Below are 72,089 nucleotides of genomic sequence, written 5' to 3' on the forward strand. Positions count from 1 at the left end.
TAAGAAATTGATGGAATACTGTGAGATATTAAGAGTGGACAAAAATAGGCTGAAAGTTCCTCTGTCTGCATCTAGCAGAAAGTTCAGTAAGGATTTATTATAAATCGCCTTGCAATTCAGTATGCAATTCAGGAATTGGAACATGAATTCATATAGTTTAGGCTTGTCCTATTACAAATAGTCCTTGAGTTACAGCCTTAACTGAGCCTCACAATTAAGGCTGTAAACAGTGATGATCATAAAGCAGTCATTATGGGTGATGGTCATAAAGCAGGTCATTATGGGTGATGGTCATAAAGCAGGTCATTATGGGTAATGGTCATAAAGCAGGTCATTATGTGTCCGGATCTGATTTTATTGCCTTTTTCTACCATGGTCAGTAAGTAAATGTGAAGTTGTAAACTGTAAAACACTAATGCAGAGTGGTTAGGTAGCAAACCCATTATTTGCTGTAAGACAGTTTGTTGGAACTGGAAGTAAACATGCTTTCCAGCAAACCAGGGGTGAAATCCAGCAGGTTCTGACCAGTTCTGGAGAACCGGTAGCGGAAATTTTGAGCAGTTCAGAGAACCGGCAAATACCACCTCTGGCTGGCCCCAGAGTGGGGTGGGAATGGAGATTTTGCAATATCCTTTCCCCAGGAGTGGGGAGGGAATGGTGATTTTGGAGTATCCTTCCCCTGCCACACCCACCAAGCCACACCCACAGAACCGGTAGTAAAAAAGTTTGGATTTCACCACTGCAGCAAACCATTGTAAATATGTGGCTTTGAGCAGTGATGGGATTCAAATAATTTAACAACCGGTTCTCTGCCTTAATGATTTCTTCCAACAAGCAGTTCACCAAACTGCTCAGAAAGTTAACAACCGGTTCTCCCGAAGTGGTGCGAACTGGCTGAATCCCACCACTGGCTCTGAGGGACATTAAAAATGCTGGCTAGTTGCCAAGCACCCAAAAAGCGTTTGTATAACCACAGTGATTGGAGGGGGAGGTTGGCATGAGAACTTTAAAGCTGGGTCCTAAGTATATTTTTGGGGTGTCCATTGTAACTTTGAATAATTGCTAAGAGACTAGTTATAAGTCAAGAACTATCTGTATTGCTTTGGTTTAATATGTATAGTTTTGCTTTTATAGTTTTTCTTTGTTTTTATATACAATCAATAAAACCAATAAATTGAGAGGGGTTTTAAATTGATTTTAATATTTATATTTCTGTTTTTTAATAATTGGGCATTATAATAAGTTTTTTAATGATTATTTTAATTTGTATATTGATGTTTTTATATGCCTGTAAACCGCCCTGAGTCCTTTGGGAGATAGGGCGGTATATAAGTTTGAATAATAAAATAAATAAAATAAATAAATAAATAAATAAAAACTTGAAAAAAATATCATCAGTTACTGATGATCAGAGCTACAAACATTTAGATGACCACTAGATGGTAGCAAAATCTAAGCTATATATTCTGTCTTTTCTCCTTGCCACATCTGATGGTCACCTGTTTTGTACAGTTCTGTTAGTTAAAAGTTTAGTCTGCCATTTTGGCTATAGCCCCAATATCGGCAATTTGGCAATGCATCATATAAATGCATTGGAGAAGAGATGCTAAGAAAAGAATTAATAAAAGAACATTGGTAGAATATGTACACTTGGTTTGCAGCAATTAATAGCTGCAATTAATAGCTTACATGTTTGTCAACTTCTCAAAAGTGTTTTTTGACAGAGCAACTAAAATGTGCTGAAGTCTTTGATTCAAATTTCCACCTATTGTTGCTGTCGAAATTTAGTATCTTTATCAATATAATTAATTATAGATTGTAGACTTTATTATACATCTGTAGTTTATTATTTAGGGTTAATACTATTAATTATCATATTCATTTTATGATACTTTCTCCATTGTTACCCATATTTTATTAAAAAGAAGGAAGTTCATATTTTTAAGTAGCAAATGCTGCAGGGACATCTTCCATTTATTAGCTCTCTGTGGATGCTTCAAAATTTCTTTCAGAATGTTTTCTTTATACAAATATTATCTTTGTAGAATCTCAAGTCAGCCAAACATTCCAATACTGGTAGCATTCAGCTTACAGTATTTCATTTAATGACTATTTGAGCTACAATGGTAGTGAAAAAAAGTGATTACCATTTTTCATACTTGTAACCATTGTAGCATCTCCTTGGTCACGTGATAATTCAGACACTTGGCACCAGTCTCATACTTCTGGTAGTTGCAGTGTCCTGAGGTCATGTGACCTTCTTTTTGTGACCTTCTGACAAGCAGTTTCAATGGGGAAGCCAGACTCAATTAACAGTTGTTATTAAATTAACAATTGCAGTGATTCACTTAGCAACCGTGGCAAGAATGGTTGCAAAATGGGGCAAAATTCACTTAACAAATGTCTTGCTTAGTAACAGAAATTTTGGGCTCCACTCAAGGACTACCTGTACTGTACTACCTAGAACTGGCAATTTTGCAAATTTGGGGATTATTTGTATTTTGTGTATGTGTGTTATAGCCAGAATAATCCTCATCCATCTTATTTCAGGTCACATTTATATCTTCTTAATAGAAACCTTTGAACAGGGCATCTAAAACAATATTGGTGCCTGAAGTTAAATTGAAGTAGATCTCTTCAAACATTACTGAAATTTATCTGCAACCCAGCCACCCGCCTTGCCCAAAAAGTTTTATTAGGTCTTGGCAGTAATTTTCCAGGCCTGCTGGGTCTTTAAAGGGGCTCAGAACTTGCAAAACCTAATGATTTAAATAGAAGCTTCTAGCTTGATCATTCTTGACCAAGAAAATGTATGAATAGTTGCAGATTTCTCACTTCATATTCCTATCAAAGGCTTTTTTTCTGGATAGAATGTACTAAATGTATTTCTTGAATTATATGCATGTGCAAGTGTATAACCACATACCCTTGTCTGTATATCTTATGTGGATAAAAAGCTAAAGAGGCTGTCTCTGCATTCACACAAAACAGCTGTTTAAGTGTGTCAACAATACTCTTTAAGTTCACAACTACTGTTGTGAACAATTTCATGGAAAAAGCTTTTAACAAGGCTTCTGTTTGTCACTTTGCCTACTAAGACGACTAAGAGATGGCTGTTAACTCTTTCTAAAATGTACTTACTTTTTATAAGAAGCACTAAAATTCTATGTACTTCCGATATAAAGGAAATAGTATAATGTATCGTTTTCTAGGAAGTAGTCCTCCTAATGCTCATTTCTTGTTTCTTGGAGAACAGCAAGAGAATAATTTCAATTCCGGAAGAAGTCATATTGAGCAGGGTGTTTTTCCACCAGAACATGTTTAAACAGAGTAACCCAGTCTACAAGCTGAACTAGTTGAATACAATCATGTTTTGCTTTTGCAGTATTTGAAAGAATGCAAGTTGTTTGTGGCAAAAAAAAATGCAATTGGTGATCAACACCAAATATTTTTTTAGAACCAACTTTTACTAAGCAATTAAATCTATCAAAATTCTAATAAAACGAAGGCTGGATAGAAAAGGGCAGTGAATGAGACACCCTTCTAAATGGAACACCATGATGTAAAAATATTCACTTAAGCTCCATTATAGGACAGGCTATTTTATAAAGGACTGATCTGGCAAAATACAGCCTCAGCAGCTGCTCATTCACATAGGCTTGCAATTGTCAGAGCTCATTAAGATTCTTTGGGGCAGCTCCCTTTCCTTGCTAGGCTTTGCTATGCCTCATTAGACATTCAGGAACTGACCCCTTCCTCCATGCACTGGTCCTAGCCAACATTTATGGTGGGTAAATTAACAAGTCCAACAACTGCTGCTCTTTTCTGGCTGAGATGCAGCTATTCTTAGAGAAATTATTTACTGCTAATCATGTTTCACTTTGCCTATGACGACTAAAAGATGGCTGTGGGAAACTGAATCAAATCTGAATGAAGTGGTTCTGTTGCTCACCTGCTTCCATTCTTAAAAAATCAACAGGGACCCCACACACAGCTCCAATACCAGAAAGAGGAATTGAATAAAATTTTCCTGTGCTACAGGTGGTTGGAGAACAAACAAATGTCAAGAGCTGGTTATGTATTTCAAGTGACTGTTTTAGACAACGCAAACACAGACTGAGAGTTAAATGTTTATTTATGTCAAAAAGAGCATCAAACTCATTGCCAGTAATGAGTAAAACTCATTTCACAGTAATCCACAGTTTCTTAATTTAAAAAGTACAAGATAACTTGAATGCCACTAATTAAGTGTCTCCCTGCATCCCAGGGAAAACACAAACCATTTCCAACAAAGCAAATCCTGAATTAGCACAACTTATTTGTTCTGAAACACAGGCACACTTCTGGTAAATACATACTGATGTATTACAGCTAATGGCTTTGATATGTTAATTTTGCAGCATTATGTTGGCTCCAGATTCTTTAAAATGTTAATTTATGCCAAAATTTCATAAATTCAGTTTGGGACTTATATTTTTTCCATTTTCACTAATTATTAATTTTTATTTATGTAATTTTAAACAATCAAATAGAAATATTTAAATAACAGTTTATTTCTGGCACAAAACTTAAAGAATGTTTTATCCGCAGTAAGAGATTTAGGAAACAGTCATGGAAATAACACTATCATATATCAAAGCCAATTAATTCATTAGCCATCTACCAAGGCAAATATAGTCAACTGCAAAAGGCAGAATACTTTCTCATTACACATCATCATTTCGAAATGACAACAATAAATTGGTCTATCTTCTTTGTAACATAAATGTGATTTAACCAAACCTTCATAATCTTTGGAGATAGGCTGTTTTATATATATTATTGAAACAGAGTCAAAACTAGGAATATTTACTGCACCTGTTTTGAGACATATTCAAATTAATGCAGTTCAGAATATTTACAGGATGCTTGAGGAAGTTTAAGAAGGTGATCCTTGCTTATCTTGCAAACCAAAATGCACCTTTAAAAGTTGAGCTAATATCTATTATAGAGTGTTTCAACTACATGACTTAAGAAAATTTCTAGCTATTAATAACTTATTTGGAGAAGAATTATAAGAATATATGTTGAATGATTAGCTTCCAGAATTATATTTGCAAAAGCCATTTATCACAAAGTCTGCTTGAAAACTATGTTAAATGTTCTCAATATCTGTGTAAGAAGAAAGAAGCAAAGCTGTAGCATGTTCTAGCAATTTTGATATTTGATACAAAGAAATAGTCTTTAATTTATTCTAATAATAATTTTCTAAGCTAACTGGGATGGGAGCTAATCTTCCATCAGAGTTTTCTTCCCAGCAATACTTTTTTTTAGTTTTATTATCGGTTATATAAGATAAATCAGAATACAGAAAATAAAACAGTTTTATCCAATAAGCTACTATTTCTGGTCAGGAGAATGTTCTGAAAGACAGATACAGGAAGAAAATAAATTCTGTGATCATCTTTATGACTTAAACTAGTAAAGGAGCATATTATACAGTTTCATTCTCCGGAAATACACCCATTGTTTCCAAATGCCTTAATAGGCATGTGACCTGCATATTGTTTCTTCCACAAAAACCTCTATGATCAATAATAGAACTGGGCCTTTTCTACATTGAGGTCAATATTACAAAGTTTTTCTTCTCAAGAAAGCCTTTTAAATAATGCCTTAATGTTGTTAAATTGATCAAATAAAATGGTGAGGGCAACTGTCCCATGAATCCTGTAGAGGGAATTATTATTCAGTAAATCCCTTCCACTTCTTTTCTGGCCATCAGGACTGTTTGCCAACGATGAATTCACTGAGTCCTTGTAAGTCAAAGATCATTAATGCATTATAAAACCAGCAACCAAGAAATGATTGGTTGGTTTTTATTTATAGTTTCAATATGGCACAACTTGCATTTCAAATCTGAAGCACCACATTCCGAACAACTAACGGTTTTATTTCATTTCCACATAGCAAATGTCAGATATAGCAGTTAGTCTAGAAAAATACAATTTAAAAAATCTTCTGCAGACCATGTATCCTGTAACAAAATCTTCTGAAATTATTTTACAAATCAATCTACATCATTAAAATCAAAAGGAATCCTTAAGTTCAGCATTTTCATTACATCAAGACATCCATCTATTCAAATATAAGTTTCTGCAATATATAGATGTTAGAATTTGCAATATATTTATCTAATATAGCTCCTGTACATATTAAATAACATCAGAGGTTCTGCTTGTAGTGCATTAACCATGTAAAGCAAGCAGTATTTTTCCAGTACCATTTGCATTAGAATTATTGGCGTGCAGATGTTAGCATTTAAAAAGTGCACAGAGTTTTCCAAGTAACCCATTTTTCTGTAGGAACAGCATATCCATTGGAGGTACACCAAATACCAGTTATTAATATACACATTCAAAGTGTAGGAGTAGAAAGTATACAACAGTGTATACACATAATAATAAAAAAATAAAACACCCAGTTAGGACTTCAGTGTGTATTTACATCTGATTTTACTACCACAGATTCATGCAAGAATTCATTACAATATCAACTTCCAGTTAGATTTGCTAAATAGGATTTAATCTCAAACTATACACACACACACACACACACACACACACACACACACTCACTCACTCACTCACATACACATATCTTGGAAAAAATGCTGAACACTCCAGCTGGTCACAGATATATCCTCCACTGGTTATATGCACCAATTCAGTATCTGAAGCAATAATAGTATGTGGTTAAAAAATAAAGCCAGCTAAAATCTGAGTAAGTCCAGAAATATCAATGGCAAGTAAAATTGGTGTAGTGAAGGAATTTACACTGCCCACTGTTAGCACTTGTTTAATCTGTCAAATTAATACAGAAATCTGTAAATGAATAACGGGAATTCTCTTATACATTTTAATTTGTGAGCTTGCACTGCATTGATTCACTAAAAATAGCTCATAAAGTTCTTCAAAGTCAGTTGATAAAGAATTTATTTTCTCCAAAGCAAATATTAAGTCTAAGGTTACAGAATTTTTGATTTATGACCATCATTGGTACAGAACCTCTGTCAATAAGCAATATGTTTATGTGACCATGTCCAATTTTACAACTTTTTGCCATAGTTGTTAAATTTATCACACAGTTTTCAAGCAAATCCAGCTTCCCTCATTGGCTTTGCTTTCGGCGGGGTTGCAAATGGTGATCATGTGATCCTGGGACACTGCAACTGCTGGTTGCCAAGTATATAAACCATGATCATGTGATTGTGGGGACATTAAAACAGTCATAACTGCTAGAGATGATCATAAATCGCTTTTCCCAGCAGTTATAAATTTGAATAATCATTAAATAATGGTTATAAGTTGAGGACAATCTGTATTTAAAATAAAGATTAAAATGCCATTCTAGATAATCCTGACTGAAATTAGCTTCTTCCACCCAAAAAAATCCAGTGTGTACATCTATATAAAATCTCCAGTTTAAGTGTCCCTAGAATCATATAAACTTTGTAATATCCATAACATTTATTGTAAAAAAAAAATCAAAGTTAATAGCTTTCAAAACCCAGCAAAAATAAATCACACTCTTCTCCCTCCCCCCCAAAAAAAGTGCAATACCATCAAGTGGCTGCTTGGTCCACAAAGACATAATATATATTGAGATGCTGTTTCTGTCAGAGCCGAGTTTTTGTCCTTCAAAGGCCAGTGAGGCCTTTCAACGTCCAAAGACTGAGTTCAATTCCAATAGGATTAATTCTACAATCTGGTTCTGATACACTGTGTGAACTGCTATATTACCAGTCTCTTTCTCAGGTTTTAATAAAGTTGGGCCAAAGACTATGGCTATACTTTGATAGGTCATTCGATTCTTCTCTCCGTTTTCTATAATTCTGAGAAAGATAGAAAAATATTTATTCAAACTTGTTAACATCATGTTATTATCAAAACTATGTAGTATCGGTCATAAATGTTCTGACATGTGCATATATGTGGCTAGTACATATCTTCCTCAAGGCATAATCCTAGGTCTTAGTACTACTTGAAATAGGTCCGATGCTAACATTACCAGTCTGTAGAGTTTTGCGTAACACGACTTCTAGAGTCACAATTTCTCACTTTTGAGTAATGGTGTGACATTTATCAAGATACTCTACTGCGTTGATATTCTTTCCTTTCATAATGCTGATTCTTTGCCAAAATCACACCCTTATTTATACTCTACTGGGTCTTAAAAACTATACACTTATATACACTAAGTTACATTTCTTTTCTATGTATTTACTTACTTCTTGAGGTGTCTGAACAGCACCTGCATCGTATCGTGATTTGGCTTTGGCAACTGTTTAATCAGCTCTTTTACAGCTTGAACACGTTGCCGAGGCTCTTGTTCTAGAGACAGAAGAGACAAATTCTAGGCACAATGCAGCTTTTCATATATTGGGAGGACATTAGCTAATACCTAGCACCATCTAGTGGCTAACATGAACACTGCTTATACTGTTGATCTACTGCAAGTATAACTACAAAGGGTTCTACAGCATCCATAGGGCTGGTAAAATAAAACGAGGCATAATCCATTTTATTGGGTTAATATATACAATACAATAACATGGACATTAATCTCCTTTTTTCCATCTAGTAAGTATTTGGTTGTAATTCTATTTAATAGAATTTCATAATTTTATCTCACTATGAAATTACAGTTAATAATTGCCTTCCTACTTAAGGAAAACTAGTGACTATTAAAAACTTTATTTTTCATTTTGATAAGTCTTGCATGCAATGAGGACACTTGTGAATTACTGTGAAATTCTTTTAGGATGAGCAGATTTTCAAAGAAGTACTTACTAATGGCATTGACAAAATCATTGAAATGGCTGAAAGTGAATAATGGTTCTGGCAATTCTCTAAAAAACATTTTCAAAGCCCCTGTGATGACATGAATATCTTCCCATTTGCTGTCATTCAAGTCCAGTTTTTCATCTGAAAGAAACAAATACACAACCACTAGCTTATACCATAATAAACTTTTGCTGCTGTTGTTTATACACATACAAGAATATTCAGATAAAAAGGCAATTCTAACTATATCAATAAATAATTGCAAAAGATATAGATTTCTATGTCATATTAAACATATAATCCCTTCAAACCTGTTACGATAAGCACTTATAAAGGAGCTTAATTGCAAATAATTTTTATGTATAAGAACTTACCATGATTAACTGCGAATCTTAGCTTCTGTATTACTGCAAGATTACCACTAACTCTGTACAATCCATCAATGTCCAATCCTAGAAAAAATATTTTTTTTCAGCAAACATTCTTACAACTTACATTAAATCTTACGTTATATATACATGCATGCCATTTCCTAACAGCAAAAAGGGAAAGCAAACAATTTAAAGTGAAAATTACAGGTATAAGAAGCAATTTAAGAAGCAGATTATTTCATTACGTTCCATTACTCCGTTGTTTAGAGATTAACAGAAACATTTCATGAATTTAAGAACTATTCTTTTCAGGTCCATCTGGGAATGTGAATTTTGTGGAGAACACCTAGTAGAAAACTAGGTTTCTCGTTCCTTTCACTCCTGAGAACCTCTGCCATCTGGAGAAAATACTATTTCTACTTGGAATTTGTCTCTCTTAAACCACACTATGCTAAAACTGGGAGACTGGAACAGACATTCTCACATGTCTGCCACCTAACATGAGGACAGACTGTTAAATCAACATAATATTGTTTCTTCAAAGTGTCTTCTTCAATAGACTTATCTTCAGCAGCATTTATCTCCAGTCAGAACTGGCAATATAGAAAGTGAGAAAGCACAATGAACATCAATACTAGGAAAAAATTATTAAAACTAGCTATACTATATAATATAAAAAAAAACCTAAAATGAAGTCTTTCACACTCTTCTTGGGAGTCAGGAGAATTTACTTTGGACTACACTATCTAATATTAAAACAAAAGCAGTCTATTTCCCTCAGCACAGCAGCATTTTGTTCTTGGATCGATCATTATAGAGTGGAAACAGTTCTACACTGTTTTCAAACTTTTTCAAGCTTTTCTAGAAAAGTGTTTTTCTAACTTTTTTACATAAGAGGTTTTCAGCAATCAAAAGAAAACTTGGGGCTATATTTTCTTTTTTAAAAATGCAACCGTATCTGTATCTTGGGAGATATTTCATTGGTGAATACTAAGACTTTTGTTAACAAAAATAATTTTTAATCCTAAAAACCAGTAAGTAGTTTCTTCCTACCATGTTCTTCAACATGTTCAATGCACAGCTTCACAAATTTTGGCACAGTGTTATTTTCTCTTTGACACAAACTGCTTAGATTGCAGCCAAATACCTGATCTGAAGAACAGAAAAATAAAAATTTGTAGACGAATGAGATGAATTTCTTAGCATAGAATAAAAGTATAGAATAGAATAAAAACAAATATATGTATGTATGTATGTCTTTAGTTATTTGGGTTTTCTACCGCATAAAATTGGAAGAGTCTTGGCGACGTTTCGACAGTCTCATTCGTCATCTTCAAGCTGGTGTTTTCAGCTTCGTGCTTCTAGGAGCAATGTGTGATCACAGCTGTTTTTTTTTTCCTTTTAACTGCTAGTGGGGGTTTGAACTGATTGGTTGGGAGCTTGGCTGTGTTCTGATTGGGTGGAGGTGTGTTCTGATTGTGTGGGGGCTTGGCTGTGCTCTGATTGGATGGTGGGATGGCTGTGCTCTGATTGGATGGGGGTGTGTTCAGTTTGGGTGGGGGCTGGGTTGTGCTCAGATTAGTCTGAGTTGCAGGGGGATTTGAATTGGTGAGATGCATTGCTGTTATTTGGATTCTTGTTTGTGGTTGTGCTACATCTTCATGGTGGGTGTCAGTCTTTTTTTTTTTTTTTTTACATTTATACCCCGCCCTTCTCCGAAGACTCAGGGCGGCTTACAGTGTATAAGGCAATAGTCTCATTCTATTTGTATATTTTTACAAAGTCAACTTATTGCCCCCCCAACAATCTGGGTCCTCAATTTACCTACCTTATAAAGGATGGAAGGCTGAGTCAACCTTGGGCCGGGCTCGAACCTGCAGTAATTGCAGGCTACTGTGTTCTTAATAACAGGCTTTTACCAGCGTGAGCTAAACCGGCCCCGGTTTTGGGTAATAATCCAGGATTGTAATGTCTAAATGGGAGCAATGTGTGATCGCAGCTGTTTCTTCCTTTTAACTGCTAGTGGGGGTTTGAACTGATTGGGTGGGAGCTTGGCTGTGCTCTGATTGGATGGAGGTTTTTTTGTGCTCTGATTGGCTGGGGGTGTGTCCTGTTTGGGTGGGGGCTGGGTTGTGCTCAGATTAGTCTGAGTTGCAGGGGGATTTGAATTGGTGAGATGCATTGCTGTTATTTGGATTCTTGTTTGTGGTTGTGCTACATCTTCATGGTGGGTGTCAGTCTGCTGCATGTATGGATTGGAGGGGTTTGAAATGGCTAATGATGCAGCTGCGGTCTGGCTTCTGGTCCGTGGTCGTATTTCATCATCGGTGTGGGTTTGAGTCTGCTTTCTGCGTGGATGTGTGGTGGTGACATGCTGTGTGGCCCTCGTGGGTGTGGGTCTGGCATCATTCCTCATGTTAGTGACTTGTTTGTCTATAAGGGCAGGTTTCCAAATGGCTGGTAGGCGGGAAGTATCATCTCATTTATTCATGCAGTGTTGGCGTTGTTCTATCTCGATGGCTTCTCTGATTATTCTGTTGCTAAAGTGTTCAGTTTTGGCGATAGTTCTGGTCTTTTTAAAGTCAATTTTATGTCCTGTGGCTTTAAGGTGTTAGACCAAGGAAGAAGTTGGTTCCTCTTTTCTGACTGAGTTTTTATGTTCTTCAATGCGTGCACTTATTCTTCTGTTGGTTTGTCTGATATATGTGGTGGTGCAGGCGGTGCATGGGATTTCATATACTCCTTGATTTTCTAACTCAATTTTGTCTTTGGGGTTTCTTAGGATGGTGGATATTTTTCGGTTTGTGCAGAATGCTGTCTTGATGTTGTGTTTGTGGAGGATCTTGCTGATTCTGTCTGTGGTGCCTTTTATATGGTGGGAGGAGGAAAGCAGACTCAAACCCATACCGATGATGAAGCACGACTATGGACCAGAAGCCAGACCGCACCTGCATCATTAGCCATTTCAAACCCCTCCAATCCATACATGCAGCAGACTGACACCCACCATGAAGATGTAGCATGACCACAAACGAGTCTCACCAACTCAAATCCCCCTGCAACTCAGACTAACCTGAGCACAACCAAGCCCCCACCCAAACTGAACACACCCCATCCAGAGCACAGCCAACTCCACCATCCAATCAGAGCACAGCCAAGCCCCCAGCCAATCAGAACACACCTCCACCCAATCAGAACACAGCCAAGCTCCCAACCAATCAGTTCAAACCCCCACTAGCAGTTAAAAGGAAAAAAAAAACAGCTGCGATCACACATTGCTCCTAGAAGCACGAAGCTGAAAACACCAGCCTGAAGATGACGAATGAGACTTCGTCGAAACGTCGCCAAGACATTTCCAATTTTATGCGGGAGAAAACCCGAATAACCAAATACCTACATACAAATACCCGCAAAAACCTCTGAAAACAAATATATATTTATATATATATATGAATGATCATGAACCTGGACATATAACATTTACATCAGTCTTAGCATTGAACTATATTAGATCCAATAAACTCTTAGGAATTTTACAAGTTGATTTTTTAATCTCTAAGTCAGTACTGAAAAACCTTTGGAGGCTCAAGGCATGTATTAGGATCTGGGTTTTTTTTATCCCTCTCTCTCAGAGCAATGGCAGTGTTCTGGATTTGTGGGAGATTTTGCCTACTCTCCTGAGATGGACAGATCACTCACTGGTGAGACTCAATTTCTCAGTGCTAGCTTCCTCCGCAGAGAAACTGGGCCTATTGATCAGCCCACCCCCAGCCGACTAATGGACCCAATTGGGTTCCAGAGGAAACTTGAGTATTATTCCCAGAAATCCTACTAAGTGTCCAGATTGAAGCCTTGGTAACTGCATGGAATAACAAAGAAGCAATGGCTTTAGACTGGATTGTGGAGAGCACTGGAAACCTTTCCATACACAAGAGCTCCTGATGCTCTCCATGGTACAGGATGGAATTAAGGAACTTAAATAGGCCCAGAGAGTGTCACCTAGAGCAGGGGTCTCCAACCTTGGTCCCTCCAACCTGAAGTCCCTTTGTGGACTTCAACTCCCAGAGTCCCAGGAACTCTGGAAGTTGAAGTCCACAAGTCTTAAAGGGACCAAGGTTGGAGACCCCTGGCCTAGAGTGTTGCTAGTGAAAGACAAGGAATGAAGATGATCAGACATGAGCTAGAGCCGCTATGAAGGCCTACCTCATGACAATAAGGGTGATGAAACAACTATTTGTGCAGAGAAATAATTATTGCAACAAACTGTGACAAGTTCTTAAAGAGATGAGCATACCAGACCATCTTATTTGTCTCTTGAGAAACCTGTATGCGGGTCAAGAAGCAACAGTGAGAACTTGACACGGAACCACTGATTGGTTCAAAATTGGGAAAGGAGTCCGGCAAGGCTGTATACTATGCCTATTTAACTTATATGCAGAGCACATCATGAGAAAGGTGGGGCTGGATGAATCAAAAGTTGGAATTAAGATTGCTGGGAGAAATATCAACAACCTCAGATATGCAGATGATACCACTTTAATGACAAAAAGCGAAGAGGAACTACAGAGCCTCTTGATGCGGGTGAAGGAGGAAAGTGCAAAAGTTGGCTTGAAACTCAATATTAAGAAAACTAAGATCATGATATCCGGCCCTGTCAATTCCTGGCAAATAGATGGGAAAGAAATGGAGGTAGTGACAGATTTTATTTTCCTGGGCTCCAAGATCACCGCAGATGGGAACTGCCGCCAAGAAATTGAAAGATGCTTGCTCCTGGGGAAGAAAGCTATGGCAAATCTAGACAACATACTAAAAAGCAAAGTCATCACCCTGCCAACAAAAGTGCATATAGTCAAGGCTATGGTTTTCTCAGTTGCAATGTATGGCTGTGAAAGTTGGAGCATAAGAAAGACTGAGCGCCAAAGATTTGAGGCCTTTGAACTGTGGTGCTGGAGAAAACTCCTTGGAGTGCAAGGTGGTTATACCAGTCAGTCCTAGAGGAGATCAACCCTGACTGCTCTTTAAAAGGCCAGATCCTGAAGATGAAACTGAAATACTTTGGCCACCTAATGTCGTGTCCCACTCCTCCGCTGACGGCCGGGTCAGGGAAATCCGAATCAGGCTTGCTTCTGCAGCTCTGCCCAAAGTCCTAGCAAAGTCCTCAGAGCAGGCAGGAGACCAGTAAGTGACTTCAGCAAGATAAGTTCGACTTTGCCTGACTCAGAGACTGCCAGAAAGCAGATCCTTTATATAGGCCATGGGGTGTGGCTCCATGATTCAGCACTCATTAAGGCCTGCCCCTCCCTTCCTTCTGTTGCCTCCGCCTATCCAATCTTCTGATGCGAGGGTCACTCCAATCAGCTGTTGTTGGAAGTAAACTTTCCTCAGGCTCACATGCTGTGGAGGGGGAGGAGTCTAGCTGCTCCGTTTGCCTGGGCATGGAGCCAGGGCTGGGGCCGGGGGATGCTCCCTCCTCTGCAGCCTGCTTGGGCATGGAGCCAGGGCTGGGACCAGGAGGTGCCCCCTCCTCTGCAGCTTGTCTGGGCATGGAGCCAGAACTGGGGCCGGGAGGCATACATTCCTCCGTGTTCGGGAGCAGATAAGCAGACCCCGGCTGCGGTGAGAGCGGACAAGACACAACACCTAATGAGAAGGAAGGACTCACTGGAGAAGAGCCTAATGCTGGGAAAGATTGAGGGCAAAAGAAGAATGGGATGACAGAGAATGAGGTGGCTGGATGGAATCACTGAAGCAGTAGGCGTGAGCTTAAATGGACTCCAGAGGATGGAAGAGGATAGGAAGGCCTGGAGGAACATTGTCCATGGGGTCGCGATGGGTCGGACATGACATCGCAACTAACAACAACAACAAATAGACATTTAGAAAGTAGATGAAACTCCTGAATTTTGATCAAGTTTGATACCTGCAATGAAAACTTTCCAAAGTGGCAGTTAAGGAAATAAGTGACCAAACAAAATTAGTTTAATGTGTTATTTTACCCGCAAGTCTTAAAATTCAACATTCTTAACTTTCCCTATACCACAAAAATGTAAATGACTGAATTTTTTTACAAGAAACAAATTACCAATAGCAGATCTAGTTACTGTTGCATACTGATAGAAAACAACCATAATATTCTTGATAGTGAGATCTATTATTTTTTAAATTTCTCTCTAACAAATATAACACTTAGATGGGAAATATTATGTTCTTTAAATTTAATAAAGTCTCTTGTTTGTTCTTTTATGTAATATTATATATACAATCAGCTTCTAACAGATATACTCAAATTGTGACTGTTTCCTGTTACTTGCAGTAGCAGAAGCTTTCGATATGTGCAGCTTTGAAGTCACAATGTCTCCGCCATTTCCTAAGGAAATGGCTATTTCCTCATACTGAAGTAATCAGCATGAATCACTATTTTCTAATTTTCTTAATTGACAGATTAAAAGGCCTTACCCTTAATGTAGCCCTTTTCACGGACTGCTTGTAAAGTAGGTCTGCGGATTAAAAACTTCTTCAATTTCGTTTTAGTCTTCTTTTGTTCTGAAGAATCAATACTGCTAGATATTTTTAGTGCTGAAAGACAAGAACAACATTTCAAATAACGTTCGACAATCATTAAACTAAATATTTTCTAATTTATAAAACAAGTTAATAATGAATTTCACAGGGACAAAATAGTGTGATCATTTGCAAGACATTTATGGGAAAATATTGAAATGCAATATAATGATTAACAGAAGTACAATAACATGCTTGACTTTTATATAACCTTTTTAAAATTTCAATTTATATTAACAATTATTTTCTTCGGATAACAATTCAAACATTATGTGGCCCTCTTCCTAAAACGTTTACATAAACATAATAAAGATGTTTACATTCTGTCAGAAGGACTTATGATCAACACATATACCACCACTGGGAGAGACCTCCCATTGGATGTGGTGAAGATGGAAGAGGAATGAACCAGTTACGAACTGACATGTGGCCAATCAGGCGATGAAGAGAAAGTTCTATCCCGATACCCAGAGACTGTTAGGATCTAAGAAGAAACAGACTTAGGCTGAACCCTAGCAAGATCTTGGAGTCCTAGTGGACAACCATTTAAATATGAGCCAGCAGTGTGCAGTAGCTGCCAAAAAAGCCAACAGAGTTCTAGGCTACATAAAGATAGATAGAATCAAGATCAGGTGAAGTGTTAATAGCACTTTATAATGCCTTGGCAAGGCCACACTTGGAATACTGCATTTAGTTTTCGTCACCCCAATGTAAAAAAGATGTGGAGACTCTAGAAAAAGTGCAGAGAAGAGCAACAAAGATGATTGGAGGCTAAAACATACGAAGAACGGTTGCAGGAACTGGATATGTCTAGTTTAATGAAAAGAAGGATTGGGGAGACATGATAGCAGTGTTCCAAGATAAATATCTCAGAAGTGCCACAAAGTCAAACTATTCTCCAAAGCACCTGAATGCAGGACAAGAAGCAATGAGTAGAAACTAGTCAGAGAGAAGCAACCTAGAACTAAGGAGAAATTTCTTGACAGTTAAAACAATTAATCAGTGAAACATCTTGCCTCCAGAAGTTGTGAATGCTCCAACACTGGAAGTTTTTAAGAAGATGTTGGATAACCATTTGTCTGAAATGGTGTAGGGTTTCCTGCCTGGGTAGGGGGTTGGACTAGAAGGCCTCCAAGGTCCCTTCCAACTCTGTTGTTGTTATATTATGTTAACTATTTCTCTTTTTCAGATTAGAAAACACACAGTCCAAATTCCCAACTACTATACCATTTACTTGGCAAAATAAATATATATTTTATGTTTTACTATCAGTGCAAGTTTCCTGCCTAAGCAGGGGGTTGGACTAAAAGACATCCAAGGTCCCTTCCAACTCTGTTATTCTATTCTATTCTATTCTATTCTATTCTATTCTATTCTATTCTATTCTATTCTATTCTATTCTACTCTACTCTACTCTACTCTACTCTACTCTAAGATGGTGTGGCTAGCTTTTAAAAGCTGATTGATACTGAAGAAAGTCTGTCTCCTTCTCTGGATGAGCCACAGCTTCTTCAGCCAGAGCTAGTTCATGAAAGCCTCTGCACAATTACATATCCTGTGTCAATTTCACTGTTCCTTTATTGAGGAACACTTTGCTGGTTATCATTCATGCCCTTGATATGTGACTCAGTCTACATGAGGCTGTCTCAAAAGATCTGGAAGTGGTAGCTGATTCAAGTGCATTATGGAAAGGATTTGTGGCATGCCTATGTTTGTTTATGTGACATCGCTACACTGGGAGCTGCACTGATTGTTTGTTGTTAGCTTCCAGGTTCAACCGAAGATGTTATTTTTCAAGCCCTACATGGCTTAGGGTCTAGGTTGCTCCAAAATGATCTCATCCAGGTGGAATCCAGCTGTCCAGTATGACTGGAAAGAGAAACAAATGAGTATTTCCATTTTTGAAAGTGTATTGTCATCAGACTCCATGCATGAATCTTCTGAGTGATGGCCACTCCACTCTGAAAAATGTTTCTCCAAATATAAGATGAGTGCTTTCAGTAAGAGGACAGAAAAATTATTCTGTTTCCAAGGACGAAGGCACTATTAATAACTGATTTTATAATTTATTTTATTACTTTTAGTTTTTGAATTGTTTTAATCTTATTTCCCCAGATATAATTATTTTGGAAGAGCATATACAACAGTATCTCAGGTTCTTTGCCTTTAGAAATTGCATTGGAATCAATAAAAACTGACTTTATACCGTGTTGAAAAAGGCCTATTTCTAAATATAACAATGATTAATTCGTGTTACCCACTCTGGGTAAAAGAAAAGCATTGATATTTGGTCCCTACAGTTTTAGTTTTTGGAAGAAAATATTTATTAAGGGTAAAAAAATCTCATTACATTCATTTCAAACCTGTATGATGATGAATAATACAAACTTCTGAAACAAGCACTGGCTGATTAGACAAGCCGCAATACTACATCAAGTGTTAATGACTGAAATTTATCCTATAAAATCTGACCAAAAGCAGACTTGGATATTTCCTTTAAAACTGCTGCAATAATGAAAAAATTGTCTAAATTTTTTATGTGTTCAAGAGCTAAAATATTTTTTATGGTGATAATGAATCAGAAGCATGTCCACTTAACTATGTCCACTTACAACGAATCTTTTTAGAATCTTTATGGTCCTTTTCTTTGTCTTGTTTTTCCAATCCAGGCGAATCTGGCATTTCATCATCCAATGCTTCTTCAGACTCTACTGTCTAGTGTAATTCCATAACAAGAATTAATAAGTTGTCTTCCTACAGAATTATGTTACAAGATATGTTTTATAAAGTGTATTTCTTCAAACGTGACTTCAAAGTAGAACATCACTTTATGAAACTGATTATATTGATGTTAAAATTGATAACAGCAATTTATATAATGCAAGTCACCAATCTGAGAACAGAAATCTGAGAAAATCTATCAATATAGTTGCCAAGAGTTAACACTGAATTAATGACAATACAATTAATATTATCTATCCATATAATTTAAGATTTTTTTCAGATCTTTTTTAAGTTCAAATCTTTATTTTTCTTGATTACATAAGCAAAAATAAAATGAAATTTTAGAAGAATAAAAGGCTAATAATAAGCTACATAAAATAAATCTTCCAAATTTAACAAAGTCACTGTGGTCATGAATGACTTTGTTATTAAAGGAGCTTGCCCAATATCTTATATCTTACAATATCACATACCATATAATGAAAGCAAAATACAACTTTTCATGCCTTTCATAGTACAGTAGAGATATTCCACTACTTCTAGTGAACCCTTTATTACAATTATTTGCATATAATGAGTAATCTGGCCCTAATTCTCATCTATCAAAAAGTTCACACGTACACAGGTCTTCAATCCTTTTCGAAGAGCTAGCAATTCTCTGCTCCTAATTCTTCCTCCATCATTCAATTTATCTAGCAAAAAGCATTCCAAATATAGCCAATGCAATGCAGTTGCTTCGTAATATTCATTTGGATCTTAAATAGAGTTTTTTCTAAAGATATATTGCCCTTTGGTTTTAGCTAAATCACCATTGGACACCCATGTCCGATCCCTAATGTATGTATGTTTTCAAAATGTAGTGTAGTCTTCATTTACCATGCATAAAAGCATCTCAGCTTTTTCTTCTTTGAATGTTCAAGAGCAGAGGGTGATTCAGTTGTATTATTCTGGTTTAAAATAATGCTTTACATTGATTCAAATATTAGGCTATAATTCTGGATGAAAAAATGTTTACATTAAAATAATTTACCTGGTTACTGATAGCATATTCAAGAACTCTAAACCATTCCATAATAGATATGTCATTGTCTGATTGAATTAATAGTTCAGTTCCCTGGCGTGTTTTCATCTTTAAAATAAAAGAAATCATGATATTAAAATCAAGATTCATATTTTATGTGTTCCCAAAATATCTTGATAATCACAAAAACAACATATTTAATATATTCTGAAATGATCCCAACTTGCTTTTTTGCCTCTATATGTTCTTCTATAATTTACAGTAATAATGGCTGACTCAAGTTGTCTCTTTCCTATTACTTTGGATTTTCAGGGCTGCCACATTTAGTGCTGTGGGAAACTGGGAGTGGGGATTGGATGAAGTTGGAGAAATATTTAGCCATAATAATATTCTTTCTCTGAGAGTCAAGGACATCCTGCCCTGCACCTGGAGATGTCCTGGTCAAAGTTTACCTCGATCACATTTTTCTTGCTCGATTTTTCCTTTGAAGCCCAGTCAATAGATGCACCTTTGAGATCCACTGTGAACTCTGGTTTAGATTGATTGACCCCAAACTTCTGAAATATTAACAAAAATGCATTAAAGACATAGATATAAGTGATATTAGAAAAGACTCTTGCACAATATATTTAAAAGACATGAAATAAATAGGATATTGCTATTTCAGCTAGTATTTGACTTATAACTGTGATTAAGCCCAGAATTACAGCCACAAGTCATGCTGGTTATTAAGCAGATCACCATGTGACTGTGCCGGATTTTACCAGCTTTTTTACAGTGTTTGTTAAGTAAATATTGCCATTATTAAACCACAGTCATTTAAGTAAATGCAGTGAATGTTGAGCAAATCCATTGTACCTAAGTAGTTCTGAGTAGATCCTTTGCAACTTTGAAAAGTCATAAATCAAGGACTCCTGTACTTAAAATAACTTGTTTGCTAGGTTTCCAATTTTAATGTGAGTGCATTGTTCTCCTCTTCCTCTTCCCAATTCTTCCTTTTCTTTATCTTAAGACCTATAACATACTTGCATTGGCTAGAACAATAGGTTGTTGTTTTTTGAGAGTTTCACAAAAATGAGTAATCTTATTGCCACTGAAATATCTCTGGACCATCGGATATCAAAATGCAGGAATCAAGATTTCTGGAAAGGATCTCAGTAGTCGGATAGATTACTAGAGATACGATTACTGTTAAATCTAGGGGACAACGACTATTGCCTTAAAAGAAAACATTTTGAAATATACAAAATTGTACAATGATACATAGAAGGAAAATGAGTTTACCTATAATAATTCTTATTTAATATAGTGGAAGCATCAGTGACACTACAATCAATGACTGTACTAACGTTTTAAACGAAATTATATTTATATACTGTAGTGCTGTGATGGTGAACCTATGGCACGTGTGCCAGAGGTGGCATGCAGCACCCTCTCGGTGGGCACGTGAGCCGTTGCCCCAGTTTAGCTCTGCCGTACATGTGAGCACGCCTCCGTCAGCCAGCTGGTCTTCAGGTCTCTGCCGCTCATGCGCTGGGGACAGGATGCATGCGGGGACAGCTGCACACATGCAGGGGCGCGTGCTGGGGCACATGCACAGCGTGCATGCACGGGGACACGTGCAGGGGGCACGTATGCATGCGTGGAGGAGGGACACATGCAGGGAGCCACATGTGCATGCAGGGAGCCACATGCGCAGCATGCATGCATGGGGACCACATACACATTGCATTTGGAGAGTTTAGGCGCACACTTTGGGCACTCAGTCCAGAAAAGGTTAGCCATCACTGCCATAGTAATTTTGGATATATCAAAAGCAAGGAAGCTGGCTGAGAAACAGGTTAAGTGGAAAACTCCTTCACACATATTTTCAAAAGAAGCTTGCATGATGTTTTCAAAAGGAAATCTTTTACTACCAACATTAAGTCAGAGCAAGAAACATTATCAGCTTATGATATGATATTGATAAAATTCAGATATTCAGGTATTCAGATAGAAAAACTCTGCAAGGCTGCCAATTATTCAGTCCAAAATGTGAGACAAAATGCTAGACAAGGAATTTTTTTTATTTTGTCATAATCAAAATTGAAGTTGGGATACTTATCATGATTTAAGATAATCATTAAGTGACATTTGAGTTCCTTTGATTTAAAGTATGCCTTGGTAATTTGAACTGAAAAATGGCTTCTCCATTAATGAGATAATTTACATTCAATTAACTTCTTTCCTTGATAAAGGAACAGCCATTTCCATGAGTGCACATATTTTTAACCCATGAGAGTCACTTCTGCATTATTGCAGTTTATCCCAACTCTCGCGAGTCGTATAATGTAGCTACGTATAACTGTACTACCTACCGTGTTTCCCCGAAAATAAGACTGGGTCTTATATTAATTTTTGCCCCCAAAAATGCATTAGGGCTTATTTTCCAGGGTTAGATTTTATTTTCAGAAAATTACTAAAATGTGTCCGACTGGCTAACGGATCTTAACTGGGGCTTATTTTTGAGGTAGGGCTTATATTACAAGCATTCTGAAAAATCATGCTAGGGATTATTTTCTGATTGAATTTTATTTTCGGGAAAACATGGTAACAGCCCAAAGGAGGAAAAGTGATTTGCAAAATGCATTTTCAGAAAATCTGACAATCTTTTTAGTACTTACCCAACCAGTTCCACTTCCTTGAGTCTTGGTAAACAGTAATGAGGAACCTTGCAATACTGCCCAAGATGACATCCAATTCTTTCTATAAAGGAGGTAAATATTTGTACATAGTTAAGAATGCAGTGCCAAAATTACCCAATGGCAACTCAGCAAACAGTATTGTTGTGGTTGCAGGCATACCTCTTACTGACAAATAGACACTTGTACAAATCATAGACATATGAAGGTTACAGAAAAATATTTAAACATTTATTAGACAAACGCATCACACAAGCTCTTACCAAATATATTGGGCAAATTTATAGTACTACATTCACACATGTAACAGTCTATAGTCAAAAGAGATGTAAACAAAATGGTTCAGTATCTATGAATTTCACAATTAAAAAAATTGTGATAAGATAGTATGAAATGGAATTTAATGAAAATTAAGCTAGTATTACATTTAAGGCTTGAGACTGCTATTTAAACTTTTTAGCTCATCATGCTTCTTATACTTTAGATTGTAAATTTTAATCAACTTCTTAATTTCCACTGGAATCAATGGGATTTGCTTTGATAAAGGTGTGTTAATAATGCTATCACGCTGACTATTTCATACATTAGTGTGACATTTGAACAAACTATCGCTTCAAAGGCCTTGAATTCCTACAAAATATTTAATATGTAGCCTGAAGTAGATTAGTAAATTTATATTTATTTTTACTCAATAATTTTTGTTGCCAAAAAACTCCTAAGACTTCAAAAATTATAAACATTATGGTAGTACTTGCCGGACTTTTTTCCCATTTTCTGTGATTTTAGTTACATTTAATAATCCATACTTCTCTTGATCCTGGAGAAGAGAAGAAAAAGAAATTTAATAAAGATGTGCCTGATATATATTAAAAGATGCTATGGATTTACATGATCCCTAATTTGCTAACCCTTAGTTGTGCTCTCAAAGCAATGGCTAATCTGGGCTGACATATAATTGGCACAGATTATTTTCCAACTATTTACTTCGTACATAGCCACAGATCTGAATATCTCAAACTCTTAACCTGGATTAGGAGGCATATGCTGTTAAAATTCTGAGAAATTAATTTATAACATACATTAACAAATGTACCCCAATATGCAGACATATGTAAAATTATACATATACAGAGAGGTTAACAGTCTCAAATATTTGTATTTGTACTGACTGTGATTTGATGCCTTGGTGAGGAAGGAGAGGATCCATTCTCAGGAAATGCAATCTTTGCAGGAAAAGAAAAATCCTAGAAAAAAAAATGCATTTAATTATTTATATAATGGAAATAAAATAAAGTCAAAGCTTATAGACTTTTAAATGGATGGAATACTAAAACAGTGGAATACGAAGTTAAGATTTTTATTCTACTGATTAGCTTATTTTTATAATTTATTTTTGGAATATATCAGTTTTAGTTATCTACTAAAATAATCCACAAATAAATCATATTTCAAATACTAACTTGCTCCTAATGTTTTTGGAACAAGCAGGAGTTCAGAAGTATTAATTGAGAAATATAAAATTCAAGAACTAGTTTTAGAAGCTATTTTACTAGGAATGTTTATAATTTGTGTTTCAACCTAAATGACTTGCATCCTTTACAGAATAGAGTTGCATTTTTACAATTAAGTATGATTTACATGTTCTAGGGCTGTGCAATGCTTCAGATACAATCTCAAAGAGGGCCTTCAAAACACAAAAGAGCATTTGTATGCAACACCTTTAGTCAGCCATCCCCTTTCCTGGGATGGGGCTGTGGTCCTGGGAAAAGCACAACTGCTTGATGGGGTTGTAGGTAGGTCCTATGTCACACTTGCACTCCAAAGCACTTTTTAAAGATTGCAACTACTTTTACATATTGGAAATGAGGTGTTGCACAGCCCTAGCATTCCAATCGTCGTAAGTTATTAATAGTCAATAAAAAGCAGACCATAATTATTTACAAATAAATACCATTGCATATATACATTTGTAATTTGTTTTTCATCTAAGAAACTCAGAAAGAGGTACATAAAACTTCTCTTTAATTTTCATCTTTATAAATACTCTATGAAGTAGGTTGGGTTGGACAGGAAGTAATAAATCTGAAGTCACCCAGTGAATTTCATAATTCCTTAAGGGCCTAAACCTAGTCCACACTTAAAACTAGCAACAATCAATGTATGATGTCCTTGCTTCCACTGATACTGCTTACTATTGTTTAATTCTTGATATTCTTTAATTGCTTGGTATTGTGTATTCTTTATCTTGTCTATTGTACTCTGTTACCTTTTGCTGGTTAGGATGCATTTTAACATTTTAAACACGATTCCTCAAATACCTACTGACTTCAGAGAGATAAAGCAAAAAAGCAACCATTAGGGAACCATTTGAGATAACACCATATTTCTAAACTTGAAGACTAAGATCTTAATTCATATATATTCTCAACAACAACCTTTTAAATAATATTTGGAGAAAGTAAATACAGCTTTTCATATTTTTTTTAGTTAATACTAGGTTCTATATCTGAATGTAATGCATTTCCCAAAATTAGAAAAAATATTTGAAATAAAGAGATTATATTGCCTGCAAATATTAATATGGTATCAGTCTTTATGGAAATCAGTGTGATTATGTAGTAAGTAGAAGGCCAAACAGTTATTTAAAATATACCTACCTTGTCATTTGTATCCAACACAACACAGCTATGCCTCCATTTTGTTAAAACTACTGGTTCCTGAAGTCTCCTCTCCAAACTTCTGCTTTTAACTATTTCTTTTTGCAGTTGTAGTGAAGCATTATACTAATGAAAATAAAACCCAGATGTAAATGTAATTAAATCTGCACAGATAACAAATAATATATGTACAATCTACTAGGAAGAATTTTAAGTAATATTTTCACTAACTTCAAGCAGAATATGTCTGCTTCTGTCTTCTGAAGAATTGAAAAAATATCTATCTAGTATCTTAGACCTTTTGTTACATTCAATAGTATTTTAATCTTTAAGAAGCCCTATAAATTAACCCAACAGTCCTGCAGGATACCTAAAATTAATATTTTTGTCACTCATCATATACATCAGGCCTTTGGCATCTACACCTGATTATTCAAGAATGGCATTTACAATTGCATCTAGCCAGAAATAATCTAGATTAATTCAACCTATGTAACATTTTACTTATTTTGTTATTCATATCCCAAGAAACTGTTAATAGAGGGAAACAAGAAGCAAATTAAATAAAGACATCTATGCACACTGAATGGCTAGTCCCAAAACGCTACTTTCAATCAAAATGGAGAACAACAACTTATGTTGTTTTGTATCAGTTGTTTTATAATTGCATACTCTCCTTACATTCATAATAACAGGAAAACGTGGAACCAGCAGCAAAATAAATTACAAGTAGTTCTCCCAACTGCAATTGGGACTGGCAACTCTATCATTAAACAATGTAGTCACAAAGTAAAATTTCACATGATCGTACTAACTTACAATGTCAGTTCTGGCTGTGGTTAAACTAATTACTCATGGTAATTAAGCAAAACAATAACAACATGTGACTGCAACTTGTGACTTCTTGCCAACTTTCCCATTGACTTTGCTTATTGAAAGCCAGTTGTGAATGTAACAAATGGTGATCACATGACTGATGATCGTGTATGTATGCTAATTGCCGACTGTCAGAATCATGATCACATGCCTGCGGGGAGGCTGCAATGGCCATAACTTTGAGGACTGGTGTTATGGTCCGCCAGCAGCCTGCGGACTTGACAGCGGAGTTGGATAGTGAGGAGGTTGGGGAGGACAATGGCCCAGTCCTGGAGTCAGGGGAAGGCCCGGATGAGGGCTCTGTGTCGGAGGGAGAAATAGGGCCAGGGCCATCTGGGAGTGATGCACGGATTCTGGAGGTGGACAGCAGAGAGGCAGAGGAACAGGAGGAGCCTGTTCCTAGTGCACACATGAGAAGAGCTGCCAGAAGGCAAGAGCAGCTGAAGCAAAAAGGACAACTCAGGAGTAACGCCAGAAGATGATTAGCCACTCCCATAAGGCTTAAAACAGCTGTTGTGTCTGCGCCCCGAGCCGGGCCCCCTGCCAGAAAGTGACTTGGAAAGTGAGGGGGAAAGGCCATCAGGACTTACCTCGGGAGCAGCAGCTTCCCTGGCTCAGCTCCAGGAGCCAGAGGCAGGCCAGGAGGAGGAGATAACGAGGCCTCTGTCCCCTGACTCTTCCCCCTCCCCCACGGCCATGCCTCCAGACCCAGCTGATGGCAATCAGGCCTGGCTGGACCCTAGGTTTCGTAGGCAGAAGAGGCGGGAACAACAGAAGCAGGGGTGGGGCAGGCCTAGGAAGTGCTGAGTGTCATGGAGCCACACCCCACAGGATATAAAAGCAGTGAGGGCTGCTATGCCTCTTCGTAGCAGGCAAATCAACTGCTTAACCAAAGCTGAAGTACTGTTTGTTGACTCATCGGCATCAAGGGAGATAACAGAGACACTTGGCAGATGCTCGCTAGTTTGCTGCCAGAGCTGATAGTGCCGGCTAATTAAGCCATTGCTCGGACTGAGGCGAGGGGGACAGAAAACAGCAGCAATGAACTGTTGGGTTCTTTGTAGAAAAGCAATGTTGATTCCAGTGCTTCTTGAACTTTGTGTGGGGTTTGCCAAGAAAAGCCTTTGGCAGGTTGCCAAAAACAACAAAGGTTGGTGATAAGGTCAAAGGACTGTTTATGAAGAATTTGTTTTGGACTAAGAATTAATTCATTCTCAGCTGTTTTAATAAAATAAACAGTTCTAATTGTGTTTGGTAATCACTACTTGGGCCTCGGTCACAACAACTAGCCATAAATCTTTTTCAGTGTTGTAACTTCAAACAATCATTGAATGAGAGGTTGGTAAACTATTGATTATTTATTTAATCAATTAAATCAAAATAAGCTCCCCCAATTTTTTTTAAATTTAAAAATATTTTATCATGATACAGAACTAAAAATAGAGTTGTGGTTGTATTTGTTTACTTACATTTGGCAAAGTCCATTCTGAACGTGTTCCATCTGCATTGTAATAGTATGCCCGACCTTGTTCATCTACATGTTTTACCCACTTCAGAAAAAAAAGTTAATGAAATAGTGATTACTTTATCGTCTGTGTCAGGCATAAAGACGGTTTTCACTAACTTCAGACAAGGCTAGAAACGATTGGAAGGGAAAACTAGAGGAATTCTTAATTTAAGGAATATTCACTAAATATCTTACTTTCAACAGACAATGCCAACAAAAACCAAATTAAATATATAGTACATACAATTTTACAATGAATATACCATATTTTTTTGGATTATAAGACGCACCTTAATTTTTGGGGAGGAAAACAAGAAAAAAAGAATTCTGCCTCTGCCTACCAGCATCAGGATCACTGGTGTCCTCACGTCCACTCTGATTTTGATAACAAGTAGCACAGATCTTTTTATCCGTTTAAAACAAACCCTATCACTCTACGCGCATTTAACTGGAGTAATTTTCATGGGGGCAGAAGACGGACTTGGCACCAAAGGCTCCACTCTTGAAACGCCCCCAGCTTCCTACCTATAGTCGTAGGTGTTGAAAGCCTGGCTTTCTCACAGCAAGGCCCAATAGAGATGGAGCACATCAGTTCTCCTGGATGCTGCCATCTTGTAAACATGGTGCTGGGCTTCCCGGCAAGACCCCTGTGCCTTTGCTGCCTCGGTTGGAGCCTGATTCCGGAAGCGGCCCGGGGAAGCGCGGAGGTCGGGACTGGGATGTCGAAGCTGGCACTGTGTAGGGGGCGTATGGCAAGGCGCTGCCACCTAAAAACACTGTTGCCACGATGCCCGCTGTCTGGAACCTCCTGAAAACGCAATGCTCTTTTTTTGCCTCCACATGCCCCATTTTTTAAATCAGGGAGGAAAGTTTTTTCAGGCGGCAGTGCCTTGTCTTATGCCTCCTGCACTGCTGCCAGAAAACACTTTCCTCCCCAATTCCAAAAACAAGGTGTGCAGAGACAAAGAAAGAGCATTGTGTTTCAGGCAGTGGCCGGTTCCAGCTGGTGCTGCTGCCGAAACACAATTTCCTCCCCGGTTCCAAAAACAGGGCATGCGGAGACAAAAAAAAGAATATCAGGTTTTCAGGCAGTTCCAGGCAGCGGAGATCGACTGTTAACGCGATCCTTGCCTTCCCCCCCCCACGCAGCGCCCACTTTGCCAACCGAGTCCCAACCTCCATGCTTCCCTGGGCCACTTCCAGAATCAGGCTCCGACTGAAGCAGCAAAAATGCAGGGGCTTTCCAGGAAGCCCGGTACCATGTTAATGAGATGGCAGCATCCAGGAGGACTGAAGTGCTGTGTTTCTATTAGGCCTTCCTGTGAGAAAGCCAGGCTTTCAACGCCTACAACTATAGGTAGGAAGACAGGGATGTCTTGGTAGTGGAGCCTTCAGTGCCAAGTCCCTCTTCTGCCCCCATGAAAATCATCCCCCACCCACTCCAGTTAAATGCATGTAGGATGATAGGGTTTGTTTTAAATTGATAAAAAGATCTGTGCTGCTTGTTATCAAAATCTGAGTGGAAGTGAGGATCCCTGCCTTCTGGAACCGCCGGAAAATGTGACATGTGGAGGCCGACAATCTCCAATGGGTGGGGGCCAGCGGATGGGTGGGGCTACATTTGGTGTGTAAGACACATCCAGATTTTCACCCTCTTTTTTGGGGGGGAAGGTGTGTCTTATACTCTGAAAAATACGGTAGTTTGTAGCAACATGCAAAGTAGAACATATTACTCTTAACAAAATAGTAATATAGCTGTATATCAGTATTTTCTTTTCAAGGACTGCATTCACAAAGAAATACCAAAGAATTATAAGAAATATAAGAAATGTATTATAATATAGAGAGGGCTTTACCCTTTATTATCATGATGGAGAGCATTACAGTCCTTAAACACTCCCAATTCTATTGCTACATACAATTGTAGATGGCAATCTAATCTTGCTATAAAATGGGAGAAAACACAGATTCCCTTTTGGCTAAGCTGATAAACCTCCTTTATTTTTGTTCAAACAAATTGGAAACAACTACTAGATCAATTTTTTAAAGAAAAGTTGAAGGAGACAATAGAATTACTCTTATAAGCACCCTGATGGCATGTGGCTGCTTGGATGAATAGTGAAAAACTAAACATAGCACTGTTCATTCCCACTATATTTTCTGTTCTGTAATTTTACTGGAAGAAAAGAAAAAGAAGAAACACTATCTGCCTTGTTTGAGCAAGAGGGTTCATGCACAGTTTGTTTCTGTATTTGCTCCTATTTTCTGTACCCATGCTAGGGAGAAAAGAAGAGAAACAGGATTAAGTCAGGCCGGATAGATGGATTCAATGAAGAATCCTATTCTAAAGGGAGCACACAGGATCCCTATTCCTATGCCACATTCCCATCTTTTACAAAGATCCCACCTTATATGCAGACTTCTAAGTATCTTTGTTCTGAGCTGGGTTATACAATCATTCCTTTCACCATTTCACAGGACTTCATACAATACTGTTTCAAGGAAGACAGGGCATCTAAATATTCATATAGGTCAGTATTTTTCTCAACCTCGGTAACTTTAAAACACATGGACTTCAACTCCCAGAAATCCCCAGCCAGCATAGATGTCTGGGGAATTCTGGGAGTTGAAGTCCATGTGTCTTAAACTTGTCAAGGTTGAGAAATACTGAGATAGGTAATTTACTGTCCTTACTGCTTAATGACATCACCATGTATTGAGGGGCCAATTGGCAAAAGAAAGTTCAGGACCATATTGGTTGGAAACATGTGGAAGAGGCCTTCATCCTGCAGTGGACAGACAATGGCTAAAATGTTGTTGATGATGATGATGATGACTGCTTAAGGGTTTTGCACTGAGGCAATCAGGCAAATATCTATTTTCAAAACTGATCTCTTAATCCTAGAAAATGTTTAGAAACTGCTTTTTAAATTTAAATATAGTATTTTATACATGTAAATATACTGATACTCATCTGTTCAATCTCACAAAGTACCTATTTGAAACCCATTTTAGACTTCTCTTAAATAAAAATGTTCCTGTAATATAATAATTGAAATATAAATGTTCATAGTTCAGAGATGAAAATACCACTAGAGTTAATGGCAAATTTGCAAGAAACGCAAAGCTTAGAATATATCCTTAGGTCTTGTTTCCGACATTAGGAGGATATACAGATGGTCCTTAATCTACAAATGTTTGTTTAGTGACCACTCGGGAGTTACAACAGGACTGAAAAAAGTGACTTACAACTATCCCTCACAACACTTCCTGTCACATGATCAAAATTTGGTTGCTTGAAAATCAGCATGTATTTAGAAAAATTGTAGAATTCCGAGGGTCATATGATCACCATTTGCAAACTTCCCAGCTGGCTTCTGACAAGCAAAGTCAAAATCCGGATTCATTTAATGAATATGTGTTTCACTTAGCTACTGTGACAAAAAAGATTGTAAAACTAGGTGTAATTCACTTAACAACTACCTTACTTAACACAAAAATTCTGGTCCCAATTGTAAGTCAAGGACTATCTGTACAATCATCAATTATAAAACTTTTATTTTCAACAGAAGCAGAAGCTAAACATAGAATAGTCTTTAAAAGCAGTTAAACCTAGAAACAGACAAAAACTCGTAAGAAATAGGAGGACACTGGCACTAATCAAAACTTTATTGATAGTTATAAGAAGTCATACCTATTGGAAACAATATTGACTAAATTTCTATCACCTTGGCAGATATGTGATGAAGAACTGTATACCTTTTCATTGGTGAGATCACTGGTATATTGTGTTTGGCCATGTTCATCCATCTCCTCTGACCAGCCTTTGGGAGGAGAATCATATTGACTGTCTGGCTGGCTGTTACAAGGACTGTGAGAGTTTTCTTGTGTTGAAATTGTCTACAACAAATAGTCAAACATGGAAATATTGAGAACTGACATTAAACTCTATAAAAGACTGAAAACTGTAACAGTAAATCTTTGAACAAAGAATGCATTCTAACATGAAACAGCTGAAATTTAAATAGCAACACAGTTTAATCTGATTATTTATGGATAGATTATTTTTATAAAAGATTAAAGTCCAATTCTCTCTCTCTCTCTCTCTCTCTCTCTCTCTCTCTCTCTCTCTCTCTGTGTGTGTGTGTGTGTGTGTGTGTGTGTGTGTGTGTGTGTGTGAAATTTAGCTTAGTTTAGAAGCAACATTTACAAAGGCTGTGCCATTAACAAAAATGTGAGCTAAAGCAGCACTTCAAACCATCTAGGATTTACATAATTCTTAATTCTACTTCTGCTCTCCTGGTCTTTCTATCAATTTCCTTCTGTAAACATTATCCACAGACTATTTTAATTTTTTTGTTTCTCCTTATAAGTGGGTTTCCGAATCTAGAAGTCTGATTTCTACATTTCACCATGTTTCTAACCATTTTTTTAAAACCACTATTCTTTCTTTCTTTCTTTCTCCTGATGTATATTATTAAGTTATGCTAGCATCATAAAAATTCAAAATTCAAAATAATTCAAAAGTAAAAAAGGTAATGGTATTCAGATATAAATAAATAATAAATGTATTTAAAAATAATAAAAGGAAGTTGTAAATCTTGAATATGCCTTAATTATTACCTAGCTTATCTAATTTGCTCACAAATAGACTACTATTCAACCACAGCAGTTGTTTTATTTAAAAAGGCTGTGCTTTCATACAAAAGGAAAATTTAGCTTATAAAGAAGGACAAGATGAGTATCTGTGATTTAAACCCAATTTAAAATGCCAGGCCAATCCAGAAATCTTAAAATGGGCCAAGATGATCCAAGACACTGAGACTCAATACATACTTATAATTGTTTGTGTACTTATTAGGTCAGAAAAATTAGGTCTTTTCACGTTAGCCTATTATTTAAATAAATGAATCTTATTTGTCATCATTCTTCAGGCAAAGGCCCAGAGGCTACAAGAATTAACTAAGAGCCCAAAAGATACAAGGAGTATTAGTATTACAATACCAGTAACCTTAGTTCTAGAGTTAGGTCTCTAGAAAAAGACAATTCTTAAGGTTGAATCTGGTGATTTAATGCTGAAATAAGAGCACTAACACTGAGAACACATTGTAGGTTTCACAACATTTTCAAGGATCACACCACTGAATTTCTCAGATTAGAATTATTCATTATTCTAAAATTAACATAATACACCATCGTTTCTGTTGTTTTATGATAATTATTCTCCTATTCCAATTCATGTTGAATATATCTTACTAAAACTTTATTAATCTACTTTGCTGCTTAGCATCTTTAGGAACACAGGATGTATTCATTATTGATTTAAAAGGCTTAAAACTCAGTGAAAGCACGTGCGTAGCATGCAAAAACTACAAGGGGTACTCCTTCTTGCACAAGCATAAAGCTGAACAACCTCCTGCCTGATACCAAGTTACTAATAAGGTTTCACATTATTATTTCACATTAGTATGGAATGTATAGTGACAAGCAGACAAAGATATCACTTCTCCAAGTGTGGATCATGACTCCCTAGATCAGTGGTTCCCAACCTTTTTTTGGCCATGTCCCATCCTAACCATCTCTAAAATGCTGATGTGCCCCCCACCACCCATGACATATAATTACTATTCAAAAAGTTACTCCTATTCAAGCGGAGGAAGCCTAACAGACCATTAAAGTGGTTTAAACAAGGTTCAAATTGCCCCCATTAGAAATTAAATTGCCCCCCTCTGGGGCATGGGCCCCACATTGGGAACCACTGTCCTAGATAGAAGGCTGCAAAATAATGAAGGCAGAGGGAAACTGCAAGGGAAAATCATCAAAACGTAAGTCACAATGCCACAATACAAACTCTTCCCCTTTCATACTTAGTCATAAAGGTGTGTGTGTGTGTGTGTGTGTGTGTGTGTGTGTGATGGAATTTGTGTAGAGACATCACAACACATATTTTGCTGTTTTGACAAAAATTTTAGTTTACTGTAGATGCCCATAGATGAAGAGTCATCTTATTTTCATGTTCTTTCTAAGTAGGCTTAGCAGCTCATTGAAAAAGTATGCAGAACACAACACAACCTAACAATTTAAAAGCCTTGTATGGAATCTGAATGATTTTTTTGTTTGTTTTTCTGGATACTCTGCTTTTGACTTTCAAAGTAGGATTATAAATAGGCCTAGGAAGTTTTCTAGGGAAAGCTCTGAGCATTTTGCCTGTCGCTCTGCAGAAGGAATTACAGCAGAGTAATAGCATACAATCTTGCTTTCGTTTTGAATGTTCATACTGCATCTAAGAAAGATGATAGCAAAAACTGAAAGGCTCAAATAGGTGCTAGTAATAATTTTAGTGTTCAATATAAAGTATAAATTGGGGTGATCAACAGTTGGGAGAACAAGCAGAAGGGAAGGGAAGAAAGTGTTACTAGAAAATTTTCCCATAATGTTTTTATTTATACAATAATGACAATTAGGGGACGCGGTGGCTCAGGGGCTAGGAAGTTGAGCTTGTCAATCGAAAGGTCGGCAGCTCGGCGGTTCGAATCCCTAGTGCTGCCGTGTAACGGGGTGAGCTCCCGTTGCTTGTCCCAGCTCCTGCCAACCTAGCAGTTTCGAAAGCACGTAAAAATGCAAGTAGAAAAAATAGGGACCACCTTGGTGGGAAGGTAACAGCGTTCTGTGCGCCTTTGGCATTGAATCATGCCAGTCACATGACCACGGAGACGTCTTCGGACAGCGCTGGCTCTTCGGCTTTGAAACGGAGATGAGCACCGCACCCTAGAGTCGGCAATGACTAGCACGTATGTGCGAGGGGAACTTTTACCTTTACCTTTAATGTAATGTAGACTTTTTTCCCCTTTGTATTTCATTATTATAACAATTTAAAATACATTTGAGGGCACCTTAGTGCTCTCTGAGCTGGGTTGTCTTCTTGCAGACATTTCATTACCCAAAGTAGATAACATCATCGTCAAAAACACTGATGATATCACCTAGTTTGAATAATGAAACATCTGCAAGGAAGCAACCAAGTTCAGAAAACATCGAGGGTCCCTCAGAGTTACAAAAATTTTCCTCCGTATATTTTTATGATATATTAATTTTTAATTTTTTAAAAAAGAAATGTAATAGTTAAAGACGTGTGCTCCAAAAATATCATAGCTTCCCTGTAACAAGATACACATGCAAGATCTATCTGCAAGTCATTTTATTTGATTGTACTAACCTCACACAACTAAAGTAAAAAAAAAAAGGCATTTTAAACAGTTAAACAGCAAACATATGAATGTTTTGTTCATTATTATCCCCACTTACCTCTTGATCTATTTGGTTCAAACAGTCTCCTTTTGTTATGCTTGGATCCCGAGTCCAACGTGGCGGTTTCCAGGTTCTCTCCTGTGTTCCTTTGTTGTAATAGTAGTAGCGTCCTGTAATATCCTTATGAGTCTCCCACTCCCCACTAATTTGGACTGCAGGACTTACAGGCACAGGTGGTAGTGCAGACTGAGAAATTTTCAGTTCTTGTAAGTTAGCATAAACAGGTGAATCTGGTCTTCCTTGGCTTGGTGGTGTCACTGGCTACAAAAAAAACAAATTGTGTACAGTTTTAAAGACCACTTTGTTGGGAATAAATTATATAATTGGTATGTGCAAGTGAATCATTTAATGCTTTTAATAAGGAAACGTAATTCAGAAATGCAGCAGTCTAGGAAATTAGAAGCAAGTAATATTCCTTAAGTCTAGTGGAGGGGGGGGGGAAATAGAGGCAATCATGAATGAAGAAATTCTGAGAGGCGGTTCAATTCTAAAGCATATGCCAGAAATCTCATTGTATCCAGAACAGAAATTTGCTTTGTAGTGTGTTGTGAGGTGCTCTGAAAATCTGTATGGAAAAATAATTCTAATTAGTCTTCTTGTGTTTAAGCTCTACCTATTAGTAGGGACACTGAATAAGAGAATAACAGAGTTGGAAGGGACCTTGGGAACGTCTTCTAGTCCAACCCCCTTCTCAAGCAAGAAACCCTATGCCATTTTAGACTAATGGTTGTCCAATCTTCTTAAAAACCTCCAGTGCTCACTATCTGTAGCACTCTAAAATAATAAACAAAACATGCATATAAAAAGCACTGTTTGTAAGAAAAAAGGGACACTGAGCAAGGAAGAGAATAAAGTTAAACTAGACAGCCCCATTATCTATTGCCAGATATTTCTCTAATTATCAGTAAGGATAAAACGCCAAGCAAGTATGGTTTAGTGGTAGGAATAGGAAAATCCTAATCTTTTCTTAGACACAGAAGCCAGCTGGTAGATCTTGGCCAATGACTTCCTCTTGGCCTACAGCATCAGGGTCTGCCTCAAGCCAGCAGAAAGAACAAATACCTTATAATCTCTTTGCTATGTGAATTGAAGCCAATCAATCAATGTAAAACAAGTGGGAAAAATCCTTGGAGCCAGAACAAGATCTTTGGAACATATGAAACATATAAAAATATATCTATGCAGATTTGTAATAGGTATTTACATTTATTTGTAAAAGGTATTTATTAAACAAATTATTATTTGTTTAAACAGACTCATATATGCCACCAGATGTCGCTATGGAGTTCAATATAACCATAGAAATTTTATTTATCCAACTGCTTTTGAAATTTTCTACCCAAACTGTAATATAGGAAGTCCTTGACTTGTGACCACATTGAGCCCAAAATTTATATTGCTAAATGAGACATTTGTTAAGTGAGTTTTGCCCCATCTTACACACAGGTGTTAAGTGAATCATTGCAGTTATTAAGTTAGTAACACAGTTGTTAAGTGAATCTGGCTTCCTCATTGACTTTGCTTGACAGTAGATCAAACTGTCATAAGTCACTTTTTTCAGTACCATTGTAACTTTGAATGGTCATTAAGCAAACTGTTGTAAGTCAAGGACTACTGTAAATGTTGCCCAGTGCAGCCAGTTATTTCATCCTGAAGCAAAACCAAAATTTTAGCAATTTTAAGTAAAAGTGATAAAATTTTATAATTGTGACAAATTCAGAGCAATTATTTCACACAACTGTGACTCTCTGAAATCAAATTAAAACTTAATTTTTCTCCTCTTATTCTCACTGGCAGGGTATCATTAGACACATATTTGTCTGTTGCTTACAACTTAAAACACATGTGCATCTTTAATTATTTTGTATCTGTTACACTGCAAGCCTTAGTCAATTAAGGATTTTATCAAATTAAAACATGTAATTATAATGAAATTAAAATATCATTTTAATATTAATTATTCTAGACAAATGATAAAATACTGAATAGGTTTCATGGATATCTATAAATTGCTTGCTGCTATTTAGCAAATGAAAATCTGCTGTCTGTATTGTTTCATACTGCAGGTAGCTCTCAATTAACAACAGTTCATTTAGTGACTATTGGAAGTTACAACAGCACTTATTGTTGTTGATTATGATCAAAATTCAGACATTGGGAAAGTGATTCATTTATGACGGTTGCAGTATCCCTCGGTTACGTGATCACCTTTTGCGACCCTCTGACGTCGGCTATTGCCAGGTCGTAGAACAAGAGGATACAGGCCTGGGTTTAGGCAGGCTGGAAGGGGCAGAGGCGAGATGGGAAGTGGAGGTTATGTGCCGGTACCGTCACCCCGATCCCCTCCGGGGGGAAGAGGGTTTGGTAGCCGAGGAGCCAGGGGCACAAGAGGTAGAGCGTATGGGAGTACAGAGGCTGTAGAAGAGATTGGTCTAGTTGGAACAGGATGGTCAGACTGACGGGGACCAGGCTTGGAGCAGGCCCCGCCTGAGCCATTGGTTACTATGAATATAGGGGGCCAACAAACAACCTTCCTAGTAGATACAGGTGCAGGGAGGTCCGTAGTGAACAACCTGATCACTGCACCAGGGGTACACCAAATAAGAGTACAAGGGGTGTCAGGCCAAGTAGTGGAAAGGCAGGTCCTTCAGCCGGTGACATGCACATATAAGGGATCAAAACTCCAACATGAGTTCCTTTACATACCTGAATGTCCTATCCCATTATTAGGCAGGGATATGCTTAATGAAGTCAATAAGGAAGCCAGATTCATTTAACAACTATTCATTTAATACTATTCATTTAATAACTCTGGCAAGAAAGGTGGTAAAATGGAACAAAACTCATTTATCTGTCTTGCTTAGCAACAGAAATTATAGTCTCAACTGTGGTTGTAAGTCAATGTTGAAATTAGAAATTAGAAATTAAAGAGAAATTAGAGAAGCAATGTATTTAAGAAAAGATATATGGGCACCTGTATTCACTAATATGCCCATATATCTTTTATTAAATACATTGTTTCAGATTGCATCTCTAATTTCAATAACAGGAGTACAATATGACCCTGATATGTTAAGACATTGGAGGTCCTGGTGAATTACTACTTATATATAAGCTGCCAGTGTGCTGCAGCTGCCAAAACAGCCAATATAATGCCAGGCTGCATCAACAAAAGACTAGCATCAAGATCACGGGAAGCGATAGTATCACTCTATACTGCACGAAGGACACCAACATGGAATGCAGTTCTGATCACCATAATTCAAAATAGAGCTGAAGCCTTAGAAAGATTTCCGGGAACAGCAACAAAAATGATGAGCTGTCTAGAGCAGGGGTGTCAAACTCATGGCCTGTGGGCCAAATGTGGCCTATGAAGTGCTTAGATCTGGCCCGCCGGGCCACCCTGGAAACAGCAAATGACTGACCTGTGGTGCGCCTGTCAGCAAAAATGGAGCTCACACACAGTATTCCCGAGCTATGTTTTCACCGGCAGAATAATTGGGCCCCCAACACAAGTGATGTCAAGCTAGTCATGCCTACCCTGGCCACCCCACCCCCACCCCCAAGATCAAACACAACCCTGATGCAGCTCTCAATGAAATCAAGTTTGACACTCCTGGTCTAGAGGCTAAATCAAGTGTCGGCAACCTGTGGCCGATGCTCCGCATTGTAAGGGCTTCAGGAGGAGGAGAAGGGGACCAGTTTACAACGTGGAGCATCAGCTGCGGCCGGCCCAGGCCAGCATCTCAGGGCAGAGAGTAAATCGCGCGACTCCCCAAGCAACCAAGGTGCGTGCAGCACTAAGAAGCACCAGAAGAAACCTCTGCAAGATGAGAGGCAAGTACAGAAGTGCTTCACTCTCATTTGGAGAGAGTCTCCATTCCCGCCATCGCCTTTACCTTCTCAGGCTACGTGAGGAGTGACTTGGAGGAGGATGAAGGGTGGGGCCAGCCAGCCGACGGAGCTACAGCAGGAGGATGAAAGAACTTTGTTTATCTGGGAACCTGAAATGACTCTTGATTTAAATCATATGGTAAAAAGCACCCAAGAAGAAAGAACATCGGCAAAAACAACAACAACAACCCCAACTCTCACCTTTTTTTAGAAATGGTTCAAGAGGGAGCATACACTGGGGGGAGAGAGAGAAAGGGGAAGAGAGAAATGAGAGAGCTGGAGGGAGAGAATGAGAGAGAGGGAAAAGAGAGAAATAAATGAGAGAAGGGGAAAGAAAGGAAAGAAAAAGGAAGGAAGAGGAAGAGGAAAAAGGGAAAACAGGAGAGAGAGAGAGAGGGAAAGAGAGAGACCCATTTCCCACAGAAAACACCCAGAGCCACAAAACCCGGGTAAGCATGGCTCAAGTAGGTCATATGACTGGGTGGAAGTGATATTGAGTTGGCCACTCCCACCCAGGTTTTGTGGTTCCCAATGTTTTCTTTTCTGTGGGAAATGGGTCCAAATGGCTCTTTGAGTGTTTAAGGTTGCAGACACCTGGGCTAAATTGTATAATGAACAGCAGGGGAACTAGAAATGCTAGCCTAACAAAGAAAGGGATCACATGATAGCTGTCTTCCAATATTTGAAGGTTCTGTTACAGGGAAGTGCAGATTGATTTATTCTCTATGGCATCGGAGGACAGGACAATTGATGGAAGTTTGTCAAAGGGAAACAGTTACCATATTTTGGGGGCTATAAGACACTCCGGACTATAAGATGCACATTAGCTTTAGAGGAAGAAAACAAGAAAAAAAATCTGCCTCTGCCTCCCAGCATCCATCTGGTATTCATCTGGCTAGTGACCTTGCAGCAAATGGCAAACAGCCTGGTCAGTTTTAGCATGTTATTGCCGCTGCAGCCCGTTTGCAGCAGCCTATTGCCCCCACCGATTGGCGGCGACCCCTGCCACCTAGAACAGCTGATCGGTGCCGCATCAACCCCCCTCCACCGCCACAATATTCGCTCTATAAAACGCACAAACATTTCCACCCACTTTTGGGGGGGGTGTCTAAAAAATACAGTAAACAGCTTGCTTCCCAGACTTGTGGGTATATCAGCACTGGAGGTTTTCAAGAAAACTTTGGACAACCATATGTCTAGAATAGATAAGGTACTCTTACTTGGGCAGGGGATGGACTAGGAGGCTGCCAATGTCCCTTCCAGTTCTATGATTTTATGATTATCAAAGAAAAAAAAAATCTGGGAAGGATAAATCACTGCTCTGACTGGCAGCTACAAAAAAGATTAGCAAAATCACCAAGTAAAGACGCAATATTAATGTAGTAGATACTAAACAATATAAAATATTGGGGTGACATTGGGGACAACACAAAATGTATCTATTTTGTAAAATATATTTTGTAAAATGTATTTAGATATATACACATGCCTTAAATTTTGTGCAACAAAAATTAAGTCAATGCTGTATTAAAAACTTCCTTATTTGTTTCCCATTTCTCTTCCATTGTAAAACCATGAATAAGTTATGAAATCAACAATTTAGCAGCTTTTAGACTATGACTAGCATTAATGCAGTAGTCAGGAAATGTAGCTACTGAATAAAGCTTCTTTTTCATTTAGTCATAGTGCTTGAAACAGAAGATGAAATTATGCGTAGCTGCCCAGAAATAAAACAGAAGTCAGTAGCAAACTACTTCTATAGTTTGCCAAACAAATAACATGGATTAGTCATTAGGATTTAAACTCAATTATAGGGAAACATTAATAATTTATTGAATAGTTCAGTGATACTGAATAAAATGTTTTACATTGTTTTAAGCAGATTATAGAGATTATGTATATTTCACATATACATCAACTTTTAATGAAGAGTAGGAAATCTATTTAACTATGAATGCCTGCATTTATATAAGAAGTTGCTTAGAAACAGAATATATAGAAAATTATTTCAATTACCAAAAATAGTAAATATTTACGAATGAAATTTGATCTGTATCTAGCAACTAAAATGAAGAGGAACTTTAAATTTAAACTTAATTTTAAAATATTAAAATTAAAATATTATTTATTTTAAGTCAAGCATTCCCTAATTAAAAATAAACTGAATTTTTAGGTACAGCTGACAATAATCTAACTAGGGTTTTTACTCATTCGCTTAAAATTATTGTACTAAAATCACAAGGACTGCAAAGTGCTCATTTTTTATGTAGCCTTGCCCATACTAATATGTAATTAAGCATACAGCATTGTATTCATAAATAGTATATGAATACAATGCTATATGCTTTTCTTCAATTCACCCTTTTATGTTCATCTGTTTCCTACCCTGTTTTTCTGAATCATAAATGTTCTCACTCAAGTGGCAAGGGCCAACTGTAAAGTCAATAACAAAAATAAAACTTAAATGTATTAAAATGTCTACAAATCCACTCACAAACTTATCTGCTTCCTAACAAGGCTAAGAAAATAGCATGTTTAATGTTATTGTATATTGTTTTGCCATGGCCTCCCTCTTCTACAGGTTTAAAAGAGATGCGTATAAGAGATACTATGGCTAGCCAAAAACACAATACTATACAGATTTTATCTGTATAGATCTGATAATCTATGAGGGTCATCCAAAATTTTCTCACCATCTACCATCATTTATGCTACAGCTTTTTACTAGAATCCTGGAAGTTTGAGAAAATATGCCTTTTTCTTTACTAATAAACACTTGCCAGGGTCAAAAATGCCTTCATTATAGTCCACAAGAATTCTGTAACTTCCTAGGCTCAGATATTCCCCTTCCTTCCCCTTGGTATCTTCATTAATCTCAAACAATACTAAACTGTAATTTATGACCTACAGGCTACCTACAGAACCGTTCTCCTCCCATTACATCAGCCTCTCTAAAACAATCATGCAAGGAAGGCATGTTGTAGACCCCGCTGGTTAAAGAATTGCGACTGGCAGGATCTAGAAAGACAGCCTTCTCTGCTATGGCCCCCATCCTCTGGAATATACTTTTCCCAGATGTGAGATACTTTCCTGACCTGCTGAAAAGGAGTTAAGACATAGCCCGGCGGCCTCATGTGGGAAGGCCACAAGAGCATGCAGGCGTGGGGCTGGTTAGTCCCCTGAAAGCCCTTCCTTCACCCTTCAACTAATTTTAAACTCTAGCCTCATTTTAAATTTTTGGCTTTAAAAAAAAAAACTTTTATGTGCACTGTTTTATATTCTAACATTTCATTGTACACTGAAAGATACATAAGTGTATGTGTGTGTATATGTGTACACACACACATTTTTTATACATTTCTCTCTCTTTCCCTCTCTCTGTGTATATGTATGTGTGTATATATATGTGTGTGTATGTATACACACACTAGTTTCTGTTTGTTTGTGTGAGGGAGGGAGGGAGGGAGGGAGGGAAGGAGAGGGGGAAGAGAGGGGGAGAGGGAGGGAAAAAGAGAGAGAGAGAGGGAGGGAGGGAAGGAAAGGGGGAAGAGAGGGGGAGAGGGAGGGAAAAAGAGAGAGAGAGAGGGAGGGAGGGAGAGGGAGTGGGAGAGAGAGGAAGAGATGATTCTCTTGCAATGAAGTATGAGAAATTCTAAATATTGTTAAATATTTAGACGATGAAGAGATATCAATTCCCTACCAAACCTAATTGGCCACTACTTTCCAACAACAAATGCTGATGAACACAAGGCATATTAGCAGAGCTCATTTGCACAAATCATAAGACTGATGCATAAGATCTCTAAGCTACATTTAAGTGATTCATCCCAGGAAATTTATGATACATCTCTGAATCAGCTGCAGCATTCTAATGCCTACCAACACATTTCCCTCTGTTCATAGTAATAATGCTCAAGATTAAGACTTTTTTAAAAAAACCTGTGAGTGAAATATCACTTTTTATTTATCAAATTTATGCTCGTCTCGCCGTTGAAGGTGACACTGAGTGGTTTACAACATAATAAAACATATAGAACTAAAGCAATTATAAAAAGTACTACAAGATTAAAACCAAACAAATAAAAAAACCCCCACAGGTTTAGAACCGAGAGATGGTGGTGACTTCTCTTTTACTCTAGTGGCCATTTCTAGCCCACAGCTTCTCCTTCAGGACTCCACGCCAACTGGCATAGCAAAGTTTTAAGGCCTTTCCTAGAGCCCAGAAGGGTGGTAGAGGACGTCACCTCCTGCAGGCAAGATGTTCCAAAGGGCAGGAGCCGTAGCAGAGAAAAGGCTCTTTTCTTGGATTTTTCCAGCTACAATTCCTTGGCTGATGGGTCTGTAGTATGCCTCTTCTGCCAGCTGAGTGGGGCAGGCCAATCCCATTGGGGCAAGATGGCACCTCAGATATGTTGTACCCATGCCATAAAGGGCTTAAAAAATATTGACCAACACCTTGAATTGAACCCGGAAACAGATCGGCAGCCAGTGCAGCTGTAACAGTAGTGTGTTACATGCTACCCTAGAGGCCTCCAAAATTTAATTGTTGCTACATCGTGAAGCTTTTTTCCTCTTTATTAAATAAGCATGCAATTTGCTCTGAAATCAATATTAGTACTGTATCTGTTAGAGAGGAACTAGATTAAAAATAGAAAACACAAGGAAAAAAAACACAAAAGCCCAAATACTTTAACTCCTCTTTTGCTAAACACTGTTTAAGTGTTAAAGTCTACTTATGAGAAAGTTTGATTTCATTAAACATATTCCTCACTTTGTGGAAGAGCTGTAAGGACCTAAAATTACTCTATAGTTATGACAGTAGAAAAATGGAATAAAAAACTAAGTACAAATTTCTTCACTTATTATTATTCTCCAATATTATTTTGGAGAAGCCTATCAGAAAGAGATTCTGAAATCAAAGTCCTTTTTTTCTTATCGATTTTTTCTGACATTGAGACTATCATAAATATCTATTTGATCACCAACACAAATACAACCTGAAATAAAATATTTCGTTCTGAAAAGCCTTTTGAAGAAGTTAGTACATCTATATATATTTTGATGAACGATTTCAATTAAAAAGGCTCTGTTTGTTTCAATCTTATTATCCCTTCTGTGCTTTTATTTTATTTTATTTTATTTTATTTTATTTTATTTTATTTTATTTTATTTTATTTTATTTTATTTATTAGATTTCTAGACCGCCCTTCTCCCGAAGGACTCAGTGTACAGCCTATTAAAACACATAGGTACACAATAAATTTAAAATACATTTAAAATGAAATATTTAACGCCAATTTAAAACTACCAAATAATGAAATGTTTCAGATTTAGAATCCATAATGTTTGTATCTTTCAGTAATCCTCTCAATCTCTCACCATAATCACTCAAAATAGTTCATGTTTTTCTAACTATTCCATTCTCATGCATCTGAATGAATAAACTGATGCTGATATTTTTATTTTATTTCCATGGCCAGAGGAATTAACTCTTTATTTGAAGTCAAAACTTTAGTATGACATGGTCATAAGCAGCAAGACCTACTTTGAGGAATCATACATTTCACATAATTTTTTTACAGAGAAAGTATAGAAAAGGTTACTATTCTTACTCAGTTCTGAAGAAGTTAGTACATCTATATATATTTTGATGAACGATTTCAATTAAAAAGGCTCTGTTTGTTTCAATCTTATTATCCCTTCTGTGCTTTCTTTAACTAAATTCTTTACTAGTAGATTTCTCTATAAACATATTATATAAGTCAATATTTCTAGCAAGCGGTCACTACCGGTAATTACTTTTTCTCATCCCCAGCCTCTTTCATTTCATCATTTTATTAAGCATCATTTTTCACTCTTCGCAGCATGTAGCACCACGTATTTCTGTGGAACTTTGCAACTCTGCACTAAGCAGCTTTCACATCCTCTTTCCTTACTGCTACTTAAAATGCATTCTGATAGATTGTTGAATTCTTTTGCATATGGGACTCATGCTTTCTATTTCTGTAGTCATCCGGCTTTGACTGGATATTTTTTTTTCACTCCTCTCCTTTTTTCCTATGTCCATTTTTCACTGAGATCCATTTTTAAAACTACCAAATAATGAAATGTTTCAGATTTAGAATCCATAATGTTTGTATCTTTCAGTAATCCTCTCAATCTCTCACCATAATCACTCAAAATAGTTCATGTTTTTCTAACTATTCCATTCTCATGCATCTGAATGAATAAACTGATGCTGATATTTTTATTTTATTTCCATGGCCAGAGGAATTAACTCTTTATTTGAAGTCAAAACTTTAGTATGACATGGTCATAAGCAGCAAGACCTACTTTGAGGAATCATACATTTCACATAATTTTTTTTTACAGAGAAAGTATAGAAAAGGTTACTATTCTTACTCAGTTCTGAAGAAGTTCTGAGAAACAAGGAAAAACAAGGAAAGTCCAGTTGTCTTTTGAAAAAGCACCTTTGGGACAATCATAACCTGGATGAGTGAGAATCTCCATAGACATTCTTACTCATACCAACATGTAAAATTGTCTGGTAAGGATTAGGGCTGTTTGGGGAGGGGTCCCCAACCTCCAGTCCGTGGACCATCAACAGTATGCGGCATGTCAGAAACAAGGAAAGCCCTATCTGCAGGATGCAGGCAGCATGTGAAATCACACCCCCACCAGTCCACAGAAAAACCTTCCTTCATGGAACCAGTCCATGGTGCCCAAAAGGTTAGGGCAAATGTATTAGGGCACATTTTAGCCAATATGCCATAAACTGCAATCAAAGCCCAATTTTAAAGGTAAGTGCAAATGCTGAACAACAAAAAGTTAAGAACTTTGATTTTCATGGAATGATATACAGTATAAATCATAATAATAATCAATAAAATAAATTAAGAAAATAATGTAATATTATTTCACAAATATGCATTTCTTAAGGAATCCATATAATTGACTTCCAATCATGTAAATTTTGACTCAAACGTATATGAAACTTGCATTGCTCAAAATAATTTTTTTAGCATGATTTCTAGCTGAACTCACAAAACAGACTTTTTAATGATTTTAAGTCATTAATACCTTAAACCAATTCAGCCACTATACTGAACCATATGGTTGGCTTAGCAATAAGAATGTTTCCATGCATTTGCTGCCTCAACCAGTGAGAATATGCAGCTAATAAGCTATCCATAATTTATCTACCGAGGCTTAACATACTAAATATTGGACTGGTTTGACTGTAAGAACCCAGCAAATAATTATTAACACCCAGCTCCCAAATAGTGTCTTAGTCTTTGTAGATTTTTGTAAATCAAACTTTACCTTTAGATAAACATGTTCCACAGTCATAAATTAAAGACCTACATTCCATTTATTCCAAAAGAGAGAAAAAGTAATATTGTACGGTAAATGCAGAAGAACCAAAATATCAGATACAATATAATATAAATGAAACAAAAAGTGCAAAGAATACAGTCCAGTGAATAACTCAGTGATAACTAATTACTGTAGGTACTTAAATCTCTCTGCTTTCAAATCCATCAATTTTATCAAGAATATTATTTGTGACAGAAAAAGGTTTACCATCTGCCATTTGGTATAAGTTAAAGGATGGTTCTCATCTCAGTTCCTCAAAGCCATATGTCAGCATCAACAGTTTTGACATAATTAGCATTTGTGATGGCTCTAAGCACAAATACAGTCAATAGGAAGGAAATTATCTACCAGATATAGGAACAAATAGTTCTAGATATCATAAAAACATTAATACCTTTGTACACAAAGATGTATTAAAACAATTAAAGATAAGAATGGTCTTGCTGAAATTAAAGAGATTTTAAAATGATCTCATAATGTGTTATGTCTTTTACAGATAATTTTGATGTTGGCAGAATGATTAGGAATATAAAAATGCCTCATCGTTCTGCCAACATCGAAGTTATCTGTAAAAGTCATAAAACATTATGAAATCATTTTAAAGCCCTCTCCTAAATTTCAGCAAGAGCTGGTCTTCTTCCTCTGCAGTAACAATCTGCAAAATTAATGTGCCCATGGTGAGACCAGCAAAAAATGCTCTATTATGTGTTTAAAAGTAGAAGGCAGGCAAGCAGCCTTACTGGTAACTTGGGCCTAACCACAGTGACAATGCTGAAACAAATATATTTAGAAAGTAATTGGCAATCATGCAGTTATTGACTAACAACATTCAGTTTCCAGTTTATCAAGTCCTGCCCCATGTAATGCATACTGCCACAATGAAAACTTGAGGATAGCAATGTGCGTGTTATCACTGGCAACAGATTTCTTTTCTTAAGGAAAAGGTATATCTGGTTTATTAGCAAAAGCTGAAAAAAAAGCCTCTTTTCCCACAAATGTTATACAACTGAGTTAATATCAATGCTGGATTCAGAAGGGTCTCAGACCATGAACCAATCTTGCAAATCCACAAGAACCATACCATCCAAAATGTATGGTGCTGAAAATCACCAAAAAAATCATACAGGTGTTAGTGAATGTAGAAAATTTATGATAGTGTTAATAGCAGGTCTCTGCTATCACTCGAAAGGACACTAACGTCTTACAGGTATTGCACGCTTAGTATAACTATCTGCAAGGAGATAATATATAATCATACAAATATATACATTGTCTTCCACAGCAGCCAAAACTATCCACTTTGTCTTGTTTCAACATACCCAAACCTTAATTGATGACAGGAGTATGGAGCCTGTCATCAGTTAAGGTTTTAAGACAATTACATATTTTGGGAGATTTATGGGGGTGATTCCAAAGCTGACATTGGATGTCTCCATATGCATGTACAGTCACTTTCCTGAAACCTGCACACAATGCAAAGTTTGTGTTTGAATTGTGCTGCCCTAACACAACATGGTAAGAACATTTGCAATAAAATTATTTTTATATCTTCTTTCCGGTGGTGGGTGGCTACCAGTTCTCCCAGGTTTGGGAGCGGAGATGTTGAAGTGACAGCGATGTTAAAAACAAGAAAAAAGTCAAGGAAACAATTGGCCCATTGCTGGGAGAAAGTGGCAAGAAGATGAAAGGCAGCAGGGAGAAAGCAGATCTACTTAACTCATTTTTTGCAACTGTCTTTACACAAAAGTAAAAAACAATCCAAACGATCAAAAACAGCACCACAAAAAACAGATTAGGAACACAAGTTAAAATAGGGGAAAAAATGGTAAGTGAACATCTGTCTACCCTAGAAGAGTTCAAATCACCAGGACCGGATTGATTACACCCCAGGGTTCTGAAGAAACTGGCAGATGAAATCTCAGAACCACTGAAGTATATTTTTCAAAGATCCTGGAGCACAGGGGAACTGCCAGAGGACTGGAAAGAGCTGATGTAGTTTCCATCTTCAAAAAAGGAAAAAAACAGATCCAGGAAACTACAGACCTATCAGCCTAACTTCAATATCAGGGAAGAATCTGGAAAAGATAATCAAGCAACGAATCACCGAACACCTAGAAGCAAACAAAGTAAAACCAAAAGCCAACATGGGTTTGTCAAAAACAGATCATGCCATTTTATTCTTATTATTGCATTCTTTGACATTCTTATTCTTATTATTGCATTCTTTGACAAAGTGACAAAATTAGTGGACCAGAGGAATGCTGTCGATATAATTTACTCGGACTTCAGTAAAGTAGACCATAACCTGCTACTAGATAAAGTAGAAAAATGTGGGTTAGACAGCACACCACCAGATGGATTCGTAACTGGCTGACCAACCGCACTCAACGTGTAGTCCTCAACAGAACTACATCCACATGGAGGGAAGTATGCAGTGGAGTACCCCAAGGCTCTGTTTTAGCCCCAGTACTCTTCAACATCTTCATCAATAACTTGGACGAGGGGATAGATGGGGAACTCATCAAATTTGCAGATGACACCAAGCTGGCAGGAATAGCCAACACTCCAGAAGATAGGCTCAAGATACAGAAAGATCTTGACAGACTAGAACATTGGGTGCTATCTAACAAAATGAAATTCAACAGTGAAAAAAGCAAGGTTCTACATTTAGGCAAAAAAACCAAAACGCACAGGATATGTGGTACCTTGCTCAATAGTAGTAACTGTGAGAGGGATCTTGGAGTCCTAGTGGATAACCATTTAGATATGAGCCAGCAGTGTGCAGCAGCTGCCAAAAAAGCCAACACAGTTCTGGGCTGCATAAACAGACGGATAGAATCAAGATCACGTGAAGTGTTAATACCACTTTATAATGCCTTGGTAAGGCCACACTTAGAATATTGCATTCAGTTTTGGTCGCCACGATGTAAAAAAGATGTTGAGACTCTAGAAAGAGTGCCAAGAAGAGCAACAAAGATGATTAGGGGACTGGAGGCTAAAACATATGAAGAACGGTTGCAAGAACTCAGTATGCCTAGTTTAATAAAAAGAAGCCCTGGGCAGACATGGTAGCAGTGTTCCAATATCTCAGAGGTTGCCACAAAAAAAGGGAGTCAAACTATTCTCCAAAGCACCTGAGGGTAAAACAAGAAGCAGTGGGTGGAAACTAATCAAGGAGAGATGCAACTTAGAACTAAGGAGAAATTTCCTGACAGTTAGAGCAATTAATTCGTGGAACAACTTGCCTGCAGAAGTTGTAAATGCTCTAACACTGGAAATTTCTAAGAAAATGTTGGATAACCATTTGTCTGAAATGGGTAGGGTTTCCTGCCTGGGCAGGGGGTTGGACTAGAAGACCTCCAAGATCCCTTCCAACTCTGTTGTTATTATTATTATTGTTTCAGAAAGAATATGCCTGGAATCATAATTGACAGAATACACACAAACAGATATATATACACACACGTAAAACATGCACTTGCCAAAGTAAAATGTAGTTCTGCTTAAATTCTGGCTTAATCAAGCTGCTTGTCACATGGTTTTTAAATGTAGAGTGTTGTGGGGCTATAATTACCTACAACTTCCTACTCTTCCATAAACTTTATATGTAAAGTTTTCTCAAAGGTATTATTGAGCCCCCAGTTGTCTTCCATTGAAATCCTAGCTGATTTTGCATAGATTTTCCAGGATCAATCAACTGTTGACACCTGCTTTTGATAGAAAGAATTAAATTCTAGAAATCATAATTGACAGAATACACACAAACAGATATATATACACACACGTAAAACCAACACCAAAGTTTTAATATCACAAAGAAAAAGTTACTTAACTACAAGCAAATAATATTTATTCAAATCTTCTGTTAAAGACCACTAATAGAGCAAGTCTTGCCTGTCATTTTAGTTCATTTACATATTTTCTACCAAGAAAAAAGGTTTATTGGATAGGTGATTTACTGCCGTGCACCTCATTTTACCTGTACTTGTTCTGTGGAACTGCTACTGAGGTCATCTCCGGACTCTGAATCTTGGTGGATTTTTTCTTCGCCTACAGAATCACAGGGTTGTTCTTGCAAGAAGCTGGTCTTCTCAGTTTCCATACATTCTGAACAATGAAAGTGAGACCCAGATAAGTTCATGTTCTGACTGGAAAATTTAACAAACTGTAAATCATTAAACTTTCCATTGTTTGGGGCAAGTTCTATGCTAAGTCCAGTATTCTGACCTGGGCTACTGTTTGGTCCCAGATTCTGGTTGGCATCCTGAGCTTGAACTAGATACGATTTCCCTGAAGTTGAAAGCTCTGGAGATTTATTCACATTTTCTGTTGACCTCTGTAAGCCATGTGCAAGTTTTAGAGAGTTGTTTGGCAGTCCAACTAATGGCCTAATAGGTGGCATTAGTGCTTTGCGCGTCATTTCTTTAACATATTGTGCTGGCACATAGAAGGGTTTGGAATTTTCATCCTTTTTGACTTGCCACCAGTCATCATTAGTCTTTTTTACTAAGATGTATTTCTCCCCTTGTTTTATCACAATCCTTTTGTCTTTTGCTTCATATTCATAATCATATTCAACTTCAATGAACAGTGGGCCTGAAAGATTTTTTCCAGCCTTGTCAGCCATCTCTTTTAAAAAGCTATGTTTCCAAGTAAAAGGTTAAGCCACATGGTGTTTCTTCCTCCTGATTCTTAGAAGACCTACAAAAAAATGCAAACATATTACCATATGATCATATAATAAATGTGATCTTCAGATTATTTATGTATTAGAATCCTGTGACAAATCTCATATTTGGGATGAATTAGCTTACCAAATCATTCAGATAAATCTCCCTGTTGGGAGATAGGGGTTTCCTTGGCAAAAAAAATTCAAGAAAAATTTCTACAGGCATAAACCCATGGAGACTTGTTTCAGCATGTGCACTTTACATTGAAGAAACAGAACTAAAATATTTTATTACTTCGCATGTTACTTATATCTGAATTTTCCTCTAGAAGTCCAGAATATAGCACGTTAGGATTAAAATTATAACTGGGCTAATTTTAATAGCAATTAATATTTTTGTGGAATTATTTTTACTTAAAATTGTTATGGTATGATATGAATAAACAATACTTCCCTTACACTATTTAAATTTTAACAAAAAAGTGGTGAAAATAACTGAAAAATATTGATTTTAAAATACCTTAAAGAGTGGTATAGTTTTAAGAAAAATATAGCTACAGTTCTAAATTTAAATGTAAAAAGTATTTTAAGTTTCCTAATTGTTCTAGTTTTAAAAAAAAAATATGGGTATAGAAGAATATAGTGCATAATATCTTTATGTTCTTTAAATTACTTATTATAAATTCTGCAATGAATTCTGTTTTTTAGTTCAAGACAATATCGTACTTAACTAGCAAATTATTTAGCCCAGGTAACACTATATTTTAGAAGGAATGAAAGAACAACTATATTGATCTTTTCATATTATGTTCACTATCTCTTTAAATACATTTTGGAATTTAGTAGCACCTATTATTTTCCTGAAACTAGTCTACCAATGTAACATATCATGAATAATTACTGGAATCGGTGAATCTATTTTTTATATATATAATGGTAAGAAATGTCATAATATCCCTTTACATACTGTGTTTCCCAAAAAATAAGACCCTGTCTTATATTTTTTTTAAACCCTGAAATAAGTGCTTGGCCTTATTGCCAGGTACTCAAAAGTCCGATTGGGCTTATTATCAGGGGATGTCTTATTTTGGGAAAAACAGGGTATTTGTATGAATCTTGCTTGTACTGCCCATATACTTATTAAAATAAGATAAAGCATTTGGTGAAGATCTGGCGAAGATCTTCTGGTGAAGATCAAAGTTTTAAATGTTATCAAATGCAGAATTTTGCTGAAATAAATAGATCAGGACCTGTCATTTCAATCTTCTTAATTTCTAGATCTTATTTATTTATCAATACCTACACAGCCTATTTGGGCACTGAACAGATTCAGAAACATCTCAGAGGGTTTCTGCATAATCTACCTTAAGCCATTTTTATATTTTCTTTCCTATTCCCTTTAAAATAAAAATAACCAAGGTGATTAATAATAAATTAAAAACAAAAAATAATAACAATGCAACAGGTGAATTAGCAAAAATTGAATTCAATCATTCAGATAATGAAAACACAGAAAAAAATTCATTGCCAGAAAGTAATTAATATAGGAACCAAGCTATGGAGAGAGGAGAAATAATTTGATTACAATGAAAGAAAAGTTCCTCTATTCAGTAACTATAGATTAATTTACCTAATCAAGCAAATCAAGTTTGCTATCCAAGCAAACATAAAATAACTTCAATCTCATAAAAACTGTTCTTAACAAACCCATGCTGACTTTTTCCCCATCACAGCACTGTGCTTGGAAGGTATTTACAGCTCAACCTTATGATCTGCTCTAGAATTTTCCCAGAAATCAATAGAAGACTCATTGGTCTACAGTTCCTGGAACCTTCCTTTTTCACCTTTTGGAAGGCAGGATCAATTTACCCAAGCCAGTTTTCTCTTTTGCCCATTTTCTAGAATTTCTCAAAGATTATTTAAAAAGGTTGTCAGGTCATCAGAAAACCCCAGGATATAACCTAGCTGGCCATGGGATTCAAACATTGCCACTTTTTCTTTCACACTTATATTAACTCAGATTTAATCATCAATGCCATCAAGTTCATTCCCTTTGATTTCATGCAGAGATAGATATTTTAGCATACAGTACAACTACTCCTTACTGTTGCTTCTGCTGCTTTTGAATAAGTTGTAACTTTCAGTTGCTATATTCCAATTATGGGAATCATTCCATCAGATCTCAGTTCCACTTATTAAATAATACCTCAGATAATGAAGACTATGACCTTTACAGGAATGTTGTTTATGGTTTATTACTGATTTTAAAATGTTCAGTTTAATTATTTTTCCAGCTATTCCTGTATCTTTGTTACTATTTCTACTCTTTGTTAGTTCTGAGGTTTTGCCTTCATTTCTCACAATTCAATTTAAGTCCTTCCTGATTAAATTCAACATGTTTTGGTTATTCACATTCCACAATTTTGGTAAGAAGGAATCTATCCCTTACCAACTGTCCATCATACAGGTAACATAGATATGAGTCCAAAACCAAATATCTTCTTCAGCAATTTCAAAGCCACTGATTCTCCTGTACTATCATTCTTTCTTTTCCATTTCTTTCATGGATGAAAATAGCCCACCCAGGTTTTCCAGCTTCATTCATAGCTTCAAGGTCCAACTGATGTACTTGTAGCTGCTCGTGTTGTTGTTTGTTACATTAAGATGTAAACCATGATTTTAAATCAATAATAGCCAAGTTCATACAACATTTTAAGGTAAAGACAAACAAGCACATAATTGCTTATTTGTGTGTGCCAACGGAATGGAACTATGCTGTAAAAATTAGTACTGTTATTTTAAATTCAGTGATAAGTTATATGTCCCATTTATCAAATAGATGTAAAGTATTAGTCACTGAAAAAAGTGGTCTTAAAATTCATACTGTACAAATAGTCCTTGACCAACAACAGTTCATTTAGTGACAGTTCAAAGTTACAAAAAAGTGATTTAAAGCCATTTTGCAACTTATGACCATTTTATGATCATGGGATTTACATTTGGATGCTTGACAACTGGTTCATATTTATGACAGTTGCATTGTCCTGGGGTCATGTGATCACCGTTTGTGACCTTCTGATGAGCAAAGTCAATGGGGAATGCAGATGCAATTAACAACCATGTTACTAATTTAACTGAGTGATTCACTGAACAAATCTGGCAACAAAAGTCATAAAATGGGGCAAAACTCACTTAACAAATTTCTCACTTAGCAACATAAATTTTGGGCTCAATTGTGGTTCTAAGTTAAAGACTATTTGTATTAAATTAATGCAAGTCAGTGAGGAGTCTGAAATACAATGTCTAGAAGCAACATAGAAATCACAGAACCTCTTTAATTTTCAAAACAATACATTTCAGGAAACCGTACACTTTTTTAAAAATTTAAAAGCTTATAAAAGTACGACATAATTAGATCCGTTGCATTTGCCTGCTTTGTGATGTTGATAGCATTAAGTTAACTAAAGAAATTATCAACCTTACAAAGTTTAAAGAAATAAAATTTAAAAATTCTAGCCGACTGAAGATTAGACAATAGATACTATTTATGTCTTACAGAGATGCTTACCCTGTGTGTGTGTGTGTGTGTGTGTGTGTGTGTTCTCTTCAATCAAAGGCCTGGGCGGGTTCTGTGCAGGATCTTAATTGTTCTTAGCACAGCACTCTTCCTGACAGTGAACTCTGATTTTATTCTTGGGAATGATCTGAATTTAGACGTCACTGCTCCAAATGCTCCTGCCTCTACTGGGACCACCTTGGCCTTTACTTTACACATACAATGGCAACACAATAATATGCTTCTTCAAATGCAGACTATTGTACTGGCAAGCATTATCCTCTACAGCTGTAATGAACACATTAATGATGTTGTCAGGCAAACAAAGTTAGTCATTGAAGCTGTAGTTAGAAGACATTTTGATTTCCATTTGTTATAAGATCTTACCAGCTGAAAGCAAGATGAAGTGAAAACCAATGAAGTGGCCTTTATACAATAGGCATTTTTTCTTATATTGTGACTTGTCAGCATCTAAGAAACATTTCCATTAAACCCACGAATTCTGGGTACAAATTGTATGAGAACAAAATACACCCCCACCGGCATAACTACTTTATTTGTGCAGATTTTTCTGCATTTCTATAGCCTCATTTCAAGCAAGCCAGCGGAGCAATGTAGACAAAAGGCCTGCATTATTTTCCACATTTCACATTAAAAAATATTCTGACAATTTTCAAGCACATAGAAGTCTGGAGAAAAGATAGCAACGTTTCTAGTCACCATGACAGAAAAGCAAACATACTATAGAATGCCAAGTCCATGATTTTCATAACAACATTCTTTTCACATTTTTAGAAAGAAGAATTTTACACACTAAAATTTCATAAGAATTTTACTTGACAGCTGGCATGACTCATTTGTACTCAATTTCATATGAAATAGTTTCAAAATGAGCATAAAGATAAAACAATCACAGATGGAAAGCACGCACTGTCAAAACCAGTTAGAAAAAACGGTGTAATTCTTTTTCAACGTATTTCTTCAGCAACTTGGCTTTTCTTCAAAAATAGACTCATCCTTAACTTGGAAGGTGATCACTGATTCAGATTTGGCATATTAGGATGCTCAGGATTTTTAAATGGTAAATAACACTTCACAAGTATACAGACCTTTTACCTGTTTGTCTCTTTTTCGGATTATCTAGCAAAAATACATAGGTAATATATTGTGTTTAAAGCAAATAAAATAAAGTTTAAAGTTTCTTATAAACAGTAAGTTAGGCAGGATGGAAGCCTTTCACTAAAAACAAATGACTATGATGTCCCCCACATACATAATTTGCAATATATTTTATGAAGTAAAATTATACAAAGCTTCTTACTTTACCCTGGATGAGATTATGTATTTAACCATCAGTACTGGAATTCTTAAATAGCACTTTAACAACTATGCAGAAGCTTTAAGCAATATGTTCTATGCAGTAACCTTCCTTTAAAGACAAATGAACAACTTCCTACCTAAATGATGCCTTTCAACAAGCACAAAAGGAGATTTCTCCATTTTGGAATCTTTCTCTATATAGAAAGTTTTTCAAGAGGAGTTAAGGAAAAGCAGAAGAAAGGCATGAACTCTGTGCAGAAACAACATAACACTTCCGCCACAAACCAACACTGGCTGTCAGGACAAACAATCTCCCTATGAAGGCTGGTATCACCAGGGTTTCTACATATTTCCGGAAACAGGTTGTATTGCCTACAGAAAGAGAAGGCAAAATTATGCCTGGGCCCAAGTGGAAAGGAAGTGAAACTATGGCACTTTTGTGTTCTCCTGAACACGTGCCATTGCCAGACAGCAGTGTGTGTGTGTTGATGCATGTTTGTGCGTATATAGATAGGTAGATTGGGCTAGACAGCTCATCATAAAAATAAAATACAAGATCAAGAAAGACTTCCTAAAAATTGTCCATCAAAAGGAATAGATAACATCATGTTGTGCACCTATTTCCCCTCCCCCCCCACTGAAATAAGTTTGATGCCCAAACTATTTCATGTGAAACCCAGTCAGTGCTGTAGAGGAAAGTGTGAAACCCGGCACCCACACACTGTGAAACAGCCCCTACACACACACACACCGACCATTGCTCAGAGCCTTCTCCAAAGGTACCCTCCAGGTTCAAGACACCGGTGTCCGGGGATTATACAACGGGTAAGCTCAACACAACTAGAAGACACCACTTCCACTTGGCACAAAGACACTTGTGCGAGCAACACCATGCAGCGCACACGGCAAATGTGCAATCTTTCCACCTCGCCCGTCACACTTCCCAAACTTTGGGACACACACACACAAACACACACAAAGAAGGTTCAGCGCATTGGAAATAAGTGTACAGGAAACCCTTTCCCGCCACCTAATCGCCGTCCGGATTTCTCCGGGAGCCCCACCTCTCTCGAGCTCCATCCTCACCCTTGGCCACACGCGGAACAGCCCTTTGCACGCACGCACACACACACACACAAACTGGGAAAGGGGAGCGTTACCCCGCATTATTACCCCCGGAGGGAAACCCTGTTTAAAAGGTGGGGCGAAAAGAGCCAGGCTACGAGGAAGTCCGTCCGGTGCTCCTTCCATCCCCTGCAATTAAGCGACGAAGGCACTACGGGGGAGCCTCGCCGTGCTGGGAAGCGGCCGCGGGCGGCGCCGACGCCCCCTCCTCAGTCGAAAGAGCCCCTTCTCACCGGAAATCGGAGCCCAGGGCTGGCGCAGGTCGGCTCTCCTGGCTCAGACGCGGCGTTTTGTGGAGTGGCAGCCGAGGCTTCCTTCTCCTCTCGCTCCGCCCCTCACCCGTTCCGCCTTTTCTCCAGCTGCGGCTCCACCCCCACCTCTACCCCCACCCCCACCTCCCCAGCCGCAGGGGACCCAGCAGCGCGGCTTCAGAGGTCCCCGTCACGTGGTGGGGAAGGAGGAAGAGAAGCGGGCGGGAAAAAGTAAACTGGGGGATGGAATGCCGCGTTTCCCTCACAGAAGGCGAACCTCTCGAGCTGGGCCGGACAGCGCGCGCACGCGCACCGAGCCACCTCTTTCGCGTCTTGCTCGCCTCAGACGGCGATGCCCGCCTAAAGGCGTTGATTGTTTAGTTTTGTTCTCCTTGTATCCTTACGGTTTATATTGATATTGTTTCCTGATTGCTTATTTGTGCCCTATGACTATCATTAAATGTTGTACCTTATGATTCTTGATGAAGGTATCTTTTCTTTTATGTACACTGAGAGCATATGCACCAAGACAAATTCCTTGTGTGCCAATCACACTTGGCCAATAAAAAATTCTATTCCATTCTATTCTTTTGAACCACGTAGATACATATTTTATCCATGACCTGTTCTTTCAGGTGTTGCTGTGGTGTACCCATTGCTTTGTACACTGAGTCTATCCACTTGGCTGCTGGTCTTCCTCTTTTGTCTTTTCTATTTTCTTTGAAGAGCGCATTATTTCTTCGCATAATGTGAATAATTTGTGCCTGGAGGGAAGATTTTTGACTGGTTTTTTCCTTGATCAATTGCTTTTATTTTCTTGACTGTCCATGGTGGTCTCTTTCTCCAACATCAAAGTTCAATGCGCCAAGCCATAAAATCATGCTTTTGTGAACTGGTTCATTAATTGATTGAGGCTAAATTATTAGAATCTCTGCCTTCGGTGACTTTAGTCTTTCATCTCCAATTCAGTGGCCATTTGAACTTGTGATGGTGCTGAATGAGTGATACTTAATGACCACTTCTCAAGAATTCCAGTTGTGAGCTGGAACTCCATTTGTGAGCTTTGCCAGCTTTTAACAAACAGTCAGTGGGGAAGCCTCAGGAGGTCACTAATGGTACTTACATGATGTCCTCACCTAACAAAAGCTTGGATTCAATTAACAATGAAACCGGAAATGTTGGAACTGCTTTTGCTAAGTGGTGGGGTCATATGACATCATGCTTTTATGACAGATGATGAGAGTTGCAATTAACTTTGTTTTGTAATGCAAAGTAATTCTGAGGATACACATTTATTAACTAAAACCCATTCATTTATAAACACACATTTACCAGAGTCCTTCAATTTCTACTAAATATATAACTGGGAAATTGTACACAATTGTACAATACAAGAGAGGATGTCTGGGCCATGTCCAAACATGCACATATGATTTATAGTAGAGAAAACAAGAAATTTTAGATAGTGACTTTATGACAACCCACTTCTCACAAGTCTGGAGTTGTCCAATATATTCTACAGAATTTTATAATCAAAAGAGATCTGACTTGACGCCTGAGGATATATAATACGAAACTATTTCAAGAAGTTATTCATGCATGTTATGACAATTCTATGCAAAAAGGTTTACTTAGAAACGAATGTCACAGATTTAACATTGTGTTAAAAATGTGATCTGTTTTTTTGGAGTAGGAGGACATGTGACCCACTCGCCATAGTAATATGTATGAACCAGGCCGTAATAGCCTAAACAGTACTATATAATATGTTCTTGATTAATAATATGTTGAATGCAGTTATCCTACAAATGTTTATTTAGGATTAAATCCATTGGATATACCAGAATCTAATTTTACAGCAGGCAATTTTAGGCTTCCTTTAAATTTCATGGGATGCCTTCTCAGCAAACATGATAGGGTTTATTTCAATGTCTCAATAACTCACCTTTCCAATTCCATTCCAAGAACAACCCTGTGAGGCAGGGTATCCAGGAGAAAGTTACCTGGTCAATGATACCTATACCTAGTGAGTTTATATAGCTGAGTATGGACTTAAAACTGGGAATGCTACATTCCTAGTACAACATCACAATATTAACTTTAAATAACCCACATTAATTACAGTTGAGGCATTTATATGGTAAAGTCCTAATTATGAATTCTCAAATATAGGCTCTGTTGCTTTAGATTTCACAGTGTAATCCCCCAAATTTAATGAATGAGACTAGGATAACTCATCTGTATTTATTTCTTTATGAACAGGAACTTAACTTCTTCCTTTAGTTCTTGCAGTCAAGGATTCATGGGAGGAAGCTTTCTGCCTGTAGTCATATATGGTCAATTGCCCAAGTTCTCTGGTATATTTGCCTTTATTTTTCATGTCAATCTGTCATTTGCCTTGTTCCACCTCATGTTGCTATCTACACAGCTGAGCACTCATGTAACTCCTACTCTTCACATATGGCTTTCAACTCCCCTTTGCACTGAGGAACAAAGAAAGGAAATGGATATGGCTCAGCAAAGATGGCTCTCTCAGTTTGAGGAACAAAATATCCCTGACAGCACAAGTTGGATATGTCCTTTCTTTCTTCTCCTTCAGGCACCCTCCCCTGGCTGGCAACAATCTTTGTGTACTTTGTCTAAAAGAACCTGACTTCCAAACACTAATATTCTCTTATTTTTCACCTCATTCTCTTCTTTTCTCATTAAATGCCCTCCTACTCACATTCTCTACTCCAACAAATTATCTGACCTGTTAACTCCTCAGCAAGCAGCATCACACTCGAGTCAAAGGGCATGAAATAAACTTTGTCATGTGCATCCAAAAAAGATTTATTAACAATTCTCAGGTAATTCTTTCTAACCCTCAACTGGACTATCCATGTTCTTTTCATCTCATATTTTCAATAATTTTCAGCATCTTGCTTTCTCATGATTGCCATTCAAGGACAGAAGGACACTGAGGATGACAGCTGTTCCTTTAAAAAAGGGTTGCCAAAGAAAGATATATACTGTTGTTTGTAAGCAAGAAAGAATGCTTGTGAAAATAAAGGAAAATATTCAATGTGAGGATTATAGGTAAAGCAAATTTTCCTATTGAATAAATTTTACAAATTAAAAAACACATTTAATTACAAATTTAGGAGGCTACTGTTCCTTGGGCAACAGTTCCATTAATAATGATGCTATTAGATGTTCAAACTGGTATCTCTTCACATGTTTGACTCAACGTACTTTTGTAAAAAGCTTCACATTTCTCATTTGAAGCGGGTCACATAATGTATTACATGAATTGTTACTTTAAAGAAAAGTACCATCTTTTAGTTTGTAAGGACAGTACCATGAGGGCAGGAACTATGTTATGCCAGGCTATCAGTCCAAGTGGAGCCTATTTTGGATTCTCTAGTATTATTCAATAATTCTCCCAAATTGTTGATATAAACCAGATTTATTCTGAACTGCAAAAGATGGGGTTCAAAAATGAAAAGATAAAGGAAGTGCACTGAGAGTATAGTATTTGTTCTTCGTGCTTAAGGAAGGCATATTAGGTTACATTAAATGGTTTTATTCCCTTTTGTTTAGCAGTCTGAAATCTGTTTGATATCTTGGTTGTTAAACAAGTAGTTTATTTAAATAAGCCATCAAAATCTTATGCATTTCAAGCAAAACTTTAACTTGGCAGCTAATTTATATTCTATTTATCCACATATATTAAGGGTGTAAACATAAACATTTTGTTTTACAACAAGACACAAAACAGTATAGTTAGTTCTCCTGAATTAATATAGTATATTTCACATTAAATTAATCCTTTACAGATTGAATCCTGATTCATTTAAATCCTTTCTATATCAGTATATTAATCAGTATAAAATCCTTAGACAGCAAACCTCACACTCCCTTGCATGGATGATGCCATCTGGTTGGATAATGAAATGTCTATAAGCAAACAACCAAGCTGAAAACACCAAGAATTCTATAGTATCAACTAATTTCAGCAGATTGGATCAGCTTTAAAGAACTATTGCTTTTACCTTGCTTTTACTGTTTACTATTTTTTTCAGTAAATAATGAGAACAAGAGTTACAGAATGGGATGGTAGGAATCCTTTTAGGTGTATTGCAGAGATATGAGGATGAAGACTTTTACAGCTGGGCACCTCCACTTTCAAAAGAATGGCCGTTCAGTGTAGAAAGAGATGAAAAATGCTTTCAGCTCCTTCTGAATAGCAATAATTCTTGCCCCTTCTGGAAAAAATCTTGCTTGCATGTAAGAGGAGCAACAGTCTGATCCTCTTGGCTTCTGGAGTTAGCCTTATATTATTTATACATATTTTTCTCTGAAGTATGAACATGAGCCATTCGTAGCACATCTGCTTATTTCTCCAAATCACCTTTTTCAACTAACACCCACTGTTATGAAATGCCTTTCTGTAACCCGATTGATGTGGGTTAACTTTCTAATTTCCTGGCATTTCATGAAACAGCTCAGTAAAACACTTTTGCAGTCAAGAATGCCTGCCAAGTTCATTCCTCAATTCTGATTGTTCCTTAAGAAAAAGGCAAAGTGATTCAGATTTCTACATCCAGCTATTAAATGCCCTCAAACCATTTGAAGAATTCCCACTGCTATTGGGTAAATTAAATGTAAAGCCCTTTGGGATGAAAAGTGCTGCATAAATGAAAGGCAATGTCATTTTGCAGGCTATAAAGGAACAGAAACAAGGCTGCAGTAATTCTGCTAAGATATTGCTCCAGATATTTTTTTAATGATATTCCCCCTGCTTCTATTTTAAATAAGCATATGACCTCATTTCTTTTTCCAAAAATTAAAGGCCATATAATGTCTTGAAATTTATGTTTGCATTGCAATCCAATACACTTGCTAGTTGTATAGCTATACCTAAAATGCAAAAGGCTTAGTTTCAAAAAGTAAGACAGAGAAGCAATTCATGGTCGTGTCATGGGGGCATGTCAATGCTGAAACCTAATCGTCCCATATATGGGCTGACAAATTTGGATGATCATTAGGTAATGGCAAAGTTCTATACAAAACAAATTTTTTGCTGCCATCTATCATTGGTCCAGATTTGTGTAGCCTAGATCTGGTATGCTTTCTGGAAACTGAAGTTTGAACAACAGCCAAGGCAAGACACAGATTAGGAAGGCTCTTGGTTCGAGATGAGGCACTTTGCTATTGCTGAACTACAATTCCCAGCATCCTTCCACACTGGCTGCTCTACTAGGGCTACTGGAAGCTATTGGTCAGCACCATCTAGAGTTCTGTAGGTTGCCTATCTCTGCACTTGAGTGAATACAACCAATCTATCAAGCAACCATAATATTTGTGGCAATCATGAGAAGCACATCTCACAAATAATTTGCTTAAATCTGTATTAGGCTTAGATTAACTGCTAATATCAGGTAGGCCAAGCACAGACTGCATCAGACGTGGGTGAACTACTATAATCTCCATGAGGATTAATAATGATTTCATAGTGGGTTTACAAAGACAAAATTATGAGGATAGGAGATAGCCCAGAGGATGCTATCTTGGACTCCTGGAGGAAATATAATATAGAGATAGAACAAATAATAAAACTAACTCAGAGAATCTAATTCTTGTGCAGGGAATTGAATTCGGGATTCTCTAATCCAGATAGAGCCTCAGTCTGCTGAATTAAATGGTAATTGTTTCTAGGTAAATTTTAGAGACAGCAGCCTTATAGTACAGTTGCAATATCTGGGTATATCTTCTATGTCATTTTCATAGGAGCAACACCTCTCCATTCTTTTCTTTAACTCAGATCCTTGTCAGCTTCTTCCTACTCACCTCTTTATAGCAATACTTTTGCCACCTTCACAGATTAAACAATACAAGCACCTCCTTCTCCTTTTAACAGTCTAAGAAAACATTTCTGGTAGGAAGCAGGCAATTCAATTCACATGTCAATTCTCAAATGAATAACTGTTTTAAAATACATTATTACCTAAGGCTTTTGGTTTTTTTAACACTAAGAAGAAATGCTTATGTGCATATTTGTGGCTTGAGGAAAACAAAAAAATAACCAAAATAAAATGAAATACCATCCATGCTATTTTGAGGTTTCACCGTAACTCATGCCTGGACACTGTTGTTCTCATCATCACTAGTTCTTCTTATGGACCACAGCATACTCTGGGAATTATCTGCTCTTCAGTTTTATGTGTGTAGATGAATCTCCAGCATTTTTACCATTTTTTTCATTTCACCACCTTTTGTTGCTCAAGCAAGACTCAGATGGATCTGGAAGCCTTTCACGTGACACACTCAACCACAACTAGCTGACCTCTATTAGACAAATATATTGCATGAATTCCACTGACAGGTTGATTCATGGTTGGGTTGATTACATAAACAGGAATTATGAGCTGCACTTTTTTAACTCCAGCATGGACAGCCAGGACTGGTAGAATATCTAAATTGAGAAACTTCTATCACTAAGAATCTTCTTTCTTTACTTCTAGGAAAGCTGTCTATAGTGCCAACACTACACCACACATAGGATTTTTTCTCTCAAATCCCATAAGATTTATCAGATTTGAGGCACACCTGTTTAACCCAGCCATAAGAGAAGTGAGATTCACATAACTAGGCCTTTTTTTGTGGTGGTTCTAATTTTGTTGACCATTAGAAGGATTTAAGGACTAATTGTGTGAAGCCATTTTCTCAAATTTCATTTCTATTGTGGATTCAAATTTCTTTTATCTGATCATTGTCTTGAGGACATTGTCTTTGTCCTCTTCTTCAAGCAAAAGGAATAATATTGAGGAACAGGAAGACCAAGAAAAGGATCCGATAAAAGAAGTTTGAATCCAAATCAGAGATGAAATTTGAAAAAAGTATTTCAGATATGACCCTTCCCACCGGTAGGGGAAAAAATAGGAGGGGCAGAGAAGCATTCAGACTTACAAAGTTCTGTTACTTGCAACCATATAATAAAAATATTAGTATTCATAACTTTGGCTTTCTATTCTGATGTATATTGAAGGGCTGACACTAATTTATTCTGGTCTGCAATGTGATAAATGTTTATTGTACTAGAGTGTTTCACAAGGAGGGGTTATATTAATTCAGAATGCCAAATATGGTACAATGGACAGATCAGCATAACTTGTGATGCTGCTTCTACAACTCCCTGGATGCACAAGAAAATTAGAAAGACAGCTGTACCTTCTTCCAGGATCGTTAATAGCAAAGCATTAAGGCTGGAATGAATAAAAGTTTTTCTACAAGGAACAGTGAGAATACTATATAAATACTTAAAAGCAGGCAAAAGTATCTTCCAGCAGCTGATTTTATAGAGGAGAAATTTGGCTCCTTTCTTCTGGATATAAGGTTCTTTTGTAGGGCTCTTTTAAAAAAATAAGATCTGTTTTACTCCCTGTTTATATAGAGTCACTTGCCCTGCCAGTGTTAGTGCTGGTGTGGTAGACAACCACACCCTCACCACAGTGACAGAACAAACTATTATATATTTATTTTTATTTATTTATTTTTATTTATTATTCAAATTTTTATACCGCCCTATCTCCCGAAGGACTCAGGGCGGTTTACAGCCTAATAAAAAACATAAGAATAATACAAGTTAAAAACAGCATTTAAAAAACTTATTAAATTAGGCCAAATTTAAAACTATCATTAAAATAGTACAAAACCCCATTTAAAAACTAAATTTAAAACTAAAACCCTAGGCCAGCCCTACACAAATAAATAGATGTGTCTTAAGCTCGCGGCGGAAGGTTCGAAGGTCCGGAAGTTGGCGAAGTCCTGGGGGAAGCTCGTTCCAGAGAGTGGGGGCCCCCACAGAGAAAGTCCTTCCCCTGGGTGTCGCCAGTCGGCACTGCCTGGTGGACGGCACCCTAAGGAGTCCCTCTCTGTGAGAGCGTACGGGTCGGTGGAAGGCAATCGGTGGCAGTAGGCGGTCCCGTAAATAACCTGGCCCTATGCCATGGAGCGCTTTAAAGATGGTAACCAAAACCTTGAAGCGCACCCGAAAGGCCACAGGTAGCCAGTGCAGCCTGCGCAGGAGTGGTGTCACATGGGAGCCACGAGGGGCTCCCTCTATCACCCGCGCAGCTGCATTCTGAACCAACTGAAGCCTCCGGATGCTCTTCAAGGGAAGCCCCATGTAGAGAGCATTGCAGTAATCCAAGCGAGATGTCACGAGCGCATGAGTGACCATGCATAGGGCATCCCGGTCTAGGAAGGGGCGCAACTGGCGGACCAGGCGAACCTGGTAAAAAGCTCTCCTAGAGACGGCCGTCAAATGATCTTCAAAAGACAGCCATCCATCCAGGAGAACACCCAAGTTGCGCACCCTTTCCATCGGGGCCAATAACTTGCCCCCAACAGTCAGCCGCAGCTGCAACTGACTGTACCGGGGTGCCGGCATCCACAGCCACTCCGTCTTGGAGGGATTGAGCTTGAGCCTATTTCTCCCCATCCAGACCCGTACTGTTTCTCCCCATCCAGACCCCATCCAGACCCGGCTTCCAGACACCGGGATAGCATTTCGATAGCTTCGTTGGGGTGGCTCGGGGTGGAAAAGTACAGCTGAGTATCATCAGTGTACAGATGGAACCTCACCCCAAAACCACTGATGATCTCACCCAGCGGCTTCATATAGATGTTGAGCAGGAGGGGTGAGAGAATCGACCCTTGCGGCACCCCACAGGTGAGATATCTCAGGGTTGACCTCTGTCCCCCTGCCAACACCGTCTGCGACCAATCAGAGAGATAGGAGGGGAACCACCGATAAACGGTGCCTCCCACTCCCAATCCCTCCAATCGGTGCAGCAGGATACCATGGTCGATGGTATCAAAAGCCACTGAGAGATCTAATAGGACCAGGGCAGAGGAATAATCCCTATCCCTGGCCCTCCAGAGATCATCAACCAACGCGACCAAAGCTGTCTCCGTGCTATATCCGGGCCGAAAGCCGGACTGGAACGGGTCTAGATAGACAGTTTCATCCAGGTACCGGGGTAATTGACATGCCACCACACTCTCTACAACCTTCGCCACAAAGCGAAGGTTGGAGACCGGACGATAATTTCCTAAAACAGCCAGATCCAGGGAAGGCTTCTTGAGGAGGGGGTCTCACTACCATCTCTTTCAAGGCAGCAGGGACGACCCCTTCCAACAAAGAAGCATTTATAATCCCCCGGAGCCAGCCTCGTGTCACCTCCTGTGTGGCCAGCACCAACCAGGAGGGGCACGGGTCCAGTAAACATGTGGTGGCATTCAACCTCCCCAGCAACCTGTCCATGTCCATATACTATATGGTACTTTTTTAACACACCCTATCAGCACTGGCAAGACAAGCAACTATATATAAACAGGGGGCAAACCTCACACTCACTAGCACTGATGGTGTTACCTAGTTGGGCAATTAAATTTCTGCAAATAAACAACTACGCTCCAGGAGCACCCAGGACTCCATAGTTCAGCCCTGAGCCACATATAGTCTCTTTTGTTGAAAGAAATATATTTCAGCTACCATGAATTGTCCCAAATATTGTTCTGTGTCTAGAAGCTGATATAAATAAAAGTGAAATTGTGCTGCTACATAATACATTGAATTATTGCCCAAAAGCAGTTTTCATTTGATCTGTGATTGCTTCTGAGAAATTTATTAGCAAATGGAAAAGCTCCATTCTGCAAAAGCTTAATTATTATGGTTGTAGTAATCCAGTGTAATATAGTCAGGGGTGGGCTGCTAGGGATTCGCAGGGGTTTGGGAGAACCTCTAGCTAAGATTCTGTGCAGTTTGGAAAAACCCCAAATCCCACTTCTGGTGGGCCCTGCCCACCCTGCCCTTCCCCTTCCAGGAGTCCCCACACGGCCCGTTTTGGATGCAGGTAAGTCCAGGGCACATACAGAGGCTTGGAGATGGCAAAAACTGGGCCTACCAGAAGTTCAGGAAAGCCAGAAGCAGGCCCATTTCCGGCCTCCAGAGGGTCTTCAGAGCCCGGGGAGGCTATTTTCGCCTTTCCTGAGGGCATGAGAAAAGCCTCCGGATCCCAGAAAGGGCAAAAACACCCCTCCTCCCATAGTTCAGGAGGCTGACTAGGCCATGCCCCCATGGCCACGCCCACCCAGGAACCAGGCAGAGAACCCCTTGCTAAAAATTTTGAAGCCCACCCCTGAATATAGTTGTTGAATCAGGCAGGGGGAGACCCTCTTTATAGTTTTCCTTTGGGCAAAAAGGCCAGCTGGGAAACCTTGGGACAGTCATTCCCTCTGAGCCTATTCAGTGTCTGCAATAATTTGGCTGATAATAAAGAGAGCTTTGTTTTCATATATCAACATAAACAACTTATTCTTTCTATTCTTAATAACGGCATAATGTGGGAAGATGAGTTTCCAGAGGCTCTGTTTGTTTTTTCCTATTTCACTGCCAGCTTCATGCTGTTAATCTTGCTCTTATAGACAGGCTCCCCACTACTGGTGACAAAAACAGGATTCAGTTCTATTCCCTAAAAGTTTAATTGATGTTCATTAATTGAAACACAAAATCCCTCCTAAAAATGATACATTTTAAATGTGCATGTTTGCATTTCCATGGAACAGCACAATTAGCCTAAGGAAAAGGGGCTCCCTGTATTAATAAATAATTTCTACCATAATCTCACCCTAGAGATCTAATCAAATCCCATCTTCAAATCCATGAAGGCAGCATAAGGGAATCTCAACCTTGAACTTTTCCCATCAGATAGTTTAGGATAATAGGATAATTTAGGATCTATGGTTGAGTGTCCTGTCCTTAAGTCTACAGTATTTGTTCATCAACCAAAACCTTTGGAATTGGAGGGGTGCCTGAGAGGGCATATTTTCAAGTTGATATTGATTATATATCTGACGTTTCCTTTAAAGAGCCAATGGCAATATTGTACCATTATTTTTGACTGAGAAATCTCAGTTCTTCTTGCATGTAATCCCTACATATTAAATAGCAGTGCTTTGCCCTACTTTACAGAGCATTCCATGTCTACGCACTGTTAGCAGTGATTAGTATAACTCTTAGTTATGTTTCATTTGCATGACTCACACTCATCTCACATTAAGGTGGGGGCACTCAATCTTTCAATTGCCCAGAGCTACTGGGAATATGTGCATGTACTATGTGTACATTTGTGTGAAAATTATTATTTATTTTTATTCCACTTCTCTTATCTTGTGGAACTACCCTCATCCACCTTCTCTAAACCGATGACATCAGCCAATATACTAAGAGTGAACAAGACATTGACTTGCTGATCCACCTGATATGGATCTACAGTAAGGATATTGGAATATAATTTGGTCTGGAAAAGTGTGGCAGGTGGTAATCAAGAGAGGAAAGATGGTTAAAACTGATGGGTGGTTCCACATAGCATATAGCAGGTACACAGACCAGTTACAAGTACTTTGGTGTTCTACAAAGATATCAAAGGAGGAGAGAAAGAAAGCAGCTAAATCCAAGTACTTCCAAAGGATAAGATCTAGAACCATGATGGCGAATCTATGGCACGCGTGCCACAGGTGGCACACGGAGCCAAATCAGTGGGCACACAAGCATTGCCCTGCCTCAGCTCCAGCATTCATGCGCATGCCAGCTGGCTGATTTTTGGGCCTTCCGGGCCCACCGGAAGTCAGGAAAGAGGTTGTTTCCGGCCTCCAGAGGGCCTCTGGGAAAGTGGGGAAGGCCCGTTTTTCACCCTCCCCACAGTCCTAGAAAGCCTCTGGAGCCTGGGGAGGGTAAAAAATGGGCCTACCGTGCCCACTCTGCTATCGTGTGCCAAAAGCAAGGGGGGCACAGGGGGTCATGCATGGGGGGGCATTGAATTATGGGGGGCACGCATGCTCATGATGCCCTCATGCTCCCCCATGCTTTTGGCACGCGATGGCAAAAAGGTCAGCCATCACCAACCTAGGAACTTTGAGTTTGAGGGTTTTGCATAAGATCTTAACTGCGACAGGTTCTTAGTGCTCTCTGAGCTTGGTTGTTTTCTTGCAGACTCTTCATTACACAAAATAGGTAACATCATCAGTGCTAATGATCGGGGTGAAAGGCTCCCAGTTCGGACCGGATCACGTGATCCAGTAGTGATGGGGATGGGTACTTCGGAGAATCGGTAGTAAAAATCCCTGCCCCCTCCCACCACCCATGCCCACCCAATCGCCCGGTCCCCACTTGCCTACTTGCTGCTTCTTTCGGGCTTGCTAAGCCTTGCTTCGGCTGCTGCAATCAATTGCATCAGCTAGCAACTGAATCTGCCTGCCTGCAATCCATCTCATTGGTGAGCAACTCAATCTGCCTGCCTTTTCCCTTGAATTGGGTAAGTAAGGGGGGGAGAGCTTTAAAAAAAATAGTTAATTGGGGTTTTTTAAGGAGTTTTTTTTTTTTAGACAGCAATTTAAAGTTAAGGAAGTTTTAAATTTAGCTGCTTTTATCTAAAAATATAAATAAAATAAAATATTTGTGCAGCTTTCTGAGATTTGGTGTGTTTCTGTAGTATTTCACTCTAACTACACAAACACACAAAATCTCACAAAGCTGTATGTGGCATTTTGTGTGTGTGTGTGTGTGTGAGTCAGTTGTATTGTGTTGTGTGTGTGTAAAGTTTACTTGTGAAAGTTGGTTTTTGAGCTTTTCGTAGCTCTTTGAGGTTCCTGCTTGTTGCAGGGGCCATTTTGGGTGAGGTGCAGCTGCTTTTACTTTGTGTGTGAGTTAGTTGTGTTGTGTTGTGTGTGTGTAAAGTGTGAAAGTTGTATTTTGGTACCTCTTATTGTTTTATGTACTTTGTTTATTATTTTTATTGTTATTGGCCATGCCCACCTAGTCACCTGACCACCAAGCCACGCCCATCAATTAAGCCACGCCCACAGAATGTAGGGAAATTTGCTAATGATGTATCCTAGTTTGGGTAATGAAACATCTGCAAGAAAACAACCAAGCTCAAAGAGCACCAAGGGCCCCTTCTTTTCAACCCCGAGCTACAGATATTCTCTTTTAGTGATAATAGAACTGTACTCTTCTGGACATAGAGCTCTAATGTTAAGCCCTGAAGTTCCTCCTTCAGGTGCTGATCAGAATAACAGAATCGGTAGGGACCTTGGAGATCTTCTATCTAGTTCAACCCCACACTCAATCAGGAGACCCTATAGCAGTGATGGCTAACCTTTTCCAAGTGTCCAAAGCGTGCGTCTGAACCCCCAAAATGCAATGTATGCATGGTCCCAGCACATGCACCTCGATGCCGTGCATGCCTCTGCATGCACTTCACCCCATGTGTGCACACATGCCCCTGCATGTGCCTCACCCCCCACTCCTGCATATGCGCACAGCCCCCTGCAAGGCCCCCGGCCCCCACACATGTACACCAGAGACTGATGACCAGCTGGCCGATGGGAGGTGTGTGCGCATGCGTGGCGAAGCTGAACTGGGGTGACAGTTCACGTGCCCACAGAGAGGGTGCTGTGTGCCACCTATGGCACGCATGCCATAGGTTCACCATCACGGTCCTATAGTATAACCCTATAATATTTTAGACAAATGGCTGTCCTTAAAAATCTCCAGTGATGGAGCACCCACAAGCCCTAGAGGCTAGTATTCCACTGTCTTCTCATATTGCTTTTTCCTGATGTTGTTATCACTTGACACTGCTATTGTGGTGTCTTCGGGCCCTTGCCTACTCTCATGATGGAGCCTGAACCAACTATTCACAGAATGAAACCTTAAGTAAGAAGCTTTGTTTACTTTGATCTTTCTCCTCAGGTTAATTCAATGCTTTCCAAACCTCAGTAAATTACTCAAAATTGAGTAAAAGGGGTTTTTCTTTCAGTAACAACACACAAACTCACTCACATAAGGGACAATTCTTCTTACTTAAGATTTTATTATGTGAATAGTTGATATATTTCCACCGTATGAAACCCCAAAATACATCTCTTTTTCTCATCTCCTGGAACTAATCAAGTGATTGTCATTTACCTTGTCAAGCTGGTTTCTTCTACCTTCTTCATATGTATTATTTAACATTATTTACACAAGTAGTTTGAAATTCTGAAAAGGAAAATGCTGCAGAAGTGCAGCGTATGAAATTCTGTTTGTACAGTATTAGCAATCTCAACCCTTTTATGCTGATTCAGCACAGTAAACAGCAAACCTTGCAAACGGATTAGCCTGAATAATCAAAGAACAGGAAACAACCTAGTTTAACTTGGGGAAACAGTCTGCTTCTCTTTATTGTGTTGTATTATTAACAGCATAAAGCACTGAAGATCCTCAAGTGTTCGAGTAGAAAATATTTACTACTTAATTGTCTAAAATAGACTTCCTCAACATGACGCACTCTAATAGAGCCACCCTAACTAATTTGCAAAAATCTGGATGTTAACAGTGAGAAATTTCTTTCTTCCAATCCGGGTGTCATTTGAAAGCTTGCAGCTCAAATGGATAGGCCTACTCTCCAGAGAGTTGAACTCAAAATTCCTGGAATTTCAAACAAAAATAATTATGACCTTCAGTGGAACTCAGCTTCTACCTGCAGTATCCATATGGTTTCCTTGATAGCTTTATAAAAGTACTTTCTGGGTGCCTTCATCCATTGACATTTTTCAGTTTCTGAGTTTAGCCAGTAACTTTCATAATCCCAAGTAATCTTCCATCTAAGAATTAATCAGGTTGACCTTGCTTAACTTCTGTGTTCAGTCAAGATCAGCTAAATACTATTAACTGCTGAGGCAACATAAATTGATTGATTGATTGATTGATTGATTTACTGAGTCGTTTTCAATTCCCAGAAGTCACAGATAGATTTTCTTGAGAGATTATAAATGTTTATTCATACCAAAAAAAAAAAAAGCCTTCTACCTATCTGTTTAGGTAGATTTTTGGGTCTATCATACTCTACTGTTCTTCTTCATGTTTGATAAATCCTAATTATTACTATAATCAATATATTAAGTGGAGATTGAACTAGCTTTAATTGTGCTTAATAGAAAAAGGTGACAATGACAGTGTTCCCGACTTCAGTAGCAGTTTAGCTCTATCCGTGTAAAGGTATAGCATTTTGCATGACAAACAAATGCAATCTGTAATTTTTATGTATTTAGTGTTTTCCCATTTTCATCTCGCTTTCCATTTCGGAAGGGCAATTTATCACAATTTTAGAAAATCTATTTAAAATTATTACCTGCATTAACACAATATTGTGAACATTAATCTACATAACATAACTATGATAAGGAAATCAATATGAAAATGTATAGAAATACATTTCTCATTCACAATGATAGCAGTAGCAGTTAGACTTATATACTGCTCCATGGAATTTTATAGCA

At 37.9% G+C, this 72,089-nt stretch overlaps 1 protein-coding gene across 5 annotated transcripts; it reads right to left on the reverse strand.

Annotated features, from left to right (window-relative positions):
• Positions 1-4,117: 4,117 nt before the first annotated feature.
• On the reverse strand, positions 4,118-56,815 carry ARHGAP12 (Rho GTPase activating protein 12). 5 transcript variants are annotated; one of them, XM_058184285.1, is made up of 18 exons: positions 56,703-56,815; positions 49,779-49,906; positions 34,526-34,789; positions 30,980-31,120; positions 27,183-27,263; positions 24,838-24,963; positions 23,350-23,424; positions 22,936-22,997; positions 22,163-22,244; positions 19,952-20,056; positions 19,509-19,607; positions 18,367-18,469; positions 15,650-15,769; positions 10,247-10,345; positions 9,197-9,274; positions 8,829-8,963; positions 8,267-8,369; positions 4,118-7,870 (listed from the first exon to the last, which is right to left on the reverse strand). In XM_058184285.1, the coding sequence occupies exons 2-18, from the start codon at positions 49,899-49,901 to the stop codon at positions 7,696-7,698; spliced, it is 1,971 nt and encodes a 656-aa protein (XP_058040268.1). In that variant the 5' UTR covers positions 49,902-49,906; positions 56,703-56,815; the 3' UTR covers positions 4,118-7,695. The 5 variants fall into 5 exon arrangements, with proteins under 5 accessions (XP_058040268.1, XP_058040264.1, XP_058040267.1 ...); XM_058184281.1 differs by having other exon boundaries at positions 49,779-50,500; positions 56,703-56,814; XM_058184284.1 differs by lacking the exon at positions 56,703-56,815 and adding an exon at positions 50,027-50,500 and having other exon boundaries at positions 34,694-34,789.
• Positions 56,816-72,089: the final 15,274 nt, after the last annotated feature.

The sequence above is a fragment of the Ahaetulla prasina genome, chromosome 4 (assembly GCF_028640845.1).
Source record: "Ahaetulla prasina isolate Xishuangbanna chromosome 4, ASM2864084v1, whole genome shotgun sequence".
Lineage (NCBI taxonomy): Eukaryota > Metazoa > Chordata > Lepidosauria > Squamata > Colubridae > Ahaetulla > Ahaetulla prasina.

Excerpts from the sequence above, each read along its gene's own strand:
- ARHGAP12 (XM_058184281.1), bottom strand. The coding sequence starts at position 50,426 with ATGGCTGACAAGGCTGGAAAAAATCTTTCAGGCCCACTGTTCATTGAA. Across the intron at positions 31,121-34,525 it reads TGAACCAAATAGATCAAGAG|ACAATTTCAACACAAGAAAA; the intron begins GTAAGTGGGGAT and ends TATTTGTTGTAG. Across the intron at positions 18,470-19,508 it reads AATATGCTATCAGTAACCAG|ACAGTAGAGTCTGAAGAAGC; the intron begins GTAAATTATTTT and ends GAATTACACTAG.